The sequence below is a fragment of the Zea mays genome, chromosome 7, assembly GCF_902167145.1.
Source record: "Zea mays cultivar B73 chromosome 7, Zm-B73-REFERENCE-NAM-5.0, whole genome shotgun sequence".
Classification (NCBI taxonomy): Eukaryota; Viridiplantae; Streptophyta; class Magnoliopsida; order Poales; family Poaceae; genus Zea; species Zea mays.
In genome coordinates this window covers 161438504-161510276 of record NC_050102.1, presented here as the reverse complement: position 1 = coordinate 161510276, position 71773 = coordinate 161438504, and the positions used below count along the sequence as shown (strand labels likewise).

Here is a 71773-nt window from a genome sequence, read left to right as displayed (position 1 = left end):
GATATCTGTGATGTATATACGATATATCTTTTGTTTGTTTGGAGGGAATAGAAAAAACAAATAAAAAGGGTATACTGGTCACTTTGCTGAGTGTAACACTCGACAAAGAGGTGCTTTGCCGAGTGTAAAGGTCATAGCACTCGTCAAGGAAGGAACACTTAGACACCGATAAAGCTTATTTGCCGAGTGCTAGGGCCGTAGCACTTGACAAAGAAGCAAGCTTTGTCGAGTGCCTCCTAGTGCACTCGACAAAGAAACTGACAAAGGGCCCCGCTGGTGGCCTTGTTGTCGAGTGCTAGTCGGGCGGACACTCGGCAAAGAGATACTCTTTGCCGAATGTCACCTAGTACACTCGACAAAGACAATGTCTCCGTTACCAGCCGCCATGACGACGAGTTTTCTTTGCCGAGTACCGAGTGACACTCGGCAATAAAAAGTAATCGGCAAAGAAGCCGTTGCCGATGTACAGTTCGCCGATCTCTATTTGCCGAGTGTCGTCGAGTGTTTTCCAGCCTTCGTCGAGTGCTTCAAACACTCGGCAAAGAGACCGATTCCGGTAGTGAGTGAGTATATACTATAAACTGAAAAAAAGAATTCAGTTTCAGCAACAATGGAATTACATGCTACAGTACTTTTTGACAGTACTTTTTGGGCCGGGGCAGTACGGCCAAAACGTGTTTGTGCTGCTACGCCCGGCAATTGGGCCAACTAGTAGCGACACTAGCCAGCATTGATTCCACTAATCTCTCGATCCAGCGTTTGACGAAGCCAAGTTGCCGAGCCATTTGCAGCGGCCGGCCCCGGCCATGATATGATCCAGAGATGGATGGATGAATGGATTGATCTGATCCACCGATACCGTGGGCACACATGGGTGCTCTGCTGGCTCGCGGTCGGTTGCGGCTGCGTTTGCCTGCGTGCATGGAAAAGGGGCGGGGGCAGGTCGGGCTCTCTTCTCTGGTTGGCCGCGCGCGCAATGGCATGGCATGGCATGGCATGGCACCGCACGCGGCGTTGCCGGTAGCTAGCAGATAGGAGCAGTTACTGCCGCATTGAAGGCCCTCACATCCGCCGTGGTCGTCTGTCCCTTGGACCGTCCGACGCCATTGATGTTGATGCGATGCCTGTTGCCCTGATGAGTCTGTCTGAACTCTGAAGTGGGCAGCATCAGCTGAGCGGCTTATCTTCCAGTCCAGCCAGACCACAAGAGAGAACGACCGAAGGTCCCCTATTCAGCTTTGTCAACGGCGGTTGACTATTTCCATGCACCGTCCACGCCGCCGACCTAGGGGCCGCTCGACGGGGACCGCCGAGTTGAAACAAGCACGGGCAACAAACAACGTCGCGTTAGATGTTTGGAGACGGGTGAGGGGGATGGAATAATGATTCTTTTTGTATTTTTTTGGAATAATGAGGACAAGAAGACGCGGACTCTTATCGACCTTCCTCCATGTCATCGTATAATTATTAGCCTGAAGTGGATTTAGGGGGTGTTTGGTTTCTAGGGACTAATGTTTAGTCCCTAGATTTTATTCCATTTTAGTTCCAAAATTGTCAAATATAGAAACTAAAACTTTATTTTAGTTTCTATATTTAGCAATTTATACACTAAAAAGGAATAAAATGAAGGGACTAAATATTAGTCCCTAGAAACCAAACACCCCCTTACAATTTGAAGCACGACAAGATCCGAATTTATTGCCGAGGGGTATATCTCTACTACTAATTATGTCTCTATTGTAGGCGTCCACAATTTGCATGGCGCACGGTTCTGCCATCTCCCTCCGCGCTCCATCCGCGCTGCATCAACGCCCGCGGGTTCTGCCTCTCCCTCTCACCTCGCCCCTTCCCCCGCCGTGGATCCACCGTACCCCCCGCCCTGGCGCTGCGGTTCCCCGCCATGGACGCCCTAGATCCACCTCCTCCTCCTCTCCCCATCACTACGCCGCACACCTCCACCGCGCCCTCGTCCCCGTCTCCGGCGCCGGTTGCGGGGCCCACGCCGGCGGCAGTGAGGTCCGGGAGCGAGACCCCCACGGCGTCCCTGTCCCCATCCGCGCCCGGGACGCCCACGGCCGCGGCAGCGGCTCCCTCGAATCCCGCCCGCGGATCCCGATCCGGACGCGGAGGATGACCTCGATCCCGCGCCCGTTCGCGGACGCGGCAGACGCCCGCGTCGACGCATCGACCTCCACGGCGAGCTCCAGACCCCGACGGGCCTCGGCCGGCAGTGAGGTCAGGGAGCGAGACCCCCATGGCGGTAGAGAGGCCCGCGGCGGCAGTAAGGTCTGGGAGGGAGACCCCCACGGCGTCCCCGTCCCCGTCCCCATCCGCGCCCGGGACGCCCACGGCCGCGGCAGCGGCTCCCTCGAATCCCGCCCGCGGATCCCGACCCGGACATGGAGGATGACCTCGATCCCGCGCCCGGCCGCAGCAGACGCCCGCGTCGACGCATCAACCTCCGCAGCGAGCTCCAGATCCCGCCGGGCTTCGACCGCGAGGAGGCGGTGCCGGGGTCGGCGGAGCCGGACACGCGGAGGGAGGCGCGCGCGGGGACGCCACCTGGAGGAACGACCGCGTCGAGAGAGGCCAGGCGCCGGCCAATGCTGGCCGGAACGGCAACGGAGCGCTTGCAGACGCGAACGTGAGGAAGAAGGCCGAGGACGCAGAGGCGATGCGGAAGGCGGAGGAGGCCAAGGCCGAGGCGAGGAGGAAGGAGGACGAGGAGTGGGATGCCGATCTGGCTGCGTACTACCAGGAGCAGTGGGTGACTGAGGATGAAGGAGCTGCGGGCGCTGCCACCGCCGCCGCTGAGACGACCCCGCTGGCCGCTGTATGAGGCGTCGGGACTCTGGTGTGGTGTAACCGAGAACCCCGGATGGGGTGAGTTCGCTGCTCTCAACTTTGTGTTGCTTCATATAATGGTGAATTGCAGCCCGCATTTTGCGCACCAGATGTTTTCTTGGTCGAGCCTTGATGATACTGATGTTCTAGGAATAATCAATAGCCCTCCTGATAGCGATAGCCGACATACTTATACTTCAGTTAGTGTCCAATTATTTGCTACTCGTCGAAGTCAGTTTTTGTCAAATAATGAAAAAGGGCTCAAAAATGGAACGGGGTCTGTAGTGTGAGTTGACTAAACTGGTTTTTTCTTAAAGCAATCTCTACTACAACATTACTACAACATCATTCATTTCCTTAGCTCCTGTTAGTGTCCATGAACACCATATCATTTGGAGATGTTACATCCTCCTGAGCTATTTTCTCTTGTTGTGTACTTCTGTTAGTGTCCCTGGCACCATATCATTCATTTGGAGATATTCAATCAGCTGTATAGCTATGTAAAATTGGTTGCATTTTAGGTGATTTGTGGGCATTAAATTGCAATGTACCAGAAATCGATCTTAATTTATGCAATGGATTATATGGGAAAAACCATACCCTGGATTGGATCTAGGCTAAAACCAGTTACTTTATCTAGGCTAAAATTGTTAGTTCTCTACAAAAGGTAGTCTAATTAGGCTTTGATACCCGAATTCAATGTTTATCACCTACTTTTAGAAAAAAAGTTAGTCATCTTCATAATCCAGTTGATACATATTCACAAATTTGTACATGAGTAAAAGGCAACAACTTTTCTCAATTTATCCAGAAAATGACTTATTTTTAGGAACCAATACTTAGCATGGGGGGGGGGGGGCTGGTGTATTTATTTTTAGGAATCAAAGGTGGAGAAACTTGCAAAGTTGGAACTTGCAGTCTCCGCTTTTTCTTTGACAAATCTATTTTATTTGATTCTATGATTGCAGACAGAAGAAGGTGCAATTAGGACACAGATTTAAGGGAATTTACTTAGGACACAGATTTAAGGGAATTTACTTAACTGTCACTCACCTCACCTGCATTGATAGTATCTTGTTTTGATGACTCATAGTTTATTTATATGACAAATGAAACCTGATGGGAAAAACTAAACCTATGGTGTTGTAGAAAGTAGAAATTGGCTATACATACAGCTTGGAGCACTCGTCCAAGTTTTGCTATATGTTCCGCAAAGTGGTGTTCACCGAAGTGTGGATGCCATCAATTGTTTTGCCTTTGTGTACATTCGGCTGCTTCTTGCCACAATATATTATATAATTTTCTAAAGGCTGTTCTTGTAATTATCTTTTTGCACATAGCTCATTTTGGTACTCCTAAGTGCAACGTAGCTTTGCATTCAGCTCATTATTCATGTTTGCCATTCATGCAGATTGCAATCCTCGTTGTGCCAACAGTGAGGGTGGTTATCACTTTCACCAAGTTCGCCCCCCTCATCGAGCCTGAGGAGTTCTTCACCCTAATGTCGAGCCCCAGCCTCTTGGCGAGCTCAGGGCCAGGAAGCATCATGGCGAAGCCTGACACCCAAAAAAGCTCCTACCTGAAATGGGTCTCGAAGAACTCAAGACCAAAGGATGTGAACCTATCACAAGTCGCGGACAACGCTGGCCCTTTCTTGTGCATCCAATATACTCTAAGCATTATGGGATCCGTAATGGATGCGATTGTTGTGGTGCGTAGGGTGTCGGTGGAGCTTAGGTGCTCCACAAGATGGTCAGTGAGCATCATGTGTGGCTTTCATCCTTATGATGTACACGAAGGTTGGACTCTTTGACCCTATTACTAGCTCTGTTGACGTTACTGAATTCATAGTAAGTGCTTTTGTATCCTTTGTGTTCAAGTCTCTATGCCTAGGTAGCAAAAGGATCTGGTGAGGACATATGTTTCATGAATGCCAACTACCTACAGAATATTACACTTATATAATTATTCCACTATTGACTAATGAAGTTATTTTTAGAAACAATGGTCAAGGACCCCACTCTGGCTCTATAGTATATAACAGAATCTCACCACACAAGATTGATAACCCTTTCAGATCATACTATACCAAGCTGCTACTTCACTTCAGTAGAACAATTGATCACACACAAGAAGTTCAGATCAAGAGGAGCAAGGATGTTGTCAAGTTCAAGGTGCGCCCGTTGCAACTCTAACCTGTTCCCCCCAATTCAGCACCAAAGACAGATTCGTTGTAAGGAACTTCAAAATCTGGAGGCGCTTAGGATGCCCTAGCCCGCTGCTTTTGTCTCCGTGCAGCCATCCGATGGTCAACCCACGCCGAGCAACGTCTCGAACAAGAATATGAAGCACGGTGGCGAGGTGTTGTTCTTGGATGGCGTCGAGGAGGTCGCCGTCACCATCACTCGCAACTCGCAACAACCTCTCTCCACAGCCCCTCCACCCGGTACGCCCTAAAATCCCTAGCTAAAATCAGTTAACACTTAATACCACTAGGTAATATCTAAAAATTGAAAGGAAAACTGTGGAACTTCATAAGTTTAACAAGGAACACAAAAATAACATGAACAATTTAGTTCAGATGGTACTGAGACGCATACCTCTTTCAAAAGGCAAAGAGAATCTGAAGATTTTTCAGCCAGTTGATCACACAGAACTTGGATCTCGTTCTCAGTGTCCATTGCCTAGACATGTATTTAGATGACTTGAAACATATTTGGTACCCCATAAGCTCCATAAGTAATCAAATAAATGCATTGCCATTACTAGATTCTTACTCTTAGTACTTGGTGCTATTCGTTACACCTAATCATGCACTTATGATGATCTAACATAGCAGGTGAATCTTCCGGTGAATATGCTGCCTGTGACTTATCCACAGAGCCAAAATTACCAACAAGATGATTTCCATAAAACTGTTGCACGGACCTTGAGCCAAGGATCAACACCGATGAGCATGGATTTTCATCCACTTCAACAAACTCTTCTTCTTGGTAAATTCTTACTGTATTAATGTTTCTTTATTATAAAAGTTTGGGTTAGTCCCTGTTCTGCCATCTCAGTATGCTGTATTTACCCTTGGCTCGCTGCAGTCTGCGTTCTAGAATTCTCAAATCTAGCCAAATTTTATTCGGATTTGTTAATTTCTCACTGTAAAAAATTGATATCTTGTGGTTAAATTTGAGGGCATGTCTATCATGGCAAAATCACGATGCATCACTGTATCTTCATAGTTGTGTATTTTTGTATTATAATTTCGACTATTTGTTATTTTGTTTACATGATTCAATTTTGTTCCTTCCCCCCCTCTTAGTAGACAATGGCCACTTCTCCCCAAGCGAAAAAAATCTGCTAGAAGACCTTAGAGGGTTTTAACATTGGGATGGATATTTGGGCCCTTACCTTGCTTTAAGTGGAGATTCCGTTTTCTGTTTTCACTTAATATGACAACTGAAGAGCGAAAGACTTTGAAGGGCACAGAGTCTTCAGCTCCTTCTGTTCCTCCTGATGGAGGAGTCAGCAAGGAACCTAAAAAGGGGGAGATTACCCAATGGGTGAATTTCTATCCGCTTATTGGAACCACTCATCAGGTTTTACGATATGCATGTTCCTTCTTAATTCTTATACATGTTTGTTTATCTGTGGCTTCAGGAGGACAACTGGTCCAGCACGCCGCTCATCCAAGGGCAACTGGACTCTAGAAGAGGTAAAGTTGGCACTCTGGTTTCCTAAATTCGTTAATAGCATGCATTTTCAGTACAACATTTGAATAATGAGGTAAATAACCTATCTTAGGTAGCTTTGTTGAATGCTATGCTAAACATCCATTCTCAATTTAATGGAAGGGAATTTTGTCACACTTTGTGATGATGGCCAAAATTACCTAACCTTGAGCGTGATAAATGGTCACAAGTAGATTTGCTTTGCACATTGTCCACTGCTAGCGTCCAAAGAAATTTCCTTCTTAATTTACAAGCTAGGGTTCATCCTTGTGTAGCAGGCAGAATTACAGTCATGGCTTGGACCTACATCTGCTAGTGAGTTTACATGCTCCTTATCCAACATTTTACCATGCACTGGTTGGGCCTTGAGACTCTTAGCTTCTTTCCACTGTGACAGATTCTGAACCGTGTTTATCACAGGATGAACATACTGACATCTATCACAGAGTTTCTTTGTCGTAATTAGAGGGCTTTCTGCCTCTACAGAAGTACCACTGCTCTTGGGTGCAGTACTGACAACTTCTGCGTTTGTTGGTCTTTATTTTCAGATCAAAGAAACTCCGTGTGTTTGTTGGCTGTTGAAGGTTGTGCTGCTCTTGGTAAATTGTTGGAGCCACAAGATTGTGTAGCTCACATTCTTCCATTCATTGTCAATTTCTCCCAGGTACATTTCTCAGAGTCGCCTCTTAGTTTTGCAACTTGTTTTCTGTGCTTTTACATACATAGCATATTCCCGATTGAGATGTTACAGATGTGATCTAGGCTCATTTGCTCATTACTTTTTTATTTTGCTTGATCTGTTAATGAAATAAAAAAGTACCCTGTCCTTAAGGTGCGTGAACTCTGTAATCCTTGTTGATTTCCGACCATGAATCAGCTGAATTGTTATTTTTTTATCATGTATTGTTAGGTACAGAGTTCATGCCCATACCATTTATATTATTCTTAGCCTTCCGATACCACTTTGATTTCATTTTTCGTCCATGTTTCAGTTGAATTTTCCTAACAAACTATGGTGTTAATTAATGCCATGGATGCTTGTGTGTATTGGTGGTTTGCTATTCTCACGTGTGGTTTCCTTGTGGTGTTGTTCTGAGGTCTACTTAACACTTTTGTCGTGGTTGTATGGTGTTGGGATTCACTAGGAGGTCTACTTAACACTTTTGTCGTGGTTGTATGGTGTTGGGATTCACTAGGAATGCGATCGTAGCGGCTTGGGCTCTTCCTCACCAAGAGGAACACAAACAGAGCTCAGGTTTTTTTTATTTTGCTCTGCATTATCTACTGCTTCTCCATTTGATAAGTAACCGATCAATTTTTTGAATATTTCGAGGAGTATTTCGAGCACATCGGAGGTGTAGGAGTTGGTGAACACCCATGATCTGGAGATGTCGCAGTTGGAAGGGTCCAGGAAGATTTATGCACAGGGAGTAACTGACAAGCAATTGTTTTAGATGCTCCTGTGTTTTTGCCTTCAGTTTCTTGATGTAGTTGTTGCCTAAATTTTTGTACCTTGTTCATCGTACTGGAGATGCTACTTCATGTGGAGTTGGTATGTAGGATGATTATCACGAGTACTTCAAGCGCTCATTTGAGGAAGACATCGCTGCGCAAGTGCCTCAAGGAGTGGAATGGTGAGCCCCTGTCCATCTGCTGAACAGAGAAAATATGAGGAGCAAATGACTGCATTTTTAGTTAACCATTTTTATTCCTAAATGACTGCATACTTCTCCCTTATCCATGTATTTAGACGTTTCTGCAATCATTATGCATACTTCTCTCTTGTCTAATCTCTTGTAAAGAACAAGTTCCTTTGTGCCTGACATATTAGGTTTTGGTTCTTAGGGGTTACAACTATTGATGGGGGGAAATCAGGCAGAGGAGGGCATGTTGACGGACCAAGTGGCGAGGCAAAATTTTCTAATGATTTTGAAGTTCATTATATTGGCAGTAGCTGATGATCCCTTCTGTGATGGACCGAGTAAACCAAGCAATTCGAGATATTCAACTCCACTTTGATGACTGTGTACCAGCATGAGATGTTGATTACAATTCACGACATATTTATTGTTGTTTATTTTTTATTTTTTATTTTTCATATTATAGTGATGTTTGTTGTTCCGTATCTATGTTTTATACCAATCTTTTTATTTCCGTTGCAACGCACGGGCACATACCTATCCAGCAATAAGGGTAGACTATGACGAGATGTTTGCTCCGATCGCACGGATGAAATCTGTGCGGATGGTGCTTGTTGTTACGGCTCAAAGGGCCGGCTGGCTTGTGTATCAAATAGATGTCGAATCAGCGTTCCGAAATGGCGAGTTCAATGAGGCTACGGCAACAGTCAAGCACATCCCATGCTTAGACCTGATCATAGACCCCCCAATCCAATCAAATCCGATCAACTCGATCTGATCCAACCCGACCAATACAACGGACGAATACGAGTCATAGTTTTTGACCAGTAACAATCCACGAGTCAGACATGACCATGATTTTTTTTACCTAAAACCGACCCAATCTAAGAAAACCCGAATAAATCCAAAAAACTCTCGACCTGACACGCCCAACTGAGAAGCACGGGTCGATCCGACACTAGGCACGGGTCGGATACATGCAGTACAAAACGACCCACAACCCGGGCCCGACCTGACCAGATTTTTGAACAAGTCTATCTATGCTACACTGTCGGTACAATCAACTACAACCTCGTCTACCCCAAATGTTACAAACATCGAAACACTAGATATGCACATTGAGTTTTGGTGCTACCAAAATACAATGCTACACAAGTGTATTCTCTTAATTTGATTACATACACTGTTACAAAAGGCTCATGTCCATAACTCACAGTATAAATCCGCTATCAATTAGGGTGTTTGTTCTCCTAACTAAAGTTTAGTTTGTGCCATATAGGATGTTTAAATACCAAATACAAATATTAAATATAGTCTAATTAAAAAATATAATAACATAGATGAAGACTACATGACGATACAGATTTATTAAGCATAATTAATCTATAACTACCAAATGTTTACGGTACCATTGTCGAATAATCGATTAATTATGTTTAATAGATTTGTCTTGATGTTTAGTCTTTATCTGTATAATTATTTTTATAATTAGATTATATTTAATACTTATAAATAATATTAAACATCAGATATGACGGGACTAAAGTTTAGTACGATGGATTCAAACACCCAAAGAAAAATAACCAATCAACTATCAATTAGCCAAGAAATAAAACTAATCAATTAACTATAATCAACCAATTATCAATTAGTTAAAAAAGTAAAGTTACCAATCAGCTATTAAGAAAAGGAAAAACCAAGTTAAATTATGTAACATGACGTAGAAATTGCTGACCTGCCCGTCCGGTGAAGGAGGTTGAGTTGGCGCCATTGTTCGAGACAAAACAGTCTCATGGACATGTCGTCGAATTTGCTGTTAGAATTATAGGCATTTTCTGTATCATTTTAATTCCATAAATTAACATTATGATGATGACATATAATAGATAATCAAACATAGAAAACGTTATCTCAAAAATATCCATAACAATATGGATCATCAGAACACAAAGCATATGAAGCATGTAAATCATATAAATAAAATAAGTATATAAGCATGATTTATGGATTATTGCGGAAGAACTGGAAATAAACAGATAACAATATAAACAGGATGACTGTAAGACAGACAGATATAACATATTATAACATGATAGAACAGAGGTACATACGACATATATAATATGCAGAATATAAAACAGTAACGAACTGAATTGATCATACCCTCCCATGCGCTCCGAGGATCCTGATCCTTGTCCAGCTTCTCTTGTCATCCGATCGAGATGAAGACGCCAGGAACCAGCGATGAAGACAACGACAGACGTTTGGGCAGTCGCGTAGACGCTCCCCAAAAACCTAATTGCCGATCCCCTGAGCAGGGTCTCGAACGGCAAGGGCTTCGGAGGCACCTGCCCTCTCGCCTCTCTGTGCGCGCAGAGCCACGAGATGGAAATACCCTCACTCGGCGGCAGCTGAAGGTGAAGGATCACTCGGCTGGCTGACGAAGAGACAGGGTCACTCGGCTGACGTACGCGGTTAGTGAGTGCTAAAAATTAACACAACCACACCATGCCCGCTCGCCTGCCTGCCTGCCTGCCTGCCTGCCTGCCTCGCCTCGCCACGCCACGCCACGCCACGCCCGGCCCGGCCGGCGGCGGCGGCGGCGCGCGCGCGCGCGTGTGGCACACCCTTGTCCATTTCTTGACTTCTCAAGTTAAGTGGAGTAAATCCCACCATATAAGTCAAGGCAAAAGACCCTTGGACTTCCAATGTGGTACTATTGGTATTCTCCATCATTACACACCATAGAGTTTATTCAATAAATGGGCCAAGCCCATAAAAGATCCAACAATCCCCACCAAACTCTACGGTTTGTAATGATGAAGTATCAGAATCACAATCCTTTGATATACCAGTGTTTCGATGGAGACTTTTAAGTTGAACATCCATCTAGAATAAGAGTTTCACTCATTCACAACTGAACAATGGACTTTGCCTTGAATTGACAGTTTTGTGCGAGATAAGATTCACTCAAATCCTTTGCTGATACTAGGCTGCAAAAGGGTATTCCCGCTTTTTAGAAGCATATAAGTCACACTTCAGTGCCTTTCATGAGTATTTAGGGATTACCCAAGTCCCATAGACTGTGACTAGCAGTCTGACTCATATAGGTGTATTCCTTAGAAGATGTTCTGTAGGACAACATCTCACCTTTATAAGACTCTTGGAATACATTAAGGTAAAAACCATCCTGCCTTACAGATAGGAAAGATATGCATCAGAAATGAGTTAAGGAAGGGATCTTTCCTCACAATCTACTCCTAGCTTGTTTCTCCACTCTACTTCACGGGATCTCCGATCACATAGAGCAGGTTACCACTAGAGTAGATCTCACATGGGTCTCATACCCATTTCCCTCGATGCACTTTCTATCACATTGCGTGATAGACCCTTAGTGAATTGATCTGCCAGATTATTCGATGTGTGGACATAATCCACCGTTATAACTCCGGAGTTTTTCAACTTTCTGACAGATTTCAATCTCCTCTTAACATGCCTTGTAGACTTCATGTTATTCCTAGAACTGTTAACCTTTGTAATCACCGTTTGGTTGTCACAGTTCATGGAAATAGCCGGTATCGGTTTTTCAACTACCGGTAAGTCCAATAGGAAATCACGAAGCCACTCGGCTTCAGCCCCAGCAGTGTCTAATGCCGCGAGTTCTGCTTCCATTGTATACTTCGTTAAGATAGTCTGCTTGCAAGACTTCCAGGAAACAACGCCACCTCCAAACAGAAACACATATCCGCTTGTGGCATAAAGCTCATCAGCATCAGAAATCCAGTTGGCATCACAATAGCCTTCCAGCACTTTTGGGTTTCCGGTATAATGAATACCGTATGTCATAGTACCTTTCAAATACCGCAACACTCTCTCAAGAGCACGCCAGTGATCATCTCCTGGTTTCGACACAAACCGACTTAGCTTACTCACAGCATAAGAGATGTCTGGCCTTGTTGCACTTGCAAGGTACATGAGCGAGCCAATGATCTGGGAGTATGTCAATTGATCCCTTGCTATTCTCCGATTCTTTCTTAATAGCACACTGGGGTCATAAGGTGTTGGAGCAGGATCACAGTCACTAAAATCAAAGCGACTCAATACCTTTTCCACATAATGGGATTGTAACAGAGTTACCCCACCATCAGCTTCTCTAACAAGCTTGATGTTTAGAATGACATCAGCTTCTCCCAAATCTTTCATCTCGAAATTGCTCGATAGAAGATTTTTAACTTCCTCAATCACATTGAGATTTGATCCAAAGATCAAAATGTCATCAACATAAAGGCACAGCATAACAGACTCACCCCCACCATACCGATAGTATACACACGTGTCAGATTCATTTACAACAAAGCCAGCTGCTGTAAGAGTATTATCAAACTTTTCATGCCATTGCTTAGGTGCTTTTTTTAGGCCATACAATGATTTTATCAACCTGCACACCTTGTTCTCTTGACCATCCGCAATAAACCCTTCTGGCTGATCCATATAGATCTCCTCATCCAACTCTCCATTTAGGAAAGTTGTCTTAACATCCATTTGATGAATGATAAGACCATAAGAGGCTGCCACGGCTATTAATGTGCGAATTGTAGTCAATCGAGCCACTGGTGAGTAGGTATCAAAGAAATCTTCACCCTCCTTTTGGGTATATCCTTTGGCCACAAGCCTTGCCTTGTACCTCTCAATTGTACCATCAGGCCTAAGCTTTTTCTTGAAGATCCATTTGCAACCTATAGGTTGACAACCATAAGGACGGTCAACGACCTCCCAAGTTCCATTAGACATAATAGATTCCATCTCACTCCTTACTGCTTCCTTCCATAAGTCAGCATCAGGAGAGGAATATGCCTCACTAATGGTAGTTGGTGTGTCTTCCACAAGGTACACTATAAAGTCATTACCAAAGGATTTTGCAACCCTCTGTCTCTTGCTCTTTCGAGTGACTATAGTGTCATCCTCCTCAGGGATGTGCACGTGAGAATCCTCAGCATGATCTATAGGAATCGACAGTTCGTGCTCATGGGGAATTATAGTCTCATGACTTATATCACTAGGTGTATTCTTCATGGGAAACTCATTCTCAAAAAATGTTGCGTCTCTTGATTCCATGATAGTATCAACATACATATCAGGCACATCAGATTTTATAATTAAGAACCTATACCCAGTGCTGTGAAAAGAGTACCCAAGGAATATACAGTCAACAGTTTTAGGTCCAAGTTTACGCTTTTTGTTGATTGGCACATTCACTTTAGCCAAGCAACCCCAAGTGCGCAAATATGAGAGATTTAATCTTCTCTTTTCCCATTCCTCAAATGGAGTGATCTCTTTGTTCTTTGTTGGAACTCTATTCAGGACATGACATGCTGTCAAAATCGCCTCACCCCACCATGCCTTGGATAATCCCGCTGTACTCAACATGGCATTCACCAAATCTGTTAGAGTGCAGTTTTTCCTTTCAGCAATCCCATTGGATTGTGGTGAGAATGGCGGTGTCCTTTCATGAATAATACCATGTTCCACGCAGAACTCATCGAACACATTAGAGAAATATTCTCCACCTCGGTCGGACCTTAAACGTTTTATTTTCCTCTCAAGTTGGTTCTCAACTTCAGCTTTATAGGCCTTAAAATAATTGAACGCTTCATCTTTTGTTTTTAAGAGATACACATAACAAAATCTAGTGGAGTCATCTATAAGAGTGAGAAAGTATCTTTTACCACCTTTGGTCAAAACTCCATTCATCTCGCACAGATCAGAATGAACAAGTTCTAGAGGTGCCAAACTCCTCGCCTCAGCAGCCTTGTGAGGCTTGCGGGGTTGTTTTGATTCAATACACACATGGCACTTAGACTTTTTGACCAAGTTAAATTTAGGAATTAAATTTATATTTGCTAACCGCATAAGACAGCCAAAGCTTGCATGACAAAAACGTGAATGCCATAAATCTGACTCATCAGAAAAATTAACAGAATTCACCATTTTATTACACACATCATGCAGTGATAAGCGGAACAAGCCTCCGCAGTCATATCCTTTACCAACAAAAGTACCATGTTTCGACACAACACATTTATTAGACTCAAAAACAACTTTGTATCCATCTCGACATAGCATAGAAGCGCTAACGAGATTCTTCTTGATAGAGGGCACATGCTGCACGCTCTTCAATGGCACCGTCTTTCCCGAAGTAAACTTCAGAATGACCGTACCAACACCAAGAACATGAGCACGCGACCCATTTCCCATCAACAAGGCGCCAGACCTCCCGACCTGGTAGGAAGTGAACATAGAGGCATCAGCACACACATGAATGTTTGCACCACTGTCCATCCACCACTCAGGTGAATTACAGACTGAAAGAACAAATGGTAAAGAATTACCATACCCAGATGTTCCTCCTTCAGTTTCAGTGGTTACAACATTAGCTGATTTCTTGTCTTGAGTGAACTTGCGATCAGGGCACTCTCTTGCCCAATGTTGATCACTGCCACAGACAAAGCATCCTCCCTTTCCCTTGTTATTGTTGTTCTTCTTTTTAAACTGTGCTGTATGAACAGGCTTATTTGCATTCTCTTGTTTGTTCTGGTTTTTCTTCTTGTTAAACTTGCGGAAGTTTCTCTTCTGCACCACATTAGCAGTAGAGGTCTCAACACCTTTTCCACTGTCCTTTGTTCTAGCCCTTTCCTCAACATCAAGAGTACCAATGAGCTCTTCCACATTGAACTCTTGTCTCTTATGTTTGAGAGAGGTAGCAAAGTCCTTCCAAGAAGGTGGCAACTTGGCGATTATACCGCCAGCCACAAACTTGTCAGGCAAAGGACAAGGAAAAAGTTCGAGTTCCTTAGCTAGTGCCTGAAACTCATGAGCCTGTTCCACTACAGATCGGTTCTCAACCATCTTGTAGTCATACAACTGCTCCATGAGATACAGCTCGCTACCAGCGTCAGTAACTCCAAACTTTCCAACAAGAGCATCCCACAGCTCTTTCCCTGTGGGAAGGATGATATAGCTTTTCTGGAATTTAGTGTCAAGTGCGCTAATCACTGCACCTCGAAAGAGGTTGTCTTCAGCCTTAAACTTAGCCTCATCCTCAGGAGGTAAGTTGGCAGGCTTGCCCTCAGCGGCATGAAAACAAGACATTGCAGTTAGCCACAATTCCATCTTAGCTTTCCATATCAAGAAGTTTTTACCATCAAAAGGATCAGGCTTTAGCACAGCAGCAAAACCTCTGACAGAAAAATGCCTAACATTAGGTTTTTGGATTGTTAGAATTATAGGCATTTTCTGTATCATTTTAATTCCATAAATTAACATTATGATGATGACATATAATAGATAATCAAACATAAAAAACGTGATCTCAAAAATATCCATAACAATATGGATCATGAGAACACAAAGCATATGAAGCATGTAAATCATATAAATAAAATAAGTATATAAGCATGGTTTATGGATTATTGCGGAACAACTGGAAATAAACAGATAACAATATAAACAGGATGACTGTAAGACACACAGATATAACATATTATAACATGATAGAACAGAGGTACATACGACATATATAATATGCAGAATATAAAACAGTAACGAACTGAATTGATCATACCCTCCCATGCGCTCCAAGGATCCTGATCCTTGTCCAGCTTCTCTTGTCATCCGATCGAGATGAAGACGCCAGGAACCAGCGATGAAGACAACGACAGACGTTTGGGCAGTCGCGTAGACACTCCCCAAAAACCTAATTGCCGATCCCCCCGAGCAGGGTCTCGAACGGCAAGGGCTTCGGAGGCACCTGCCCTCTCGCCTCTCTGTGCGCGCAGAGCCACGAGATGGAAATACCCTCACTCGGTGGCTGAACTGTGATTCTGAAAGTGTTTCTCGCGTGTACCGAGTGACAGGGGTGATCCTCTATTTAACCTCTCGCAGAGGGAAGCTGAAGGAGAAAGGTCGCAGAGTCACGCCAAGAGTCGGCCAGCTCTAGCCGAGTTATGCCATGAGTCGGCAGCTGAAGGAGAAGGGTCACTCGGCTGGTATGTCACTCGTCAGACGAAGAGACAGGGTCACTCGGTTGACGTACGTGCTGCCTCGCCTCGCCTCGCCTCGCCACGCCACGCCCGGCCGGCGGCGGCGGCGCGCGCGCGTGGCACACCCTTGTCCATTTCTTGACTTCTCAAGTTAAGTGGAGTAAATCCCACCATATAAGTCAAGGCAAAAGACCCTTGGACTTCCAATGTGGTACTATTGGTATTCTCCACCATTACACACCATAGAGTTTATTCAATAAATGGGCCAAGCCCATAAAAGATCCAACATTTGCTTTGCTAAGAGCGTGTAAAATAGAATTTGCTTTGCTAAGATCCTGTAAAATAGAGTATTTGTACTACATTGTTTGTAGAATAAAATTTAAAATAGATGATAAGATAGAATAGTTGCTGAAGAAGCACACCCATACGCTAGGACTCCAAACTGGTGAGCTTGTCTAGGGTTTGCTGCATCATCAACCGAAAACCCTCAAACTGCTTCCTCCATAGTGCCCCCATTTGTCGCTCCAGCTAGATGGGTTTTTGGGTAAAAAGGATGTCCGAGGAGAGAGATCAGGGTATTTGGTTTTTAGAGACTAATTTTTAGTATCATGGGCATATCGTTAGATTTTATTTTTGTCTCTAAGCTTTTAAAAAATATGAAAATTAAAATAGAGTTTTAGTTTTTATATTTAGCAATTTAATAATTAAAATAAAATGAAATAAAATGACTAAAAATTAGTCCTTATAAACTAGACATCCCTAGTCAAGGAATTGGACGGAGCAGATATATATATAGAGAGAGGAAGAACAAGGGACAAGGAAGATAAGGAAGGATATCACAACATGGAATGTTTCCTGTTATTCCTTTCATATGTCCATTTCACAAAACAAGCCGGCCTTTTGTGCACAGCACCGTCTCACAGTTACATAGGCTGAGCAATAATACTCATTCACATTTTCCTCTGTCAGCCACGCTCGGTGTGTGCGCCCATGTTCTCACAAGTCACAGGGGAATGAGAATGTGGAACGAAAACCAAAACTTATGGCATTATTCGATCTTGTTCGATTATTTCTATTACATATGATAATCATACTCAATTCACTTAGATTGAGAGCGAACTGAAGAATGCATACAACATACGTTCTCGGAATGACATTTCCGAAACGAGGACCACAGTCATGTTTCACATTTTCGCCTGCTATAAGCTCCTGTCAGGCTCATCCATCATGACACAGGCCCTGGCCTTGGTTGGAGCTGTAACGCCGGAACATGACCATGGTCCTGGATAGAACTAGTTTGGTGAGTGAATCACATTCCACTGTTATTCCTTCGCTACAAATTCAAAATGGAGGGTACGTTACGTACATCACAGTTTAAGGCTTACACACTTGAGATCCCTGAACCAGTTTAGTATACCTATACTATGTGGACAATTAATACTTATTAATTCACGTTGAATATCATCACTAGAAATGAGCAAATCTCATGTCAACGCTACCGGAATCAGCTGCTTTACCGAGTGTCTAAAACATTCAACAAAGCCTAAAAAACACTCGGTGAAGGCTTTGACGAGTGTAATACTCGGCAAAAAAGCTCGACGAACTATACATCGGCAACAGCTTCTTTGTCGAATACTTTTTATCGGGTACTCGGCAAAATAAAGTCACCATCACGGCGTCAGGTAACGGAGACGGAGTCTGTGCCGAGTGCTCACAGAGTGACACTCGACAAAGTCACACTCTTTGCCAAGTGTCCACTATACTAACACTCGACAAAGAAGCTCCCCGTGGGCCCCTTTACCAGGTCCTTTGCCGAGCGTATTAGGTGGTTGTAACTTGTGCTAAATAACATGAATAACATTTTTGCATTCACGGTTTTACATTTTTCGAATGACTTGCAGTTCAAATCTGAATTATCCGAGGAAATTTAATTAAACGAACAAAATCTAATAGTTATAGCAAACACTTTTATAATTGTGCCAAAATGGAACATGTAAGTCTACATAGTGTAGAAACATAGTAGAAAAAGTTTGGTTGAGAAAAGAAAAAAAACTTTACCGAGTGTGATCCAAGATAGACACTCGACAAATCATAATTTGCCGAGTGTCGAGCTTGAGACACTGAAAGGGAAATGTGCCTTTGGGCCATTTCTAAGTATTTTGGTGATTAAGTGGCAACACAAGTGCTTAAATGTGAATCTATGCCCATGGATGAACAAAGTGCAAATCACAAGTAAAGGTATGTTTCTAAGCCTTAGTACATTGGTTTTGTGTACTAATATATTTGTCTAAGTGTTAGAAACAGAGAGAAGAAGAAAAGGAGAATGTTGGCTGTGTACAGCCAACAAGCTGTTTCGGTCTGGGGCACCGGACTGTCCGGTGGTGCACCGGACTGTCCGGTGGTGCACCGGACAGTGTCCGGTGCGCCAGGCTGCCTCGGGCGAAGAGGCCGCTCTCGGGAAATTGCCGACGGCGTACGACTAAAATTCACCGGACTGTCCGGTGTGCACCGGACTGTCCGGTGAGCCAACGGTCGGCCGCGGAATCTGCGCGCGACACGTGGTCTGGCCAACGGTCGGAAGGAGGCACCGGACTGTCCGGTGTGCACCGGACTGTCCGGTGCGCCAGATCTGCAAAGGTCGGCAACGGTCGGCTGCGCCGGTTAAGGAAAGAAATCGGGCACCGGACAGTGTCCGGTGTGCACCGGACTGTCCGGTGCGCCCGACGACAGAAGGCAAGGATGGCCTTCCAGATTTGTTCTCAACGGCTCCTAGCTGCCTTGGGGCTATAAAAGGGACCCCTAGGCGCATGGAGGAGAACACCAAGCATTCCTACAACATTCCTAAGCACCAAGACATCGATCTCACGCATTCGTTTCATTGTGATAGCATATAGAGCTCTTGTGGAGTTGTGAACTCTTTGAGTTGTGTTGCGAGCTCTTGTTGCTGCTTGTGTGTGTGTTGTTGCTCTGATCTTTTGAAGTCTTGTGTGCGTTGCTCATTCCCACCCTTGCTCTGTGTTTCTTTGTGAACTTCAATTGTAAGGGCGAGAGGCTCCAAGTTGTGGAGATTCCTCGCAAACGGGATTGAGAAAAAGCAAGCAAAACACCGTGGTATTCAAGTGGGTCTTTGGACCGCTTGAGAGGGGTTGATTGCAACCCTCGTCCGTAGGGACGCCACAACATGGAGTAGGCAAGCGTTGGTCTTGGCCGAACCACGGGATAAACCACTGTGTCATCTCTGTGTTTGATCTCTTGTGGTATTGTGTTTTGTTGAGACTCCTCTCTAGCCACTTGGCAATAATTGTGCTAACACCTAACAAGTTTTTGTGGCTATAAGTTTAAGTTTTACAGGATCACCTATTCACCCCCCCTCTAGGTGCTCTCAATTGGTATCGGAGCTGTTCTCTTCAAGAAAGGGACTAACCGCCCGAAGAGATGGATCCTAAGGGGAAGGGAATCGTGATCAACGATAAGGAGAAGGAGTCCTTCGTCAACGAGCCCAAAGATGACAAGCCTACCGACTCCGGCTCGGGCCATAGAAGGAAGGAAGGGAAGAAGAAGAAGACAAGGCGCATCAAGGAGATCGTCTACTACGACGACAGCGACGAATCTTCCTCTTCCCAAAGGGACGACGACAACGACTACAGGAAGACGGTCAATTCGAACTTTTCATTTGATTATTCTCGTATTCCACATAGTTCGAATTCACATTTGCTTTCCATTCCTCTTGGCAAACCTCCACACTTTGATGGGGAGGACTACGGATTTTGGAGTCACAAAATGCGTAGTCATTTATTCTCTCTCCATCCAAGCATATGGGAGATTGTAGAGAATGGAATGAAATTTGATAGCTCGGATAGCCCTATGTTTATTAATGAACATATTCATAAAAATGCACAAGCTACTACTGTGTTGCTAGCCTCTTTGTGCAGGGACGAGTACAATAAGGTGAGCGGTTTGGACAATGCCAAGCAGATATGGGACACCCTCAAGATTTCTCACGAGGGGAACGACATCACCATGCTCACTAAAATGGAGTTGGTGGAGGGCGAGCTTGGAAGATTTGCGATGATAAGGGGCGAGGAGCCAACCCAAACATACAACCGGCTCAAGACCCTTATCAACAAAATAAGGAGCTATGGAAGCACGCGATGGACGGACCATGACGTCGTCCGACTATTACTAAGGTCCTTTACCATTCTTGATCCTCATTTGGTGAATAATATTCGTGAGAATCCCAGGTACACCAAAATGTCGCCCGAAGAAGTTCTTGGGAAGTTCGTAAGCGGGCGAATGATGATCAAGGAGGCAAGATACGTGGACGACGCGTTGAACGGTCCTATTCATGAGCCTCAATCCATTGCTCTCAAAGCAACGAGGAGCAAGGAGGCACTACCAAGCAAGGTGGCGCAAGTTGAGGCAGCCGGGCTAAATAATGAGGAGATGGCCCTCATCATTAAGCGCTTCAAGACGGCGCTTAAAGGTCGCAAGGGACAGCCAAGCAAGACCAAGACAAAGGAGAAGCGCTCGTGCTTCAAATGTGGTAAGATTGGTCATTTCATTGCTAACTGTCCCGATAATGAAAGTGACCAGGAAAAAGGGGACAAAAGGGAGAAGAAGAAGCATTACAAGAAGGCCAAGGGCGAAGCACATATCGGAAAGGAGTGGGATTCGGATTGCTCCTCCTCCGACTCCGACAATGAAGGACTCGCCGCCACCGCCTTCAACAAGTCATCTCTCTTCCCCAACGAGCATCACACTTGTCTCATGGCAAGAGAGAAGAAGGTGAGTACTCGAGACTCCACTTATGCTTCCTCTAGTGATAATGAGTCTAGTGATGATGATGACATAGACTATTCATGCTTATTCAAGGGCTTAGATAGATCTAAGATAGATAAGATAAATGAACTCATTGATGCCTTGAATGATAAGAATAGGCTATTAGAAAAACAAGAGGACCTTTTATATGAAGAACATGATAAGGTTGTAGAGGCACAAAAATCCTATGCTTTAGAAGTTAAAAGAAATGAAATGCTTTCTTTTGAACTATCTACTTGTCATGAAACTATTTCTACTTTGAAAGGTGTCAACAATGATTTAAATGCTGAATTAGAAGTAGCAAATAAATCCAACTCTTGTGTAGAACATGTTGAGATTTGCACTAGGTGTACAGATTTCGATGTTGATGCTTGTAGTGATCATTTAGTTTCAATTTCTAAATTAACTGAGGAATTAGCTAGTCTTAATGCCCAACTTAAGACTAGCAAGAATGAATTTGATAAACTAAAATTTGCAAGGGATGCCTACACGATCGGCAGACACCCCTCATGTAACACCCCACTGATCCCACACAATGGATGATACCAAAAAAAACCTTTCTACAAGACTCATGCAACACATAGAGAAAGAAAGTACTGCAAAATCCGGCAGCACCTCCCTTGAAAGTAGCATAACAAGGGAAGCATATAGTTTATACAGGATATAAAAGAAAGATAATTGCCATAGTATAATCAAAATGCAACGGTAGAAAAGAACATTCATGACCAGACAAAAGATAGACATCTCAGCCCACCAAACTAAACAGTTCAACTACCATGAAAGATTAGAATGTAATAATTCCCTAGACTTGACCCTTCCTGTTTAACATCATTAATAAACAGTTATTCCTTTATTTAAAAGTGTGGTGGCCGTGCTGCTACATCCCTTCTTTCCCAAAGCAAAGATCAGGTGCCTGCATCAGACAATGCAAGAGTGAGATGACACATCTCAGCAAGTAAAAAAAACAAACAACAGTTGGACAATGCAAGCCAACCGTGCATAAGCAACCACATGGTTCCCAACTTCTTCCTTAAATATTAATTTGCAGCAAGTAAGCAAGTAATCAATTACTCAATGCCAAGATGAATTACAAAGTAAAGATCCACCTTATCCACATCACCAAAATAGGTTCCACACTTCACCCATGAATGCACATGGCTACAGATGCAACATGACTTCTGCCTTCATACCTCTAAGGATATGAAGCTGCATCATACCCCTTCTCGGGAAACATATGATGCTCATTGTACCGGTACGGTCGGACCATAAGATCGCGACGAAAACTTCAATGCAATGGATGATGAATGCATTATGCATGTCAACAACATGAGTTCTTCCCAAATAAAATGTGCTAGACATATACTTCCACCCATTTCACATCAATAACCACATGGGTAACATGATCAAACCACACCCTCCACATGTATAATCAATAAAGCATGAATAATTTCAAACGATGGTACCCAATTAGGAATATGGATACGAACACAAATAGCACAAACATAATCAAGTATGAGCCTCTTCAATCAAAAGACGAAATAACCATCATTGTTTTACTTGCCTCTACCGAAGTTCGGGCAAAATCCCTAAGAACGATCCGGAAGTCCACCACCTGTTTTTGACACCCAACTTAGTGCACCAAATTCTCATGAAAAAAAACTCAAAGACAACACCGCACCTACGCGCAATTTCAAACCCCGCCGCGGTAACAATTCTCCCCTCACTAACCAAACTGCAGCGGCGCTGCTTAACAATTCCATAACTTAAAATTTAGGACAGCAGTGATGATAAACAAAACTTCAGAGACAACTACATAAAATTCCCCACAAGTTTTGTATACAACCCATGATTGAATTCTAACATCTACTTACCTCTAAACGGTCCTCAAAATAAACCCTGCAATCTGTTTTTTTTATTTGAGCAGCGACATACGCGGATTCAAACAGCGATAACTTTTAAAATATAATTCCGATTTGAGCGCATAAGTACTTGTTGGAAAGATAAGAAAAAGCCCTACATGATTCTCATACTGATTAACACTAATTACTCCCGAAACATCCCCAGAAACTGCTAACACTGCTGCTGTTCATCACTCTGAAAAATCTGTTTTCTGGACAGCCACATACCCGGATTCAAACGATGATAACTTTTAATTTATAACTCCAAATTGAGCGCATAAATACTCGTTGGAAAGATAAAACAAAGTGCTACAAGATTCTCATACTGATTAACACTAATTGCTCCCGAAAAATCCCCAGAAACTGCTAACTCTGCTGCTGTTCATCACTCTGAAAAATCTGTTTTCTGGACAGCCACATACCCGGATTCAAACGATGATAACTTTTAATTTATAACTCCAAATTGAGCGCATAAATACTCGTTGGAAAGATAAAACAAAGTTCTACAAGATTCCCAAATTGATCCCCATTAAATCTTCACGAAAAAAACTAAAAACTGCTGGAACTACCGCTGTTCATCCACCACGCAAAATTCTGGACAGCCCCCCCCATCTAATCGCAAACGCAACATCTAATCAATTGAATCGCAGCGCAAATGAACAAGGGATGAACACAAAAGAAAAATCACCTTGGGTTCTCCCCTTTTCCTTCCTCCCTTCTTCCTTCCACCAAAACGATTGGAGATTCGCACCAAAAGACGATGATCCGAGCGGCACGGAGTAGCACCTAGGGAGGAGGGGATTGGGGGGGGGCGGCTAGGGTTTTGGTGGCTGCAACAATGGAGGGAGGAGGAGGTGGGCAGGGGGGGCGGCGGCCAAGGGGAAAGGAGAAGTGGGGGGGGGGGCGGCTGCACATGGGGGGGGGGGGGTAGTTAGGAGGGTGGCGGCTAGGGTTTGGGAGGCTAATGGGCCAAAACACCAATTGCGGCCCAACTAACCCACGCGACAGCTCCCGACTGCAACGCAAACGTCAAACCAAATAAATTCTACTGCCCTAGTTGCGAATGTTGTTCACAAAAATTCCAAATCCCCAAAACAACAACTGGATGAGGGAAAAAAAACAAAAAGAACAGCCCCCAACTTCTCTTCTTTGCAAACCGGGTATCACATTCTACCCCTCTTAAAAAGAATTCGACCTCGAATTCTGACGCTTCTATCGGAATGACACAAGAAAAGATTAGCGAATCAACAACACTTACCCACAACGAAAAGTTTCGGGTACTTCTGCCGCATCAACTCCTCAAGTTCCCACGTAGCCTCGCGCTCTGACTGATTAGACCATAAAACCTTGACATACTTAATTGATCTCTTCCTCAACACACGCTCCGAGAATTCCAATATACGCACCGGACGGCACTCCAGAGTCAGATCCTGCTGCACCGCAATTGGTTCCATCTCAATCTGATGGTCCGGATCCCGCAAGAACTTCCTCAACATAGAGACATGAAAAACTGGGTGTACCCCTTCCATGGAATCCGGCAGTAGCAAGCGATAAGCCAAGCTGCCCACCCGGGCCAAGATAGTGAACGGTCCAATGTATCTTGGACTGAGCTTCCCAGAGACACCGAACCGAACAACTCCCTTAGTGGGTGATACCCTGAGAAGGACTTGGTCCCCCACAGCAAATTCCAGATCCCGCCTCCTCACATCAGCATAACTCTTCTGACGACTCTGAGCTGCCAAAATATTCTGACGAATTTCCCGAACCTTTTCAGAAGTTTGCTGAACCCAATCAGGACCAACCAGGGATCTCTCTCCCAAAGTCTCCCAGCATAGAGGAGAGATACACCGCCTGCCATACAAAGCCTCAAATGGTGCCATCTTGATGCTAGCTTGGTAGCTGTTGTTATACGCAAACTCTGCCAGAGCAAGATGGTCCTCCCAGCTACCCTTCCATGACAGAACACAAGCACGCAACATATCCTCCAAGGTTTGGATTGTTCGCTCTGACTGACCATCCGTCTGAGGGTGAAAAGCGACACTAAGCGAAAGCTTGGTGCCCAATGCACTGTGGAGACTCTCCCAGAATTTGGATACAAATTTGGAGTCTCGATCAGAAACAATAGACTTAGGTACCCCGTGAAGCCTGACTACTTCCTTCATATACAAGGGAACCAAATCTGAAGCTGAATTCGTGGTCTTCATGGGAATAAAATGCGCAGACTTAGTCAAGCGATCCACTACCACCCAAATAGCATCCCTGCCACGAGGGGAACGAGGTAGACCCACCACAAAATCCATGGTGATATGCTCCCATTTCCACTCTGGAATTTCCAATGGCTTCAGCAAACCTGCAGGCCGCTTATGTTCGGCCTTCACGCGCTGACATACTTCACAGGCGGCCACATACTTAGAAATGTCAACCTTCATCCGCTTCCACCAGAAGTTTTGCTTCAAATCTCGGTACATTTTGGTTTCGCCAGGATGGACGGTGTAAGGCGTTTTATGAGCTTCTCGCAGGATATCCAGCTTCACCTCTGATTTCTGAGGCACACAAAGACGGCCCCTGAAACGAACCAAATCATTCTCATCAATGGTGAACTCCCGCGGTTTACCATCACCAACCCTCCTTCGGGCTTCCTGCAAAAGACGATCCTGCTGCTGAGCCGCACGCACTCTCTCCATAAGAGAGGATTGAATAAGCATCTGAGTCTCCTCGCTAGCGGTGCCGACATAACACAAAGCGATCCCCAAACGGTCCAGATCAGCGATCAACGGCAAGGCCACCTTTGGAACCCCGGACCTGCTAAGGGCATCCGCCACCACATTAGCCTTCCCCGGGTGATAATGAATGGACAAATCATAATCTTTAATCAATTCTAGCCACCGACGCTGCCTCAAATTCAGCTCTTTCTGAGTAAAAATATACTTGAGACTTTTGTGATCAGTGAAAATGTCACAAGCCTCGCCATAAAGGTAATGCCTCCACGACTTTAGAGCAAAAACCACCGCAGCCAATTCCAGATCATGAGTTGGATAATTCCCCTCATGCTTCCTCAACTGCCTTGAGCCATAAGCAATCACCCTGCCTTCCTGCATCAGCACACAGCCAAGACCAATACGCGAAGCATCCGTATAAACTGTGAAACGCTTACCGCTCTCAGGCAAAGCTAGGATAGGGGCGTCCACCAACTTGCTCTTCAATGACTGATAACTGATCTCACAATCGCCGGACCAGACGAAGGGAACACCCTTCCCCAAGAGCCTAGTCAAAGGCTTAGCAATGCTGGAAAAATTTGGTACGAAACGCTGATAATACCCAGCAAGCCCCAAGAAACTTCGGATTTCAGAGACACTAGAAGGTCTCTTCCACTCCACTACAGCCGCAACATTCTTGGGGTCAACCACAATACCCTGCTGATTAATCACGTGCCCCAGGAAAGCCACTTCAGATAGCCAAAAGGCACACTTCTTCAACTTGCCATAGAATTGATTCTTCCTTAGGGCACCCAGAACGAGACGGAGATGCTGATCATGCTCGGCCTCGGTCTTTGAATAAATCAAAATATCATCTAGGAATACGACCACAAAATCGTCCAAGAATTCATGCAGCATCCTATTCATTGCTTCCATAAACGCAGCAGGGGCATTAGTTAAGCCAAAGGACATGACTATGAACTCATAATGCCCATACCTGGTGCAGAAGGCAGTCTTCTCAATATCCTCCTCACGAATCCTCAATTGATGATAACCAGAGTTCAAATCAATTTTGGAGAACACCTGGGCACCCCTCAACTGCTCAAAGAGGACCTCAATTCGGGGAAGCGGATATTTATTCTTGATTGTCACTTGATTCAAAGCGCGATAATCCACACACAGCCGCTTGCTTTTATCCTTCTTCTCAACAAACAATACTGGGGAAGCCCATGGAGACCTGCTAGGCCTAATGAAGCCCTTAGCCAGCAGATCATCCAATTGCCGCTTTAATTCAATCTGCTCCTTTGGAGCCATTCGATACGGGGCCTTATGAATAGGCTGCGTACCCGGAATCAGCTTAATCTCAAAAGCTGCATCGCGCTCCGGAGGAATGCCTGGAAGCTCTGCTAGAAACACGTCAGCAAAGTCACACACCACCCGGATGTCCTGCACCCGCAAGGCAGCCTCGCCCTCCACCACCATAGAGAAAAAGATCCCCGACTTCCTTGACCAGCGATCAGGAAGCAATTGCGCCAACAAGGATAATGTGAACTTCGGAGAACTCCCCAAGAATACCACCTCCTTACCCGACGGCGCCTGCAATAACACTGTCTTCCAGAAGCAGGATATAACCGCGCGATACTGGGATAACCAATCCATACCCAAGATAACATCGAATGCCCCCAAGGAAATCACCACCAGATTAGCCGAAAAAACCTCATCAGCAAGAATGACGGAACACCCCTGACAAACTGAACAGCTACTAATGGAGCCATTAGCAGAACTGACCAAAATTGGGTGACCCAACCTCTGCACCGAAAGACCAACCCGCGACACAAAATCCTCCGAAACAAACGAATAGCTAGCGCCAGAGTCAAAAAGAGCATGGGCTGCAAATGAATCAACTGAAATCGTACCTGTCACCACGTCTCCTTGCTCCCTGCCATCCGTAGCGGGTAGCACATAAGCTCCAGAAATACCCGCAGAAGAGGAAGCTCCCGGAGTGAAATTAACAGAAGAACCCCACTGAGCCACCGGAGGAGGCTGGCGCGGAGCTCCAAACTGAGACAGCACAGGGGTAGACGGTGCAGGAGTAGGCACAACCTGATACTGCGGAAAACCTTGCATCGGCACGAACTGAGAAGTCCCGGGCACATAAAGCTGCTGTGGAGGAAGAGGAACTGAAAACTGCTGCTCAGCACTTGACATCATATTGATAGTGCCCTGAGAAGAGGAGGAAGCTATCGGCTCCCATCTGAGCTTCCCATTGGGATTCCTCCTACACACCACATCCTTGTGGTCCTGACTGCAGATAGAACACCTGCCACTCCACTGACACTCTGCACGGCGATGCGCATCTCCACAGCGGAAACACACCAGCCCCAACCCGGGCTTAGGAACGGCCCGAAACCTCTGAGTACTTCCTCCTGAAGTACCTGAGTCAGAAGATTTGCCACGGTAAGGATGGTGGCGCTGATGCTGAGACTTGCCCCTCTTGTGAGCTGGACCTCCAGTGTTGCCCCTCCTCGTGTCCTGGCTACGAGGTTGATCAACACCCGAAGACTTCTGCGACTCCATGGTGTACTGGTGTTGCATCTCCACACCCAGCGCCTGCTCCACTGTGGTACGGAAGTCCACCAACGGAAAGGCCCCCAGAGCATGCCTGATAGAAGGCTTCAGACCCTGACGGAATTGGCTCGCCTTCTCCATCTCATTATAGGCCACATGAGGGACAAAGCGGACCATTTTGTTGAAGCCCACTTCATACTCTGTGACAGACTTCTTCTCCTGCTTGTAGGACTGCAAGTCAATCTTCATTTTCTCCAGAAAGGTGACCGGGTAGAATCTCCTTTCGAACTGCCTGATGAAAACATCCCATGATAGGACTCCTGGTGAGGAGGAGTGCGCTGCCTGCACGCCTCTCCACCAAATCTGCGCCTCACCCTTCAGCAGCTGAGTGCCAAAGCGAACCCGATCTTCATAAGCAATCTCGAAGACATTCATCTTATCCTCCACATAAGTCAGCCAATCTGCCGCCTCGACCGGAGTACCACTGCCATCAAAAGAATCCAACTTCATGCCCATCCACTGCATCAGAGAAAGACCACTGACAGGAAGAGGCACCCCGGCCCCGCCACCAGGAACAGCACCCGCAGGGACAGCGCCCCCGGGCACTTCTCCACCTCCAGCTCCCTGAGCAGCACCTGCAGGGGCGACAGGAATGGCTTGCCTCAGAAGGGCCAACTCCTGCTGCATGGCCTGCATCGCGGCTAACATTGCCGCCGGACTCATCGAGTCCCCACTAGGAGCTTGCGGACTACCCCGAGCTCTACGAGGCGGCATAGCTGTATCCACAGGGATGAGAATAATAAGTATATGAGATAAGCATAGCATCTCTCTAGATAATGTCAAAACTAGCACAGAGAATAACATAATCATATCAATAGCAAGACCGAAAACCCATCCTACATGTGCAGTGTGTCAATTTATTACTACTCCACTTGCTAGGACCTACAGCCTACGCTTTGATACCAACTGTAACACCCCACTGATCCCACACAATGGATGATACCAAAAAAAAACTTTCTACAAGACTCATGCAACACATAGAGAAAGAAAGTACTGCAAAATCCGGCAGCACCTCCCTTGAAAGTAGCATAACAAGGGAAGCATATAGTTTATACAAGATATAAAAGAAAGATAATTGCCATAGTATAATCAAAATGCAACGGTAGAAAAGAACATTCATGACCAGACAAAAGATAGACATCTCAGCCCACCAAACTAAACAGTTCAACTACCATGAAAGATTAGAATGTAATAATTCCCTAGACTTGACCCTTCCTGTTTAACATCATTAATAAACAGTTATTCCTTTATTTAAAAATGTGGTGGCCGTGCTGCTACATCCCTTCTTTCCCAAAGCAAAGATCAGGTGCCTGCATCAGACAATGCAAGAGTGAGATGACACATCTCAGCAAGTAAAAAAAACAAACAACAGTTGGACAATGCAAGCCAACCGTGCATAAGCAACCACATGGTTCCCAACTTCTTCCTTAAATATTAATTTGCAGCAAGTAAGCAAGTAATCAATTACTCAATGCCAAGATGAATTACAAAGTAAAGATCCACCTTATCCACATCACCAAAATAGGTTCCACACTTCACCCATGAATGCACATGGCTACAGATGCAACATGACTTCTGCCTTCATACCTCTAAGGATATGAAGCTGCATCATACCCCTTCTCGGGAAACATATGATGCTCATTGTACCGGTACGGTCGGACCATAAGATCGCGACGAAAACTTCAATGCAATGGATGATGAATGCATTATGCATGTCAACAACATGAGTTCTTCCCAAATAAAATGTGCTAGACATATACTTCCACCCATTTCACATCAATAACCACATGGGTAACATGATCAAACCACACCCTCCACATGTATAATCAATAAAGCATGAATAATTTCAAACGATGGTACCCAATTAGGAATATGGATACGAACACAAATAGCACAAACATAATCAAGTATGAGCCTCTTCAATCAAAAGACGAAATAACCATCACTGTTTTACTTGCCTTTACCGAAGTTCGGGCAAAATCCCTAAGAACGATCCGGAAGTCCACCACCTGTTTTTGACACCCAACTTAGTGCACCAAATTCTCATGAAAAAAACTCAAAGACAACACCGCACCTACGCGCAATTTCAAACCCCGCCGCGGTAACAATTCTCCCCTCACTAACCAAACTGCAGCGGCGCTGCTTAACAATTCCATAACTTAAAATTTAGGACAGCAGTGATGATAAACAAAACTTCAGAGACAACTACATAAAATTCCCCACAAGTTTTGTATACAACCCATGATTGAATTCTAACATCTACTTACCTCTAAACGGTCCTCAAAATAAACCCTGCAATCTGTTTTTTTTTTTATTTGAGCAGCGACATACGCGGATTCAAACAGCGATAACTTTTAAAATATAATTCCGATTTGAGCACATAAGTACTTGTTGGAAAGATAAGAAAAAGCCCTACATGATTCTCATACTGATTAACACTAATTACTCCCGAAACATCCCCAGAAACTGCTAACACTGCTGCTGTTCATCACTCTGAAAAATCTGTTTTCTGGACATCCACATACCCGGATTCAAACGATGATAACTTTTAATTTATAACTCCAAATTGAGCGCATAAATACTCGTTGGAAAGATAAAACAAAGTGCTACAAGATTCTCATACTGATTAACACTAATTGCTCCCGAAAAATCCCCAGAAACTGCTAACTCTGCTGTTGTTCATCACTCTGAAAAATCTGTTTTCTGGACAGCCACATACCCGGATTCAAACGATGATAACTTTTAATTTATAACTCCAAATTGAGCGCATAAATACTCGTTGGAAAGATAAAACAAAGTTCTACAAGATTTCCAAATTTATCCCCATTAAATCTTCACGAAAAAAACTAAAAACTGCTGGAACTACCGCTGTTCATCCACCACGCAAAATTCTGGACAGCCCCCCCATCTAATCGCAAACGCAACATCTAATCAATTGAATCGCAGCGCAAATGAACAAGGGATGAACACAAAAGAAAAATCACCTTGGGTTCTCCCCTTTTCCTTCCTCCCTTCTTCCTTCCACCAAAACGATTGGAGATTCGCACCAAAAGACGATGATCCGAGCGGCACGGAGTAGCACCTAGGGAGGAGGGGATTGGGGGGGGGGGGGGGCTAGGGTTTTGGTGGCTGCAACAATGGAGGGAGGAGGAGGTGGGCAGGGGGGGCGGCGGCCAAGGGGAAAGGAGAAGTGGGGGGGGGGCGGCTGCACATGGGGGGGGGTAGTTAGGAGGGTGGCGGCTAGGGTTTGGGAGGCTAATGGGCCAAAACACCAATTGCGGCCCAACTAACCCACGCGACAGCTCCCGACTGCAACGCAAACGTCAAACCAAATAAATTCTACTGCCCTAGTTGCGAATGTTGTTCACAAAAATTCCAAATCCCCAAAACAACAACTGGATGAGGGAAAAAAACAAAAAGAACAGCCCCCAACTTCTCTTCTTTGCAAACCGGGTATCACACCTCAATTAAGGATGGACTTGGCTTCAAGAGGGAAGCCAAGAACTTAACTAGTCATAAGGCTCCCATCTCCGCCAAGGAGAAAGGGAAGACCCCTATGGCTACTAGTGCTAAAAGGAACCATGCCTTTTTGTATCATGATAGGAGACAAACTAGAAATGCTTATAGGAGTTATAATGCTTATGATGATTTTGACTCTCATGCCATGTTTGCTTCTAGTTCTTCCTATATGCATGGTAGAAATATGTCTAGGAAAAGTGCTATTCATCATATGCCTAGAAAGAATATTATTCATGCTCCTAGGAAAGTAGTAAATGAACCTTCTACAATATATCATGCTTTGAATGCTTCCTTTGCTATTTGTAGAAAGGATAGGAAAATAGTTGCTAGGAAGTTAGGGGCAAGATGCAAGGGTGACAAAACTTGCATTTGGGTCCCTAAGAATATTTGCACTAACCTTGTAGGACCCAACATGAGTTGGGTACCTAAGACCCAAGCCTAAATTGCCTTGCAGGTTTATGCATCCGGGGGTTCAAGCTGGATTATTGATAGCGGATGCACAAACCATATGACGGGGGAGAAGAAGATGTTCACCTCCTACGTCAAGAATAAGGATTCCCAAGATTCAATTGTATTCTGTGATGGGAATCAAGGCAAGGTAAAAGGGTTAGGTAAAATTGCAATTTCTAATGAGCACTCTATCTCTAATGTGTTTTTAGTAGAGTCTCTTGGTTATAATTTGCTATCTGTTAGTCAATTATGCAACATGGGGTATAACTGTCTATTTACAAATGTAGATGTGTCTGTCTTTAGAAGAAGTGATGGTTCACTAGCTTTTAAGGGTGTATTAGACGGCAAACTTTATTTAGTTGATTTTGCAAAAGAAGAGGCTGGTCTAGATGCATGCTTAATAGCTAAGACTAGCATGGGCTGGCTGTGGCATCGCCGCTTAGCACATGTGGGGATGAAGAACCTTCACAAGCTTCTAAAGGGAGAACACGTGATAGGTTTGACTAACGTGCAATTCGAAAAGGATAGACCTTGTGCAGCTTGTCAAGCAGGTAAACAAGTGGGAGGAGCTCATCACAGCAAGAATGTGATGACCACTTCAAGACCGCTGAAGCTGCTACATATGGACCTCTTCGGACCCGTCGCCTATCTGAGCATAGGAGGAAGTAAGTATGGTCTAGTTATTGTTGATGACTTTTCCCGCTTCACTTGGGTGTTCTTTTTTGCAGGATAAGTCTGAAACCCAAGGGACCCTCAAGCGCTTCCTCAGGAGAGCTCAAATGAGTTTGAGCTCAAGGTGAAGAAGATAAGGAGCGACAACGGGTCCGAGTTCAAGAATCTTCAAGTGGAGGAGTTCCTTGAGGAGGAAGGGATCAAGCACGAGTTCTCTGCTCCCTACACACCACAGCAAAATGGTGTGGTAGAGAGGAAGAACAGGACGCTAATTGATATGGCGAGGACGATGCTAGGAGAATTCAAGACCCCCGAGTGCTTTTGGTCGGAAGCCGTGAACACGGCTTGCCACGCCATCAACAGGGTCTACCTTCACCGCCTCCTCAAGAAGACGTCATATGAGCTTCTAACCGGTAACAAACCCAATGTATCTTACTTTCGTGTATTTGGGAGCAAGTGCTACATTCTAGTGAAGAAAGGTAGAAATTCTAAGTTTGCTCCCAAAGCAGTAGAAGGGTTTTTATTAGGTTATGACTCAAATACAAAGGCGTATAGAGTCTTCAACAAATCATCGGGTTTGGTTGAAGTCTCTAGCGATGTTGTATTTGATGAGACTAATGGCTCTCCAAGAGAGCAAGTTTTTGATTGTGATGATGTAGATGAAGAAGATGTTCCAACGGCTGCTATACGAACCATGGCGATTGGAGAAGTGCAGCCACAGGAACAAGATGAACGAGATCAACCTTCTTCCTCAACAATGGTGCTTCCCCCAACTCAAGACAATGAACAGGTTCATCAACAGGAGGAGTGTGATCAAGGGGGAGCACAAGATGATCATGTGATGGAGGAAGAAGCGGAACCGGCACCTCCTACCCAAGTTCGAGCGATGATTCAAAGGGATCATCCCGTCGACCAAATTCTGGGTGACATTAGCAAGGGAGTAACTACTCGGTCTCGATTAGTTAATTTTTGTGAACATTACTCCTTTGTCTCTTCTATTGAGCCTTTCAGGGTAGAAGAGGCCTTGCTAGATCCGGACTGGGTGTTGGCCATGCAAGAGGAGCTCAATAACTTCAAGCGCAATGAAGTTTGGACACTGGTGCCTCGTCCCAAGCAGAATATTGTGGGAACCAAGTGGGTGTTCCGCAACAAACAGGACGAGCACGGGGTGGTGACGAGGAACAAGGCTCGACTTGTGGCAAAAGGTTATGCCCAAGTCGCAGGTTTGGATTTCGAGGAGACTTTTGCTCCTGTGGCTAGGCTAGAGTCCATTCGTATCTTGCTAGCATATGCCGCTCACCATTCTTTCAGGTTGTACCAAATGGATGTGAAGAGCGCTTTCCTCAACGGGCCAATAAAGGAGGAGGTGTACGTGGAGCAACCCCCTGGCTTCGAGGATGAACGGTACCCCGACCACGTGTGTAAGCTCTCTAAGGCGCTCTATGGACTTAAGCAAGCCCCAAGAGCATGGTATGAATGCCTTAGAGATTTCTTAATTGCTAATGCTTTCAAGGTTGGGAAAGCCGATCCAACTCTTTTCACTAAGACATATGATGGTGATTTGTTTGTGTGCCAAATTTATGTCGATGACATAATATTTGGTTCTACTAATAAAAAGTCTTGTGAAGAGTTTAGCAGGGTGATGACGCAGAAATTCGAGATGTCAATGATGGGCGAGTTGAACTACTTCCTTGGGTTCCAAGTGAAGCAACTCAAGGACGGCACCTTCATCTCTCAAACGAAGTACACGCAAGATCTGCTGAAGCGGTTTGGGATGAAGGACGCCAAGCCCGCAAAGACTCCGATGGGAACCGACGGACACACCGACCTCAACAAAGGAGGTAAGTCCGTTGATCAAAAAGCATACCGGTCAATGATAGGGTCTTTACTTTATTTGTGTGCTAGTAGACCGGATATTATGCTTAGCGTATGCATGTGTGCTAGATTTCAATCCGATCCTAAGGAGTGTCACTTAGTGGGAGTGAAGCGAATCCTCAGATATTTAGTTGCTACGCCTTGCTTCGGGCTCTGGTATCCAAAGGGGTCTACCTTTGACTTGATTGGATATTCAGATTCCGATTATGCTGGATGTAAGGTCGATAGGAAGAGTACATCGGGGACGTGCCAATTCTTAGGAAGGTCCCTGGTGTCGTGGAAATCTAAGAAACAAACCTCCGTTGCCCTATCCACCGCTGAGGCCGAGTATGTTGCCGCAGGACAGTGTTGCGCGCAACTACTTTGGATGAGGCAAACCCTCAGGGACTTTGGCTACAATCTGAGCAAAGTCCCACTCCTATGTGATAATGAGAGTGCTATCCGCATGGCGGAAAATCCTGTTGAACACAGCCGCACAAAGCACATTGACATCCGGCATCACTTTTTGAGAGACCACCAGCAAAAGGGAGATATCGAAGTGTTTCATGTTAGCACCGAGAACCAGCTAGCCGATATCTTTACCAAGCCTCTAGATGAGAAGACCTTTTGCAGGCTGCGTAGTGAGCTAAATGTCTTAGATTCGCGGAACTTGGATTGAATTGTAGCATACATGTGTTTATGCCTTTGATCATGTTCATTCTGCATATTGTTGCTTATTGTGATGCTCAAGTTGTACAAACACTCCCTGGACCTCACAAGTCCGTTGCAAAGTGATGCACATGCTTAGGGGGAGATGTGTTACAACTTGACCCTTTGAGACTAACCATATGCTTGAGTTTGCTTGATTTAGTCTCGAAGGAGAATTGAAAGGGAAAAGGTGGACTTGGACCATGAAAGACTTCCACTGCACTCCGATGAGAGGGTAACTTATTCCAAGTCCATCTCATGAACTCTTATTGCCATTTGCTCTTCATTGCAGATTTTGGTGAGGCAATGGGGTTAAAAAGGCCAAGATTGATCCCGTTTTGGTGCTTGATGCCAAAGGGGGAGAAAATAAAGGCCAAAGTGAAAAATGGATCAGCTACCACTTGAGAGATTTGAAAATAGTAGAGTAGAGCTTTTGATTTGTCAAAACTCTTTCATTGTCTCTTTTGTCAATAGTTGGCTTCTTGTGGGGAGAAGTAGTGATTATGGGAAAAAGGGGGAGTTTTTGAAATCCTTGATCAATCTCTTTTGGAATGACTCTATTTATGTCTCAACATGTGTGTTTGACTTAGAGATAGAGATTTGAGTTTGATTTGGAAAAACAAACCAAGTGGTGGCAAAGGATGATCCATATATGCCAAAATTGAATAAAACTCAAATTTATTCTATTTGAAGTGATATTGCACTTGTTCTAGTTGCTTTATGTTGTGTTGGCATAAATCACCAAAAAGGGGGAAATTGAAAGGGAAATGTGCCTTTGGGCCATTTCTAAGTATTTTGGTGATTAAGTGGCAACACAAGTGCTTAAATGTGAATCTATGCCCATGGATGAACAAAGTGTAAATCACAAGTAAAGGTATGTTTCTAAGCCTTAGTACATTGGTTTTGTGTACTAATATATTTGTCTAAGTGTTAGAAACAGAGAGAAGAAGAAAAGGAGAATGTTGGTTGTGTACAGCCAACAAGCTGTTTCGGTCTGGGGCACCGGACTGTCCGGTGGTGCACCGGACAGTGTCCGGTGCGCCAGGCTGCCTCGGGCGAAGAGGCCGCTCTCGGGAAATTGCCGACGGCGTACGGCTAAAATTCACCGGACTGTCCGGTGAGCCAACGGTCGGCCGAGCCAACGGTCGGCCGCGGAATCTGCGCGCGACACGTGGTCTGGCCAACGGTCGGAAGGAGGCACCGGACTGTCCGGTGTGCACCGGACTGTCCGGTGCGCCAGATCTGCAAAGGTCGGCAACGGTCGGCTGCGCCGGTTAAGGAAAGAAATCGGGCACCGGACAGTGTCCGGTGTGCACCGGACTGTCCGGTGCGCCCGACGACAGAAGGCAAGGATGGCCTTCCAGATTTGTTCTCAACGGCTCCTAGCTGCCTTGGGGCTATAAAAGGGACCCCTAGGCGCATGGAGGAGAACACCAAGCATTCCTACAACATTCCTAAGCACCAAGACATCGATCTCACGCATTCGTTTCATTGTGATAGCATATAGAGCTCTTGTGGAGTTGTGAACTCTTTGAGTTGTGTTGCGAGCTCTTGTTGCTGCTTGTGTGCGTGTTGTTGCTCTGATCTTTTGAAGTCTTGTGTGCGTTGCTCATTCCCACCCTTGCTCTGTGTTTCTTTGTGAACTTCAATTGTAAGGGCGAGAGGCTCCAAGTTGTGGAGATTCCTCGCAAACGGGATTGAGAAAAAGCAAGCAAAACACCGTGGTATTCAAGTGGGTCTTTGGACCGCTTGAGAGGGGTTGATTGCAACCCTCGTCCGTAGGGACGCCACAACGTGGAGTAGGCAAGCGTTGGTCTTGGCCGAACCACGGGATAAACCACTGTGTCATCTCTGTGTTTGATCTCTTGTGGTATTGTGTTTTGTTGAGACTCCTCTCTAGCCACTTGGCAATAATTGTGCTAACACCTAACAAGTTTTTGTGGCTATAAGTTTAAGTTTTACAGGATCACCTATTCACCCCCCCCCCCTCTAGGTGCTCTCAGACACTTGGCAAAGTAGGTTCTTTGCCGAGTGCCAAATCCTGACGCTCGCTAAAGGTAACGACTCTTAGCTATAGACGGCTGCTGACGGTCCTTTATCGAGCGTCGCCGTTCGAACACTCGGCAAAGCGGTCTTTGCCGAGTGTCTTCATGTGCCGAGAGTCCTGCTCTCGGTAAACGTGGTCGTTACCGAGAGTAGGACTTTGTCGAGTGCCCGACAAAAAACACTTGGCAAAGAGCCGAGCACTCGGCAAAGAGCTGAATTCCGGTAGTGCAAACACAGACTAATAAACACAGACTAATAAACAAAGATGGATCCTTGAGATTACATGTAAGCATGCAATCGATCCATGTCATGAAACATAACAAGACATAACATCATGGTTATACCAGCTTTTATATGGCAAGATATAGAGGACGCTGCCAGAGAGAAATGATATATAGAGAGGATGAACACTTTTAAAGGAGAATATAAAGAATGGTTATACCACATTCTATATGGCCTAGAAGCTTGTGTGCTCCATCATAGCATGCATAGAAATTGTGCAGTGCTTCGAAAGTGACCACAATTGTGATGAATGTTTGTGCTCGCCCCACGAAAGATCGCGAAGAGCAACTATGGTAAAAGAGAGGTGTAAAAAAACGTCAAGTGGACCATTCGGATCAAGTGCTATAGCTCTCGTGTGAGCACACCTAGCTTGAGGGCGGATGTGGGCTTACGAGCCATCACTAGCAAGAGGATCGACGCCAACCTTAACCTTGTCTCATAAGGGATTATTTGGTTAGTAAACTACTGAGCCCCGACATAAAAGTCACCATGCCATCATATTCTCGTCAGTTTGTAATTCCATAACATAAGCTTATATGTACTTGTTCATATAAAGTGCTTGTGTTGTTGCTTTTCTGTAGCTAGTTAGCTCATGTAGGTAATTAGTTGCTCTCTTAGCTCATGTAGCTAATTAAGTTCTCTAGTTGTGGTTATACATGTAGTGTAACTAGTTGAGTTGCGCTAGTGTAGTGCTAGCGTTGCTTGCTTTATCCTTGTGCTCACTAGTATGCTTAATAGTTTTCACTGTGCTTAGTTCACTAGTTGCATAAATTTATATGACAATACTAAATAAAATTGTTTAGGTGCCACTAGCTTGATAACTTAGTTGCTTTAGCTAGAATCTTTTGTTGGTGTTTTTGACAAGTAGATGGGTGTAAGTTTTGGGCTACATTGAATAATTATATACTTCCGCATTTATCTCGGTCAGACGACACAATTGATTTTAGAATGAACTATGAATCCTTCTTTAATCTACCGTCTCGATTCTACACCCCATCATCTCTCTGCTCCCGTGGACCGGTTACTAGCTGCACATGGAGATTCATTCTATGAAGATTAATGGAAGCCAAGGAGAACTTAGTACAACTGATATTTGAGTAACAAATTCTTATCTACATGTTCCATCCATCTCAAACTAAATATACATCTCATTTTTCGAAATCAAACATTTTAAATTTTGGCAAGAAATATAAAAATGACTATCAATATTATTATATCTTCAATCAAATTTATTATGCGCCGTATATATATCGTAAATATTAGTATATTTTTATATAAAATTGATCAAACTTTAAAAAACTCGATTCTTTGTAAAGTGATATATGTATTTATTTTGTGACTGAGGGAGAACATTATTTGAATTTTAGATATTTGTTCATATATAATAATCCTTACAAGTGTATGTACATCGGTCAGCTTTTTGTTTCGAACTCTTGACATAATCCTTGCGACATTCAAGCGAGACGGGACCCAAGAAAGACCAGGACGTATGTCACGTGTAGCAATTTGTAAGCGGTCAAGAACTAGTTTGGTGAGTGAATCACATCTCACTGTTTTATTCCTTCGCTACAGATTCAAAATGCAGAGCACAGTTTAAGGCTTATACACACCTGAGATCCCTGAATCAGCAGATACTACTTATTAGTTCACGTACGTTGAATAATATCATCACTCTAAACGAACAAATCTCATATCAAACACGGACTAATAGACAAATTAGAGATGAACCCTGGAGATTACATGCAAGCATGCAATCGATCCACGTACGTCATGAAACACAACAAGACAAAACACCATGCTTGTTTGTCTGCCCTATCAATGACCGCCGCCTCCACCAACACTGCCTTCGAAACTAGCACTAGCTCTGAAGCCGCCGCCATACCCACCTCCACCTCCAAGACCTTTTCCAATGCCACCTCCTATACCCGCTCCTGCGCTAAAACCTCCACCATACCCGGCACCAAGTCCTCCGCCACCCCCGATGCCTCCAACACCATCAAGACCTTCATGTGTACTACCACTTCCTACACCCAGTCCAGAGCCAAAGCCTCCACCATGCCCACTACCAAGGCCTCCTCCGCCGCCGCCTCCAAACCCTCCTCCACTGCCGTAAACACCACTTCCAACTCCACCTCCGCTACCGAAACCACCACCATGGCCACCGTCGAGTCCCCCTCCCCCTCCGCCTCCACCTCCGCCTCCACCACCAAAGCCTCCTCCATGTCCTATTCCAAGGCCTCCCCCTGATCCACCGCCACCACCGATGCCTGATCCAACACCAAACCCACTACCAAGGCCTCCTCCAAACCCTCCTCCTCCACCCAATCCACCACCCGCTCCAAACCCGCCACCATGGCTGATGCCACCACCGAGCCCTCCACCGCCACCGAAACCACCTCCAGCACCTCCGCCGAACCCTATATCTCCTCCAAAGCCAAACCGGCAACGGCGTCCGAAAACACCATGGCCACCGAACTTTGGAATGTAAAAATTGGCAAGTGCAACGGTGCTCAGCTCATAAACAACGCCAAGAAGGAGAAGGAAGACGGCAGTGTGTCTAGCGCTAGACATGGCCGTCGTCTAAGGTCTAACGCAGTATATGTTGGCGCCTGGTTAGCTTGAACTCCGATGTTTAGTGACGTCTCCCCCCATTGGCGAGCTAGGGAGCGCGCAATATATAGAGTGGACGCATGCAGATAAAAAGGGGCGTGTGTTCCCTGGGTGGCAGGGACAGGGAGAGGTTTCAGGCTGAGCGGTGGCGTGCATGGACGTGGAGTGAGTGCAATTATGTTGGCTGGGTTCGGTGAGCAGTTGTGGTGATGGCGGGAGAGAAGGAACTTTTGAGTAACGGCGTTCAGAAGGAATGAGTGATCGACTTGCAAAAAGTCTAACCTGCATGCAGGGACGAGTACTTTTTTCTTATTGCTACGGTTATCAAGTCAAAGATTAAGAGGGAGAGGGAGCCGATTCTTCATGGCCCAATTGCATAGAACACAAGATGATGCATGGGGCTAATTTCTGGCTGCTAAACATCGGATGTCCAGATTCGGTTTTGAATAGCTAGCCAACTGAAAAACTTGCACTTAGGAGGCGTCCAAACCTTCCATATGAACATGTCAAACTTTGTGCAAGTTTATCCGAAGAATTGGGCCTGGTAATGCCGATTTTACTGTGAAGCGATGGTTTGTAGTGAATTTTCAGTTAACGACATCTTCAAACCCTGGTCGAAGTTGGATCTTTTGGACATGGGACCAAAGAGTGTAGAACTCAAGAATATGGTGAAAAGTAATTGTTCTATCTGAGCAAGTCAAGATCAGTGATCCAGGCATTGCTTCTTACCACATCTGCCAAGGATTTGCTCCAATTATTTCTTGATATGGTAAATATGCGAGGCGCCAGATCTTTGGCCCTAATCCCACCAACCCAGACACTGTCCCAGAATGATATTTTAGAGCCATCACCAATCACAATATCTGTTGATGCCGCAAACAAAAGTTTATTAGTCTTGGTGCAAGGTAACTCCCAATTGCCCAAGGATATACATGAGGAGATGCAATTATGCCATAGCCACCGCACATGCAAGGCGCGCGCGAAAGCGCCCAAGTGAAGGACCCCCAAGCCACCAAGAGCCTTTGGTCGTCTCGCCACACACTTCCAATTAACCTTGCATTTTCCACATGTTAGTCTTTCAGAACTAGCCCAAAGGAAATGTCTCCTTCTGGAATCGATAATAGCTAGAATATCCTTGGGAGCATTGAGTGTGGAAAGTAGGTAGATTGGTTGCGAGGTAATCACTGATTTAAGAAGAGTCAAATGGCTCGCCACCGAGAAATTTCTCCCATTCTAACTACTTAGCTTGCTTAAAACCTTGTCTACCAAGAACTGGAATTCTCTTTTCCTAAGCCTAGGTTTGGTTAGTGGGAAGCTAGGTATCAAATGGGGAAGACTGCTCTTCTAGCTAGAAAGCAGCTAAGGATGTCGTTGAGCAGTAGTCTCTGGCAACGGATCGATACGATCATGGACTTTTGAAAATTTGTCACCAAACCCGTAGCCTTACCAAATAAGGTTTGTAACCTAACGATTGTCTCTATTTCCTTTTTAATTGACTTAACAAATAAGACCACATCATCTACATAAAGGAAAATCCTTAGGCTGGCCGAACGGCCACCCAATTTGGTCAGTGCACCAGTCTCCGAGGCAGTTTTTTTTGCTAGATATGTTGCCTAAGATATAAACCAATAAAAAGGCAAATTCCAACTTCGCCTTTCCGGATAACATGTGAGGAAAAAATATGAAAATAAAAACAAACGTCAACCGTAAACATAGAAGGAGAAGAAAAGCATCAGACTGGGACAATCGGGTAGTGCTGGGAATCTGAGTCGGGCTTTTCGGGCCAGCACGAGCACGCCCCGAAATAAGAGTCCAAAGCACGGCCCGACACGAAATAATATGGGCCGGGCTAGCACGGCCCAAAGGCGAGTCTGGGCCGAGCCTCAAATTCCGACCCGTCGGGCCTCCGGCAAGGCCCGCATAGATGGGCTAGGCTTGGGCCGGCACGGCCCAATTAAGCCCAATCTGTTTATTTTTTTAATTTAGTAAGATATCGACTTTATATTGTTGTTATATTTGGAGTTTATGTGGTTAAATGATGCTAGAATTGTTTAATATCTTTAATTTAGTAAGCTATAAACTTTATATGGTTATAATATTTTGATTTTATGTGGTCAAATATACGGGCCGGGCTTGGGCCGGCACGGCCTAACGAAGGCACGACATGGTTTAGGGCTGGGCTGGACCACTGTTTTTATACTTCGGGCTGACACGGTACGGTCCAAAAATTGTTTGGGCTTTTCTGGCCTGAACCAGTTTGGCACGAAGCACGATGGGCTTGAGCCGGGCTGGTCTGGCCCGGCCCAATTCCCAGCACTACAATCGGGTAACGAGGGATGATATGTGCAGAGCACTAATCAAGCAAAACCGATAATCATTGTCGAAGCGTATCGTAATAATCCTATTTGGATATATATTTATACAGCTAGCTTCAATCGTGCACGCCAGTAATTCTGTGTGTGGTTAGCATAGAACTTCGTAAGGAGCCAGCGCCCAGCGCAACCGTTGTTTGCTGAACCTAGTGAATCAGGCCGTATTAACACCATATCAAGATCTGAAACCTAGTTTACATTTTTTTTTTGCCAGATCGATGGCAAGACGACGACAATAATGACCTCCGACCGAATCGTTTGATCATTTCCACATGAAGATTGGATGGGCCGGCCATCAATTCAAGCACCACACACATCACCAAGACACCAATTATGTCGATTCAGTAGCACCTAGCACAACATGGAAAGGAAACTAACAAACGATGCAAGAAAAAGATAAAGAAAGTGTCGTCCTTTATTAGTAGCAGCAGCAGTAGTAATAAAAAATGCCTGAACTCTATCTGAGCAACCGTGCATGCCAGTAAGAGCGGTTTGCACAGCTTCTTTAGGTGTCAGCTCTGCTTATATATATCGATGGATTTAAAAAAAAAATGTATCTGGCGATCCTGCGCATCTGCGTGCAGCTATCGGATCAAGAAGCGAACGATATGGATCGAAGAGGCCCTCGACGGCACAGGGGCTGCAAGAAGCACTGCGCCGTCTCATCTGTATGCGTATATATATGGATCGAAGAGGCCCTCGACGGCACAGGGGCTGCAAGAACCATCCACTACTGCACTGAAGCAGCACACACACACAAACACCAGTTAGTCCTGCCAGCGATCAGCAGTACAGTGCTCTTGAGATGGCAGGCATGGCCAGGAACGCCGTTCTTGTCCTCGTTCTTGCCGGCGTCCTGCTACAGCTGTGCTCCGTCGTGCCTCCCGTGGCCGGAGCCGGTCGCAGGGCGCTGTTGGTGGACACGCAGCTTGTGCATGGCGGCGGGGGAGGAATCGTGAAACAAGAGGCGGCCGGCACCTGCGTCAACGGCGGCGGGAACGCTGGCCCGGGGGAGGCCACAGCCATCGAAGGCGCAGCGTATTGCCATGACGGCCAGCAGTACGTGAGCGTGACCACAGTCGGCGGCTGGACCGAGACTGAGAGCGTACATGAAGCCCCGTAAACACCCCCCCCCCCCCCCCCCCCCCCCCCTCTAATTTGGTCTCACGTCTCTTGATATTTTCCAATTACACTTTCTTTTGTTTCCTTAATTTGTGGATCGATTTCCATTTACACTTTCATCTCATATACGCGCATGCACTGTACACAGTAGTGTTTGTATGTGTTCAGCTGTGCATCGATATGCCTGTATTTCAGTTTGTATGTGGTCGATCGTCTCGTCTCTGAGAGCGTTCATTTATTAAGTTTGGTAATTTGTTTTGCCATCGGTTGTGTTGACGCCTTTTTGGAGCGCCAAACACTCAACAAGAACCGTGGCGGTGCCCTCTGCACAGGGGCAGACGGTCCGCGCGCGGGGCCGGACGGTCATCAGCCTGGTGCGAGGCGTGGTGGTGCTCTCTGCGCAGGGGCGGACGGTCCGCGGCACAGGGCCGGACGGTCCGCGGCCTGGTGCGCGGCTAGGGCTCCTGCCTGACGGTCGGACGGTCCGCGCCCTGGGGCCGGACGGTCCGCGCGTACGCAGGGACGGCGGGAGATCGCCGACGGCGCCTGGATCTCGCTCCCGGGAGGGACCCCGTCGGGGAGTAGAGATCCTAGGTGGTGTCTAGGCTCGGGCTGGCCGACCTAGACTCCTCTAATCGACGTAGAGCCGAAGAGAGACGAAGAATTTGGGGATTGGATAGCTAAACCTAAACTAGACTAGAACTACTCCTAAGATAAAATGCGAAATAGAAGTTGTATTGATTCGATTGTTGATGATTACAAATCGGCCGTAGACCTCTCTTTATATAGAGGAGGGGGGCTGGACCCTTTACACGACTGGATTCCGTGTTAATTCCGCAAATCTAGCCAACAAACATAGCACAAAAACTCGGAACCCTAAACTGCTCTACGCATGCGCGGACCGTCCGGCCCACAGGCGCGGACTGTCCGGACCGCGGACCGTCCAGCCTCAGGGCCGGACCGTCCGGCCGCTCAATACGGCGCTCAACATATGCCCCCCTGCCTTTTGGTGGAGCTGAGCAAACCAAAAGCAACTAACTCGATGTGATTACATCGGTTTTCTTAGGCATCCTGCCACATACTAGGATGGTACTGTTTGAGGAAACGCCCATTCAAAGCCTTAGGCAAGTCCTTGCCTTGTAATGTTTGCAGCAAATAGGCGTTGCCAGACATCACCTGTTTTACTTTATAAGGGCCTTCCCAGCTTGGTGACCATTTCCCGAACTTCCGGTCTTTACTCCTTAGAGGCAGAATGGTCTTCCACACCAGGTCCCCTACTTGAAATGATTTTGCTTTGACCTTCTTGTTGTAGGCCCTGGCTACCATGATCTTGTCTTTCTCTATTGCTCCCAAAGCTATCATCCTCTTGTCGGTCACCTCATCAATATTATCCATCATTGAATTATAATAATCAGTAGCATTTAAATCATTTTGTCTGGCGAACCTGACAGCATTCAAACTTATCTCCACAGGTAACACTGCTTCCTGCCCATAGACAAGCTCAAAAGGAGACACTTGAGTAACCCTATGTTTAGATATCCTATGAGCCCATAAAGCTTCAGATAAAATCCTATGCCAATGTTTAGGATTATCAGATATCTTCTTTTTTATCAAATTAATCAATGTCCTATTACTAGACTCGGCCTATCCATTGGCCTGAGCATAATATGGAGATGAATTAAGCAGCTTAATTCTGTATAATCCAGCAAATTCACGTACCTCCTTTGACATAAAAGAAGTACCTTGATCTGTAGTTAAGGTTTGGGGAATGCCGAATCTATGAATAATATGCTCAGTTATAAACTCAATTACCTCCTTGTGTGTCATGTTCTTTAGAGCAACGGCTTCAGTCCATTTGGTGAAGTAGTCAGTGGCAACTAACACAAACCGATGCCCCTTTGATGATGAAGGATGAATTTCTCCAATAAAGTCTAATCCCCATCCTCTGAACGGCCAAGGCTTGATGATAGGATGTAATTCGGCTGCAGGGACTAACTGTAGGTCGCCGAATTTTTGACACACTTGGCAACCCTTGTAGTACTTGAAACAATCAGCTATCATACTAGGCCAATAAAAACCAGACCTTCGCAACAACCACTTCATCTTTGGAGCTGATTGATGAGTACCACAAATTCCTTCATGTACTTCGGTCATGGCTAATATAGCATCATCTGGGCCCAAGCACTTAAGCAGGATATCATTGACTGTTCGGCGGTAAAGTTCATCACTCATCAAAACATACTTGAAAGCTGTTCGCCGAATGTTCTTATCTGTCCTTATATTGGGATTTCGTAGATAATTAAGTATAGGTGTCCTCCAATCACTTGCATCGGCCTCATTGTCGGCCGAATTGATCAAAAGAACATTTCTGGTACCCCCGGACGGTCCGGCGTCATCACGCGGACGGTCCGCGACCTGGGAATTTGGCTTTGCACCGGTTATCAGATTTTCAGTTTTGTGAAACTTTCCTCTCTTTATCCGATAACCTGATGCATCTTGTGCCAAATCGTTAGCTCTATGATTCTCAACTCTAGAGATATGCCGAATACTGAATTCGTCAAAAGAATGAATTATGCTCCAACATTTCTCAAGGTAACTATTTAGAGTACCATCAAAACATTGATATTCTTCTAACACTTGTTGGACAATCAGCTGAGAATCACCAAATACCTTCACATGTTTTACTCCCATACCATTTAAAAGTTCTAGGCCGAATAGGAGGGCCTCATATTCAGCTTGATTATTAGTGCAATAAGTTTTCAATCGGCTAGAGAAGTCAAAGGAGACATTACTTGGTGAAACAAGCACAATGCCAATTCCTTGCCCTTCATTGCAAACCGATCCATCAAAATATAAAGTCCAAGGAGTAATAGTGAGGTATGACATGTCTAGTTCATGAATATCATTAACCCGATGTTCTACAATGAAATCCGCTATGACTTGGCCTTTCATAGATTTCAATGGTTCATAGGCCAAGTCATATTCTACGAGTGCATAAGCCCACTTACCAATTCTACCACTCATAATTGGGTTATGCAACATGTATTTGATCACATCGGCTTGACCAGAAACAGTACAATGACTAGACAGTAAATAACATCTACATTTGGTGCATGCAAAAAACAAGCATAAGCATAACTTTTTAATAAAAGTGTACCTTGTTTCAGCATCCACCAACCTTCGGCTTAGATATGTCACCACATGCTCCTTCCCCTCAGTTTCTTGTGTCAGAACAGCCCCAATGACCTTATCCTCAGCTGCAATGTATAATCGGAATGGTACTCCTGCTCGTGGTGCTTTTAATACGGGAGCCGAAGATAAGTATTTTTTGATGAGATCAAATGCTTCTTGCTGTTCTGCCCCCCAAGCGAATTCGGCATCATTCTTAAGCCGAAGAATAGGGGTGAACGCATCAATCTTCCCGGCTAGGTTAGAAATAAACCTTCGTAAATAATTCACCTTGCCGAGAAACCTCTGTACCTCGACCTTACAGGTCGAAGGTCCCACATTCCGAATAGACTTGATTCGGTCAGGGTCTATTTCTATACCATGTTCATGTATGACAAATCCTAAAAACTTACCAGCCGACACTCCAAAAGCACATTTACGTGGGTTCATTTTCAAACCATACTGACGCATTTTATCAAAGGCTTTACGCAAATCAGCTATATGAGAACTAAACTCAGCCGATTTGACTATAATATCATCAATGTAAACTTCCACAGTGTTTCCTAACAATTCATGGAAGATCAAATTCATAGCCCTCTGATAAGTAGCACCAGCATTTTTCAGACCAAATGTCATGACAACCCACTCAAATAAACCAATGAAGCCTGGACATATAAAGGTCGTTTTAGACGTATCTTCTTCGGTCATGAAAATCTGATTATATCCGGCATTACCATCAAGGAAGCTAATAATTCTATTTCCTGATGCATTATTGATTAATGTGTCGGCTATGGGCATAGGATATTCGTCTTTAGGAGTTGCTCTATTTAAATTGCGAAAATCAATGCATACTCTAAGTTTACCTGTCTCCTTCTTCTCCACCGGCACAATATTGGAGACCCACTCTGCGTATCTGCAAGGTCTGATAAAATCAGCTTCTAGCAGCCGGTGGATTTCGTCCTTGATGCGTGGGAGAAGATCCGGACGAAATGTTCTAGCTCTTTGCTTGAAAGGTCTGAAACCAGATTTAATAGGCAACCGATGCTCTACGATCTCTCGGCTTAATCCAGGCATCTCAGTATAATTCCAAGCAAAGCAATCTGAATATTCCTTCAATAGACCGATCATCTCATTTCTAGAATCGGTCTCCAGGGTCTTGTTTATAAAAGTCGGCCTTGGAGTTTTACCATCTCCTATGTCAATCTCCTCCAAAGGATTGGCCGATGTAAACCCCTGTCCTAGTTTATCAAGATCTCTGAATTCCTCTATCATGTCCCCCACAGAGGAATCAGAAGATCTCTGTGTGATGGCGGGCTTTCCGGTCTCGGGGACCGGATCATCCGTAATACTGTCTTTTCGCTGTGATATATGTTTGGTCTTGAAGTCCGAACTCTTTTGTGAAAGACCAGACCATCCGGCCTTGGCGGCCGAACTGTCTGTGACCAAAGACTCATGAACTTTGTGTGTATTCATCATTTTAACTTTATTTAGGATTTAGCCGATTCTCCATCGGCTCTAGCATTACAGGAATGAAACCTTTCTTATCTATACTTATGAATTGATAATCAGAAAAGTCTACTCCTGTGAGACATGTAGCAGTCTCATAAGTCCAGAGTACAGGGGCATCGGCCATAGCGATGCAGGCCGATACATCAGCATGTACTTGTTCTATGTCATCGCCTACCCATTGTATCAGCATTTGATGTAATGTAGAAGGTATACATTGATTGGTGTGAATCCAATCTCTGCCTAGGATTAAACTGTAATTTCCTTCTACATCAGCGACGAAGAATGCAGCAGCAAGGGTCTTAGTCCCGATGGTTAATTCAACGGACGTGACTCTCCTGGCTTTGATCGAACTATCAGTTCCAACACCGCTGAGGGTCATGTTGGTCTTGACAAGTTCGTCATCTTGTTTACCTAATTTTCTGTATAATGAATAAGGCATCAGATTTACAGCCGCCCCTCCATCTACCAACATCTTAGCAATCGGTATCCCATCAATGTGGCCGCGCACGAAGAGCGGCTTTAAATGATTTACCGATTCTTTTGGTTTAGTAAAGGCGGCTTCTTTAGGACCAAAATCAAACTGGGCGACAACAGGTTCATCGTCGCCGATAATAGTACAATCGACAGAAAATGTAATAATATTTACATCCATACCTGGGCGTTCTGGAGAAGCCTCGTAGTCGACCAGGTCTTCTCCCAGCAGGTCGTCCTCTTCCATTGATGTTGTCGTGTCGTTGGAGGCTTCCTGGTGAACGGCGGACGGTCCGCGTGCGGGGGCCGGACGGTCCGCGCCTGGTGCAGGTCGTCCAGAGACTTCCTGGTGAACGGCGGACGGTCCGTGCGCAGGGGCCGGACGGTCCGCGCCTGGTGTAGATTGACTTTCTATTTCTGTGGCCGTTTGTTTTTCTCAACGGCCTTCGGTCTCCATTTCTTTTGCGGTGGCGGGTATAGTGGATGTGTGTCATTAAATGTCTTTTCCGCCTCCTTCTCCTGGCTCTCCTTTGCTCTTAGGCGCTGCAATTTTCTCTTTTGGGATCGTGTCAATCCCGCTGGGCACCATCGAGGCATGGAGTATTTTGGATCGACTGTTTTGATGGTAGCCGTATCCTTTTCGGTTGTGTTGGCCGATTCGTCGAAAATCATCGGCCCTTTATTATCTTCTTGTATGACAACATCTGCAGTGCCTATTTTGATGATGTCCTTTTTTGTTGCAGGCATATGCCCCCCTGTCGGATTGGTCGGCCTAGGAGGCCGAGTAGTCCGGCAATCTTGTTGGGCCTGTGCCTGGTGACCAGATTCACCAGCGCTTAATCGGTCTTGCACTGGCAGCGCCAACTTATCAAAAACGGATGTTTGGGGTGCCCCCCAGGCGGGGTACTGTGGCATCCCAAATGGATATGGTGGCATGCCCCACATCTGATTTGGGACATATGGTGGAGGTAAGTATGTGTATGGATATGGCATAGATGGATAAGGGGGTGGAGGGGTCCATGTCGGCATGTTAGGTCTCAATTGTACAATAGGACCTTTCATTTCTTCCGATTGGTGAGGTGGTCCAATCGGCCTGACCTGACGTTGCTCATGAATGGGTGAGCGGGGTCGCTTCGGTGGCCGGTCACTGGGGTCGGCCTTCTTTTTCACATATTTAGACAACAATTGATCGAAAGTCGGGCCAGGCTTGATCAGCCGACCAGCTGCTTTAAATGTATTTGTTTTCCACGTACCTATCTCTGGTCGTCGTGGTTTGAAGGTACGTGGTCGCTGCGAGTCCTGAGCATGGCCGGACCGTCCGCCAGAGTCGTCCGGACCGTCCGGGGAAGCGTCAGACCGTCCGCGTCAGGACTGTCCGTGATGCGCAGCACGGGTTCCCGCAACTGTCTCCCTGTCTGCGCTTGCCCCCCAGTGTTAGAGGCTGTGATGGTCACCTTCAGTGTCTCCCCTCCATCGGGAGTCTTCTCGGCCACCACCTTCCTGCAAGCAACTTTACAATCTCCATCGGCCCTTTTAGCATTGCCGATGATTGTTTCCTTGCCTTTGCCTTTATCGGCTGTATTTGGCCGAACCAAGACTTTCTTGCCCTCGAAGTCAATCATGTTCATCGGAAAGGGCTCTGTATCCACCTGCATTTCCTGAAATTTCAATCGTCCTTCGTTAATGGCCGATTGAATCTATCGCCGAAATACATTACAATCATTAGTGGCATGAGAAAATGAGTTATGCCACTTGCAGTACGCACGACGTTTTAGCTCGTCGGCGGATGGAACAGTGTGATTTATTTTAATATTGCCATTTTTAAGTAACTCATCAAATATTTTATCACATTTACCAACATTAAATGTAAACTTTACCTCCTCTTGCTGTTTCTTTTGAACCGGCTGTAAGGAAGCACAAGCCGAAGATTTAGCCTGCTTTGGCCAAACCATTTCAGCAGCGTACACTTCTGCTGATTCGTCATCTGAGCTACTTTGGTCGCATTCTACTATGTGTACGTTGTGACACATTGTTTTAGCAATTTCTTTGCTCCGGCTTTCGCAAGCCAAAGCTCTCTGGTGTAACTGTGCTAGTGTAAAAAATTGGATGCCTTCTAATCTTTCTTTTAAATAATATCGCAGACCATTAAAAGCTAATCCTACTAGCTGTTTCTCTGCTAAATGAATTTGAAAGCATCGGTTTCTTGTATCTCGGAATCTCCGGATGTAATCATTAACCGATTCATCTTTTGTCTGTCGCAACGACGCTAAATCTACCAAATCCAACTCATAGTCACCGGAGAAAAAATGATCATGAAATTTTTGTTCTAAATCCCCCCATGATGAAATGGAATTAGGAGGTAAAGTGGCGTACCATGCAAACGCAGTTCCTGTTAAAGATAATGAAAATAAACGTACGCGAAATGCCTCTGTGTCGGCCAACTCTCCTAATTGTGCTAAAAATTGGCCTATGTGTTCACGTGTGTTCTTTCCTTGATCACCCGAAAATTTTGTGAATTCGGGTATCCTGGTTCCCTGTGGGTATGGGTGGTGATCAAATCGGCTGTCATAAGGTTTCCGATATGATTGCCCCCCAGGGACCATGCTTACTCCGAGCTTATCTCGGAACGCCCCGGCTATTTCTTCCCTTACTATATCAATGGCAGCCGGTGCGAGACCACCGGCTCTCTGGTCAAACATAGGTGGGGTTGGCTGGATATTAGCATGTTGTCTTTCCCCCCATTGGTTTGAGCTACGTGGTGCATTTCCATTTGCCCTATATGGCTCATAGGTTTGATCGTTTCTTTCCAGCCTTCTAGGTGGGGCCGGAAAGCTTTCCTGGGCTCTGGATCCTGAATTAATGGGCTGGTGCATCGCATAGTGTGATGGGAAGTGTTGCTGGGACGGGCGAGGATTCATGTAATAATCCTCCTCAAAAGACTCATGCGCGGACTGTCCGGATACGTACCCGGACCGTCCGTGGTTATATGCGGACCGTCCGTCTGGGTAGTTTGGGTTCTGTGCCGTGTGTGGTGGCTCGGGCGCATATCTAGGTAGCTCATTAAAAATAGGCCCGACTGTTGCTGGCCCGGACGGTCCGCGCTCACGCGCGGACGGTCCGGGCATGTGCAGATCGGCTGGTTTGCTGCCGATTTGCGGTTGCTTAGGGTATGTGTCCATCGGCATCCCATAAAGGGGTTGTGACTGGTCGTGACAACCTGTAGCCGATGGGTTACACGCGTTATCTCCTAACTCAACCTCGTGCGAAGGAAAATTTGCGGTACTAGATTTATCAAATGCACGTACTAGTCTCTTAAGATCGCTCTGCATACCCCCTATGATGTTCTGCATTTGTTCACGCTGATCTTCTACATAATTTCTAAGAGATTGCAGATCGTTGGTATTACTTACATTGGGGATATCTGGCGTGGGTTGGAGCGAAGCCGGATCCGTCGCCCGATGTCGGACGACCTTGTTGTTCCTGTCCACTTTGAAGTTGGCCAAGAACTTTGCTTTCGCCTCCTGGATCATCCGCTCCTTGTGCTCCTCGAACTGGAGCTGCTCGTCAGCCGGCAAGGTTTCCCAAGTCGGCTCTATGATGTTGCTTGGAGAAATATCAGAGCTCTCCCTTGAACCGGCCATTGAGGGCCGATTTGATGAGCCTAGATGTGCTTTCCCCAGCGGAGTCGCCAAAAAGTATGTTGACGCCTTTTTGGAGCACCAAACACTCAACAAGAACCGTGGCGGTGCCCTCTGCACAGGGGCGGACGGTCCGCGCGCGGGGCCGGACGGTCCGCGGCCTGGTGCGAGGCGCGGTGGTGCTCTCTGCGCAGGGGCGGACGGTCCGCGGCACAGGGCCGGACGGTCCGCGGCCTGGTGCGCGGCTAGGGCTCCTGCCTGACGGCCGGACGGTCCGCGCCCTGGGGCCGGACGGTCCGCGCGTACGCAGGGACGGCGGGAGATCGCCGACGGCGCCTGGATCTCGCTCCCGGGAGGGACCCCGTCGGGGAGTAGAGATCCTAGGTGGTGTCTAGGCTCGGGCTGGCCGACCTAGACTCCTCTAATCGACGTAGAGCCGAAGAGAGACGAAGAATTTGGGGATTGGATAGCTAAACCTAAACTAGACTAGAACTACTCCTAAGATAAAATGCGAAATAGAAATTGTATTGATTCGATTGTTGATGATTACAAATCGGCCGTAGACCTCTCTTTATATAGAGGAGGGGGGCTGGACCCTTTACACGACTGGATTCCGTGTTAATTCCGCAAATCTAGCCAACAAACATAGCACAAAAACTCGGAACCCTAAACTGCTCTGCGCATGCGCGGACCATCCGGCCCACAGGTGCGGACTGTCCGGACCGCGGACCGTCCGGCCTCAGGGCCGGACCGTCCGGCCGCTCAATACGGCGCTCAACAGGTTGGTTGTTTATTAGCCACCGTTTTATTGGCGATTGCTTCCTTTGATTTCCTTGTTTTGTGCATGGCACTATCTTACTAATATATGTTACGGATACATATATTTCCCATCTTATGTACGTGTGTTGCTCCAATATTGCTCTAATTATTTGGTCTACGTATCCATCTACATTTGCTTTCAAAGAAAGTTGCTAGAAGTTGATTATATCCCGTGAAAGCTGAGTGAAGAGGTAACTACTAGTTCCATGTTATGGCGCTATAAATACCTCTCCATCTCCTCCATATGATGTCTTTTGCTCTTTTGTTTAGCTGAAGGGACTCTTTAAAGAGAAGGGGAGAGCTTTTACCTAGTGAGGTGTTTGAGATTTGGTAATCGCGAGATTAGAAACCTCGTTAGTGCTTTGAGAAAAATAAGTGTGCATCCACCTTCCTCATTAGGCTTCTTTAGGCCAAATAACAGTTTGTGGTTGATCGATGTCAACTAGACAGTCTGGTGGTTATTGAGAGTTTGGTGATCACCACTGTATGAAGACTATAGGTAACCTAACTTATAATGTAAATGATTGTGGATGATTCATCGTTCTAGAGTGATAAATAATCACCTCATAGACAACAGTTGGTCCTTACGAGGATCAAGAGAGAGACACATCCTTACGTGGCTGCTTTAACGATGACTGAACTAGTAAGGAGTGTCAGCTCTAGATCCTTCACATAAACATTTGTGTGTTCTCGATCCTTCCTCTGTTTTGAGCATTTACTTTTATACAATTAAATTATTATATTTATAGTTCTATAATGACCATGCTAGAATAGAGTTTAAACTTAGGGTGCTAAACTTTTGTACTAAGATCCGATAACACTTAAGACATAAGGGATAAAGTAGGCTATTCGGTAGGATTTAATTGTTAGGAGACTGTAGAGTAGTCTAATCCGAAGGGGTAAGTTTTTTCGAAAGGATGGTAAGAGGATTGCCGAATATATTTAAAGAAGGAGAATCAGTACAACTAACCAAATACAGGGACTACTGGCCAACAAAGTCCCAACTACAACCATTACAAAAAAAAAAAGAAGAAGAGAGAGAAAGAAAGAAAAAAAAACAAAAACCCCCTAAAAACCACCGCTATAGAACTCTCTGATCAAAAGATAGAGAAGGCCGCACTGTATTGTAAGACATCCTCCTTGATTTGATGGGCGACAACAAGTTGATCATTCTCGGAATTTTGAAAAATTCTCCTATTTCTTTTTTTCCATATATTCCACCAGCCACACGACCAGGGACGTTTTCAGCCAAAACCGGTGGCCGGAGCTTGGTATTGAGCACGTGGGTTAGGATACATGAGCGCACAGGTCTCTTGGGATTGGGATAGGTTTCCTAAGTGATTTCGTGGATATCCAAACGCATGGCATTCGACTGGCACAATACCAAATCCTGGATTCTTTTATTTGAGCTTTTTTTAGCTTCTCGTCACCAAAGCTGTTGCGGATTGCCAAACGTCCAAGTTTTTTATCCCGTTTCGATAAAAATCGTTTGATAAAAACCATTTAAAATCAACATGAACACAAAATCGGTCTATTCGTCATGATAGTAGGAATCCATCGTTTTATAGATAATGAACCCTTTAGACCACTTCATTTTCTTCCGCACGTAATCGCTACGATCCTCAAATTCTTCTCACAGCTAAATTCACTCCACAGAAAAAGCTGAACCAAACAGGTATGTCTGTTCCCTACATGGAAGCGGGTTGTTAGCATAAAAAGCATAATTCAATGGTAACAAAATTCAATGGTATTGGATTTCAAATAGACAAACATAAGGCAATATTAAAACAAAACATATATAACTTCAATGGTATACGAGCACAACTCATTTAGCATAAAAAGCAAAATTCCAATTTGGGTGGCTACCGCTGCTATACCTGTGTTCCTTTCCTCGTATCGTATGCGCCACACCAAGCCAAGCGCTCCTTCTAAAAAGCTCCTCCACGGTGGTTGCTGCGCCGCCGCGCACCTTCTTCTGATCGCCGCCCTCTCACACGAGCTGCAAGGATGTATACTCATCGACCGTCCCACCACTCCGCCAAACACCCTCTGCCGTGGCCCGCGGCGATCAGGATAAGATGCAATCGCTCCTCCGACTGCATGTTAAGACTGCACGCATTTGTGGCCGTTTGGTTTCGCAGCCATCGGCCCAGATCGAATGTATAGTGGCTAAACCAGGTGTTGATTTGCTAAGCAAACTGATCATCAAAACAGTTCTTTTATGGCCACCTTATTTTATTTTCCAGACCTGTAAAGGGTGTTAGGTTTAAAATGAGTCATCCAAACAATCAGACTTAGGTGCCGTTTGATTCACATATTGGTAACGTAATGTGTAACCGATAATGTTAAATCATGTTTGTTTAAGTTCAACTGTAATCGATACCACACTACAAATGGATATCTCGTTATTTAAATTTGTTACCGCCGATATTCAATTGTGAATCATTACCATTATCATTTACGTTACATTTCGTAAACCAAACGATACCTTAGGCTTCATGTGATGCCATGTAGAATGTAGATATTTGAACAATCAGAATTGTATAAGTGCCTAGCTGAACGAGAACCCCAGATGCTCAGACCACATGGAATTTTTATATTTTCAATTTATTTCAAAATGTTCAATGAATTAGACTGAATATGTACAGCTTAAGATTATTCCCGACATCTCCGGGGCACCCCCCCCTCTACATGTTGTACAAAAGAAACAATACAGGAGTTCCAACTACAAAATCGTCCACTCACTCTCGTCAAATGGCCCTGGCGAAGAAGATGAAGTGGATGCCGGTGGCACCTCCGACGATCTCACATTCTTCTTTGAAAATATGCTGACCTTCTTGTCAAAAAGGTTGGAGAATATCTTCGTGTTCTTTTCCTCTGACGTATTCTTCTCGACCTTTTGAGAAATCTTGTCGTCCTTTGTCGTGCGCTTCCAGAGCGGCGGGCGATCTTTGGCCATAAAGTTGAGCTTCAGCGTGAAGCGGTTTTTATTGTCAACAGACTTCTCATCAGGTTGCTCCATGATCTGGAGAGCTTCTTCAGGGTGGGTTACTATGGCTTCCATCGTCTCGTACACCTGGCGTGCCATCAGTGTGTCATGCTAGACTCCAACTGCAGTATCACAATTTCTGGATGGATAGATAAAAGAAGAATACCTTGTACATCTCATCTAGCTCATCTTTTGACATGTCATTGTGGTAAACGCCAATTATGTAGTCCTTGCAATCGTAGAATAATTTTGACAGATTGCTATCTGCTGCTAAAACTGATTCTGCTGCCACAAAGCATACAGAAAGCTGGTATTCACAAATAGAAATCAGTAAGGTGATAACATGTGTCGTAAGATAAATAAGGTCAGCTAGCTAAAAAGTTAGACAAAAAAAAGGGGGGGTGGCATTATTGAACTTACAATGACGCCAAGTAGCTGCTCAAACAGTTTTGATGGCTCAATAACCTCCAAAGCATCAAAGATGCTCTCCCTGCAAGGTTATATTGTTCGATTATAATTTATGACAGGCGTCAAGATTCAACACAGTAACTAGTCAATCTGTTCTCTACTCACACAGCTAAATCTTCATCATATATAGGAGTTTGTTCAACAGCAGGTATAGGTTTTGCAGCCTCCCACAGTTCCTTCCACAAGTTACCTTCTAGATAACCACAGCACATCAGATTAAAATGCTTGGATACATGGTAGCTTATCTCGGCGCATGCAGAAGAGATAGTTATCAGTTATCACCTTTTGTTTGCATCCTATCACTTAACCGCCCACGTCTAGATGAGCCTTCCCCAACTGTGGTACTGTTTGCAGCACAATCCTCAGACCAATCGGGTGGAGAGTGCCATCTAACAAAGTCTTCCAGGACACAACCAGGATTTGCTGCCTGTAATGAAAAAGAAATTGCTTGTTTAGGAAGTTCAGTTTAATAGCATTGTATTCTCTGAGAAGAACAGCTTTAAACTTGCCTTGAAAGCCTGCATATCTGATAGAAGTTGAGAGCATCCAGCACCAAGACTGAGAAATAATAAAAAAAAGCATCACAAAAACTGTTTTATTACTTAGCAAGTATAAGAATTGCATTGACAGAAATGTAGATATAGGACATCATCACACAAGGATCAGATTTGCAAAAGGAAGCAGTTACCAATGACACACAAACAAAAACTGAAATATGTTATGGGGATAAATATTTAACTAGTGGCATTCCAGAATCCAGAAGTACAGTAGTACATAAAAGAAGTCAATGTACCTTCCTGTCCGTAAGACTAGCTCCTCTGTTTCTTTTATAAGCTCTGCTGTCATGATGGGGCCTTCCTGAAGATAGGTTATGGCAGATTCAGAAATAAGAAAGGAAGCATATAAAAAGATGAACTCTTTAAGTCTGGAAAAGCAACAGAACACCTTACCTGCAGTGTCGGGGAATAGATAGGCTCACCAGTTTCCAGCAATGTTAAGTTCTCAGATGACTGGTCAGCACCAAGTCGAAGGACATAATCACCAGTATTATCTCTTGCATACATCTCGCTGTCAGGAAACTTCGCTTCTGACAACCTGGGTTCTGATTTACCAATACTTGCCTGATTTAGCAAGGAATCCAGTGACTCCTTAGCTGCTTTTCTTCTTTTTTTCCTGGCAATGCAGCAATTTACAACTTGGATTTCCTGATGTAGTAAACAAGAATTCAAATCTGGAGCAACCTCCAGTGGCATACGAGGCACAGGTTGCCAATCAGACCATAGTTTCCTCAACTGCATGTAGAAAAAACAATTGTGTTTACATTTTATTGATTATTCGTATCTACTAAATTAGTGCTGTCATATGTAATGACTAATGACCTTATACCTAGTTTAGTATTACCAAGAAACATCCTGACAAAGTAGTCTTTCTGAATGTTATATCCAAGATACACTAATTGCAAGGTAGTTGTCTAACTTATGAGGAGCAATTTACCTAAATACTACCCACCTCAAGAACAACTGACTGCCAAAAAAATGCCATCTTGTGCACAGAACTAATGCTGCCAATAACCACTGCTAAATGGTGAATAAAACTTCCAGGTGGTGCACCATGTAGATCCTTGGACACAGATCTTGAATGAACCAATTCAGGGAAACATTGACTTGCTTCGAAGGAAAACTGTTCCTCTGATAAGAAAATTGTATTTCACAATTTCAAATGACAATGCAAAGTAAAACCCTCAGCACATTGAATAAAGCATACCTAATTTGAACAAGGAGTACATCAAAGATTAAAGCATACCTAATTTGAACAAGGAGTACATCAAAGATTGAGTTTCTTCATCACCAAAAAAATCGGAGCTCGATCTTTCTTCCTTGTCACGTCGAACAAGTGATTTAACAACAGACAAGCTCAAACCTCCCTTATCTTTCAGCAATTGTTCTCCAGTATACCTCATATCACTCATTGACTTGAAACTTTTCCCATTTCTACAAGAGCACGACATGATTTGTACATTTCATATACAAAATATTAAAAATTGCCAAAATGAATCCACTCATATAAATAGGAAGTTTATATGACATGTGAATCTCCAAATGATGCAACTTTGCTTGCAGAACTGAATGTACTCTTACCCTTAAAAAAATGGACAAATGGTATTATTGTAGGAATGAAAAAAAATGATAATTTAGCTTGTTTTAAACAGTTCCATATATTTTGAATATTATGCTGGATGAGGTGCACTGCAATGCTTGCTAAGGAACATGAACTTACTCAATGGCAGACACCAGTTGTTTAACTATTGAAGCTGGAGGAAAGGTCAGTTTTGTTGAACAGGTTGATTCAGTTGGTATGCTTGAGGAATCCTCGTTCTCTGGGGGGCTTATTTCTAGGACCTGGGACCACGAAGTTTTGAGTAGCATACGTGAAGATCCAGCTGATTAAATAGCCAATTGTGCTTATAACAAGAAATGAAATGAAATAGAGAATTTAAGCATCCAACAAAGAGGCCTTTTGTGTACTTAACAAAAAAAAGGGGGTTTCGATACTAACTGCAGAATTATGAATATTGTCCCTAACAGCTCCCGCAAACTCAATATCCAGTCCAATCCACCAGAACCGAATGCTCCATTTGGCTGTGTTTAACACACCCAACTGCCCCAGTTCGTCATAAAAAAATTGCTCAGGGGAGGCTCAGCACACACAGCCATATGCTTCCATGGAATCTACACCCTGGAGCATTGACAAAGCCCAACAAAGAAGTGACAGGGTAACTACTACTAACTGAAAGGCCTTGATTTTCTAACAAGCCTCCGCAAAGCTTGAATCCAGAGCTTCACGATTCTGCTGAGCCACACTGTGAGAACAGAGAAGCACACAAGCCAATAGCAGTTCAACTGCCTGGAACAGCAACCACTTCCACCACAAGTCGACATCAATTCACCAATCTCTCCGTCACAATCAGCTCAACTGCTCGGATTCAGCACCATTACCACCAACCCGCGCGAGCACCGGACTGAATGGAGCAGCACCCAGTTGGAGGAGTAGAACGACAAGAACCCCGTACCTCATCACGCGGCGACGGCGGCTTCACGTCCGGCTCCCGCCCCGTGGCGCTCGCTTCGGCGGCCTCCCGATCCAGAGACGTCCTCGGCGACGGCGCCCGGCTACGCCCGCCGGATCCTTCGGCATCTGCGCCCCCACCCACCACAACCGATCCCACCCCATCCCCCGCCCGGGAGCTCATCAGATTCGGAAGCGAGAGCGAACAGCGAGCGCGAGGACCCCGCGCCGACGGCACACGTACCTCGGAGGTCGGCCTTGATGTCGGTGAGCACGCGGGCGGCGGCGGAGTGGATCGCGGTGCGCGCGCGGGACACCAGCGACTGCGGCGGCTGCATGGTGTGGCCTACCTGGCAGTGACCCGGGGCCGCGCAGGAGGTGGGAACATGCGGAGGAAGGGGAGCCGGAGCACGGGGGACTGGAAGAAGGGAGCCTTGTATTTTGATTTTAAAAAACGGGATTTGGTAGTGGCAGCGGTGGAAATTCAGGGGCACGTCCGATCCGGTCGTGCTCGGCCGTTGGATGGCTGGGCTGTGATGGGGCGGCGGTGGTGGTGGCATCGTGGACATGGGCATGGCTTGTGTGAGTTTTTTGAGCTGTTTTTCTACCGTGTCCTTGCTTGATCTGGTATATTTATAGGGCACTATCACTTTGAAGGGGTCAGCAGCTGATGATGGCGATGTATCTGGCACGAGGGAAGTTTCATGGTGTATGAATTACGAAGACGTCAAAGACGCATCGGGATCTCAGGCCGTATACTACACACACACTATGCAACCAAAAAAGACGTGGTTTGTCTTTCGTTGATGGATATACTCGTGTTTAGAAAGTACGCCATTTGTCTTTTGTAACTTGGCTACACATGCTTGTAGAAGAAAATGGCATAGCTTTCCGTGGTGTGTGTGTGTGTGTGTTTGTTTACGGAGCCGTTGAGATCACAGCGTCGCTTTCGCGCTGCAATCACGATGCCATTTGAACATTTCTCTGCTCATGTAAAATTCCTCGGTTTCGTGTCACGCGAGCACGTACAAGCTTTCTTCACTGCTCAGGACTCCATCTGGGACCTCTTCCCGGCTGATCATCTGCTACACCCTTTTTAGTCAAGGTACGACAATAATCACCGACAGAACCGTGTGCGCGATAGACAGAGTCAATCAGCGACCAAATTTTAACGGCCGGGAATTCTGGAAGATTTCACCACGAACCGAGCAGTGAAGTTCCAGTCTCAGCGAAAGCGAATGGCTCAACTCGAACCCGCACATATTGTGTTGGTAATTTTTCGAAACTCCTCCCAAAATCTTTCCATCTCTTCGGACTAGTTTGGGAGCGCGAAGACTGGAGAGAATTAGAAGAGCTAAAATATTTTTTATTTAAAATTAAATATAAAGGTAACCACTCTTGTATAAGCATGTGACAGCAGTGAGAACATGTAATTGAAGTCGGACATGATCCAACCATGTGATACTTTAATAAGGAGATCTGAGCAGTGTAGCAAAGTGTCACACGACTCTACCTCCATTATAAAAGCTTGGCAGATGGTAATAATGTTTGTTAAAATTATGATTTTACAACTGCACTTTATAATTATCACGGTAGTATCATAGTTTAGCCAACTAAAAAAATACTAGCTACTATTTGAGTATAACATTATACCATAGTATTTATGTAAAAGCTAGCCATATTATAAAAACTTTATATTGCCTCAGAAAAATAAAAACTTCATAATGAAATGAAGTTTTCAATACTCTAAAAACACCATGTTATGCAAAATACTATAATTAAAATCAATGCAAACCATACACCTTATGACACAAAATATTATGGTGTTCCTATAAATCATAGTATCACCTAGAAACTATAATCATAATTTACTTCCAAATAGGTTCCAACAAGTGAGAACAATTATGTTGCAGAAAAATAAACAGAAGGGATCATATCAAACCAAGGACAGATGTAGACATAGTTCAGCACTAATAGCAGTATTTATGCGGCCTAATTAATCTGAGATAGCTAGGCTTTTCCCTTTTGTAACTCAATTTTTTATTGTAGTCTTTTTAATACAATTTCACGTTGCACTCTTGATGGAACTAAAAGAATCCTAGATGTCATCACTGTGATCTAAGACACTGATGTTACATGGCTTGCTGTCATAGGTCATTGCACCACAGTATCATACCAAAAATAGTGTGGACATCATCGTGGCCTTGATGTGGCACAACATCATAGCTCGTGGCGCCGAGGTCAGTGCCACAGATCTTCATGCTAACCTTGGCTCCACGAGCTACGGTGTTGAGCTCTAATTTAAACAAATTTAGTAAGTTCCTACGCCAAGGCTACCCTAAACCCTCATATGTTAATAATGTTTGTATTGAAATGAAGTTTTCAATACTCTAAAAACACCATGTTATCCAAATACTATAATTAAAATCAATGCAAACCATATATCTTATGACACAAAATATTATGGTGTTCCTATAAATCATATTATCACCTAGAAACTATAAACATAATTAGGTCCCAACAAGTGAGAACAATTATGTTGTAGAAAACTAAACAGAAGGGGTCATATCAAATTAAGAACAAATGCAGACATAGTTCAGCACTAATAGCATTATTTATGCGACCTAATTAATCTGAGATAGCCAGGCTTTTCCCTTTTGTAACTCAGATTTTTTTTATTGTAGTCTTTTTAATACAATTTCACGTTGCACCCATGATGGAACTAAAAGAATCCTAGAGGTCGTCACCGTGATCTAAGACATTGATGTTACATGACTCGATGTCTTAGATCATTGCACCACAATATCATACCAGAAATAGCATGGACATCATCGTGGCCTTGATGTGGCACAACATCATAGCTCGTGGCGCCGAGGTCAGTGCCACAGATCTTCATGCTAACCTTGGCTCCACGAGCTACGGTGTTGAGCTCTAATTTAAACAAATTTAGTAAGTTCCTACGCCAAGGCTACCCTAAACCCTCATATGTTTCTCATCTGTCTTTATCTTCCAATCATTCCAACCTTCTTCAATCTATTGATTGAACCCTAGAAGCTTGTATTTGATATATAGATCTTTGAGAGCAAGATATTCTCCCTTTTCTCAATTTATATGTGTTGATTTGGTCTATGTTCGGTGTGTTTGGAAACTCTAGTTTTCTAGGTAGACATGGGCTAAATCAATTTTGATTTTGGTGTATAATCAAAGTTGTTTTGATATATATGTTATGTTTACAAACACATTTTAGTTTTTGCCCTCAATTTGTATGCGTACATGTGAGTGCATGTTTTTTTATGATTTGGTTATAACGTTAGTGGTTATATTTAGGATTACTAATTGACTTAAACAACCTACATTAGTGAATAATAACTATCTACTACTAACTAGCTAACTAAGAGACCAAGACCACCAGTAACTACTTAACTAAGTAAATTACTAATTGTTTTACTATATGTTACTAACTAAGTTATTAATGCATAAAAAACTAGCCTTCCTACTAGGAGTGGGTGTCGTAGCCGGGGAGGGAGGACGGCTCGACATCGTGACCATGGAGGGAGGATGCGAGTGAGTCGTGCAAGGAGGCCTGGGGCCCTAGATAGCGGGACCAGCCACAGGAGGCCCGCCTCTATGGGTACCCGAAACTCGATACACGATGGACAAAATTCCCCATTAGGGCCTAGGTAGGGAAAATTTTGATGTTCACGAGTATTTTATTGAGCACTTTATTATACCTACCGAGTATGGTGGGTACGAATATGTTCTCTCTTGCCTCATACTCGCTACCCAATGGAGAACCCGCTAACATATGTCATATGTGTCAGGATTATTAGAAATAATCCATATAAAACTGGAAGAGAAGGAATGAAGGACACCCCTTAAGTTCTTTAAATATTAATTAGATAACTATCCTAATGTTGTATGTTGTTGTTGAGAACTCTATTTTGGGCTATGGGTGCTAAGTTTTGTGTGATTTGATGGCATGATGCTACCATTTAATATTGAATGTTGCTGAACTTGTGATAAAATTACGTTGGGTTCGATGAATTCGCCATGTTGGACACAAAGATAATATGATGTTCAGTATCTTTTGTTATTGATGGGATATAGGGCTTCAATGTTTTGTATTTGGCACTTTTGCTATTAAAATGATAATGTCTATTGAAGTATCGATGGGTTTACGGTAATTTTGTAACCATGATGGGTAATGGATGTGTAGTGGGGTATTTTTTTCCCTTTAGTGGATATGAGTATGGTGTTGTGTACCCACCGAGTATCTTATCGCTACCATCCCTAGGCCCGTCGTAACAGCGATGTGTGTTGTGTCAGGTGGGAAATGAGGCGCGGTCAGCGAATGCACGATTAGCGAGTGGTGATGGTTGAGGAGGCGGTGTCGTGGGAGCGGATCAGGTGCGTCGGTGAGCTCGAATAGAGAGAACATGACGAGAGAAATGAGATGTTATGGCTATAAGGTTGAAACCTTAGTGACAAGTTTCGTGGTGCCAACCTTAGCTATGAGCCATGATGCTGAGATTCTGGCTCATGTTGCATATATACTATTTATAGTGTAATATCTCGATGTCATGACCTATGGCATTGAGTCGTGTAACATCGGTGTTACTCCCTCTATCCCATTATATAGTTTGTTTTAGTTTTTTATTTTCTTTTTGTCCATATTTAAATAGATAACGGTAAATCTAGACACATGTATGATACACATACATCAAATATTGTATGAATCCGTTAACACTCTAAAACAAATACTATGTTGGGACGGAGGGAGTATAAGTTATAGTGTTGACCCAGAAATTCCAACACGGTTTTAGTTCAGCAGAGACGTAAATATGAAACTTTAAAGGGAAAAAAAAACTAAAATGAAAAAAAATCGGCAAGCAACACTTTCGTTCCTCTGAACCTCCCTTCAGTTGAGGGTATATAAACTTGTGTATGTTCCTGCTCTTCTCCAAAGACCAAACCAATAGTGTGTCATCCTCTCATGACAAAAGCTGTGAATGATCCGGCGGCAGTGTCACTCTCACAGCGGCCTGGTCCGGCGTCCGGCCGCCCGGCCGCACAGGAGCGCGTTCTTGGGGATGGGGTACTCGTCGCGCAACGACGTGGACGGCGTCCAGACGCGGAGGTAGAACTGCTGCCCCAGGTACTGCCTGGCCCAGTTCTCCGACCGGACGTTCCACATGCCCACGTTGTCCAGGGGCATGTAAATCGCCGTCCACGATCTGGGGTACACCTGATGGAAACAAACAATCGCAGAGGTGGAAGAATTAGTCGAGACCTCGTGTAAAATTCACTATACCACCGTTCTCGAATATTTATCGATTGCCAATTTATTTTTGAACTAAAACGTGACAGATAAAAAACAACAGAAGGAGTACATTTTAGGACAGTATAAGGGTAGAACTATTTAAGACTGATTTGGTGACTAGAGATCACGTGGGGATTGGAGGGGGAAATTAGTTCATTTCTCCCTCCAATCCCCTCTAATCTCTCTGTGATCCTCTTGTCACCAAATCAACCCTTATGGGTTTTATTTGATGCTGCAGGATGAAACAATACCAGTTGTGTCAGGAGAAGAAGAAAAAAAAAAAGGAGAAATGCAGGTGTGTGTCATTTTAGGAGCACTTGCAAAAGCAAAGTCACTCGGTTAGTGCTTCAACATGGTAGTGGATTTATTTCCTGGAGAACAAGTCGCCACGGCAGTGAGATGCTGGTGATAGCCACTTCAAATCTGTAGGCAAGTGAAAGCAGAGTCCATAGCTTCCGAGTACGACGCTACGATGCCTTTCCTGACGCAACCGATCACCCCCATCGTTTCTAAAAAGACCTTATCCTAGCCTGCAGCATGGCGGCTGAATGGGCATTTTTGGATGTGCGAGCTGTGCCATGCTACTGCCTACTGGTGTGTACTGTATGCGCCACGCCTCTAGAGTCTAGAGTGAGTGCGCCACTGACTTGTAATGGAAATACTCTGACGGAGTCATAAGCCGGCTCAAGAAAAAGAATATCACAATCATTTTCAGCTTGCAATTGCATAGCGCCGCGTCAGAAGATAGCACAAGCATCATACCTGAACAGTGTACCGCGAAACGCCGTCCCTCAGGTTGTAGCCCTGCCTGCTTGCCGACGACCATTTCCCTCCATCCATCCTGCGCACAAATCGACGACATCCGGTCATCAGTTAACCAAGGATTGAGATCGCAACGTTTCATAGCTAGCTAGGCACGCACCCGACGACCCAGAAGGCGTATCCGTCGATGTGCCACGACTGCACCTCGTCCTCGCCGTTCTCGAACACGACCTCGACGTAGTCCCTGTAGCTGGCGCCCATGACCGACGTCCGCAGGTAGGCGGCGCCGCCGTAGGCGGGGGGGCTGTCGGCGATGGTGCCCACGGAGAAGACGCCGCCGATCTTGTAGTAGTCTGCGACCTTGAGCGGGGTGTCGGGGCCCACGTACGACGCGCCGTTCACCGCGTAGCGCCGCTTCCCGCCGATGGTCGCCGCCGAGTTGGCCAGGCGGATGGTCCGGGTCACCGGCACCAGGCCGTAGTGGTACGACCCCTGCGGGTTGGGCCGCGGCCCGCTGGCCGTCAGGTTCCACCGGACCGAGCGGGCCTGGTTGAGCGACCAGTCGATCTGGATGGTGGGGCCACCGGGGAGGGGACCCGGCGCCCTGCCGGCGGAGTTGGCGTAGCGCAGGACCGCCGTGGTGGAGATGATCCGGCTCGTGAAGCGCGTGGAGACGACGACGGCGTAGTCGTAGCCCGGCTGGTCGGCGGTGAGCAGCACGGAGTAGGACTGGCCCAGGTGCACGTCCAGGGACGAGTAGGTGGTCTGCATGGTGTGCGAGCCCTCCACCTCCACCAGCTTCATGGTGTGCCCCTGGAACCGGATGTTGAGGGACGTGGCCAGCCCCACGTTGGTGATCCGGAACCGGTACGTCCGGCCTGCAGTGATATAATATAGTTCGTCGGAGCTTCAGCATTGTTCGTGCTGTTCAGTCTGTCGTAGCTACTACGACTCACCGGGCTGAACGTTGAAGGTGTAGCCATTCAGGCCCCGGCCGTTGATGAGCAGCCCGTCAGGGAACCCGAGCGCCACGCCGCTGTCGAGCACGTACCGCAAGTCCTGTCCGTCCGTCCGTCCAAGAACAAGTTGGTCGTAACGTAAGCTGTCAGAATGCATGCAGAGCGAAGCAAGGTCTCTGACGATGAGGCGGGCGACGACGATCGACGACGTACGGTGTGGTTGGCCTTGTACCAGTCGCCGATGAGGACGGTGTAGTCGGCGGCCGGCGGCGGGAACGGGACGGGGATCTGCGGGCGGCTGAGCACGCGGATGCCGCCGAACCCGCCGGCGGCCTTGTGGAAGGCCAGCGATGGGAAGTAGTAGTAGGTGCCGATCTGGTCCTTGGCCTGCATGATGTAGGTGAAGTTGGAGCCCGGCGGGATCGGGCACGTCGTCCCGGCCACGCCGTCCTCGAACGAGTTCCGCCGCTGCTGGAGCCCGCTCCTGCACGGTGTCAGTGTCGGCGCAGCAACGCGCGTCAGTCACATTAGTCACTACGGCGAGCAGATCAGACGCGCGCGGATCAGACATGGATGAGAAAAAATTAAACTTACGTTTCATCATGTTTTCATATAATAGTTAATTCATATAATAGTTAATGATAAAAAAATAATCACATTGTCAGGAGATCACTTGCTATACAAATATATATATATAATAATTTCTTATATTTTATAATGTGTATAAGTGACAATATTTTGCATTAATAACAAAGGAAATATAATCTGATTATAACTTAAAGAGAGGATGGAGATTCCTGATGAGGATTTATCCAGTGGAGAACAGGATAGGGATTAGGGAAGAAACATCCTCCACAAAGACTAGTTTGGGAACTCTATTTTCTCATAGAATTTTTGTTTTCTCAAGAAAAAATGAACTAAATTAACTTGGGAAAACGAAAATCCCATGGAAAAATGAGGTTCCAAACTAGACCTAAATATTCGTGGTATCACCGTGTAAAAAAATTTGTCACGCGAACAAAGCCGGAGAGCTAAAACCCGACTGGTCTTGACGTTTGGGCTCGGGCCTAGGTCACCGGCATGTTGTATTTGGCGCTCTGGGCTTGGGCTGAGTTTTAATTCTAAAATCCTGTACAATCTGAAACATACAGTAGACCAAACCTGACCTAAAGTAACCAGATCTCCGGGGCCAAATCCAGACCGGGATTTTGAGCATGTCGGCCGCAATTCAACAAAGAACGCCGGGTTTTTTTTTTCTCTCTTCTTCATCACAGGTCACACACGCAAGCAGTTCTTTCTTAGTACTCGTCTACACTAGTTAAATACGATCAGTATTTTCTGAACTGCTGGTGTAGAAACTAAAAAAAAAGTGTAAATGACACACTGGTTATTCTCGTACGTACTACGTGCTAAACTAGCTAGCTAGCTTGAAGGACGGCGACGCTGCAGTACTATGCGTGGTACACCCTACCCTACGCGCAATCGTAAACAGTGACCACTTGAATTGAATGTGCCCGCTCCCGTCGCGTCTCTCTGCCCTAGTGCCAAAAACCGCGCGCCTACCGGCCGCGCGATCCGGCTCCACTCCAACAAGCGGCCGATCCATCGGTTCACATCTCGCCATCCATCGCCTGCACCTGCACCGCTGCACGGCCGAGCCGGCACGCACGCACGCATGCATGCAGGCAGCTGGGCGCGACCCGTGACACTGACACGTGACGCGTCCGTTCAAGTAGCTGCGGCCTGGGGGTGGCCGATGGGGTGCTTGTGCTTCACATCACATGCAGTCCGGCCGGCCGGCCGCACGCATCACGCTCACGCCTGCCCGTGCCCAACGCTACGACATAATGGCGCACAGCTCGATCAGCCCGGCGTTGGCGCACTTGCAGCTCACCGGAACCGGCCGGTCCACGGCACCGACAGACACTGCCCGACACCGACAGGGCGCAGGGTAAAGTGCACCTTCGCTTTGTTTTTACTGGAATCACAAGCGTAGAATCCTCTGTCCCGCCTAATGCGACGAACGGTAAGCTGAGAGCCTGAGAGAGGAGAGGAGACAGAGCAGGTGATGGATCAGCAGTTGGCCCGCCCCGTGAGGTCGAGGTCGTCACGGGGGAGGAAGGCCAAGCACCGAATCTGCAGGCGGCACGTCGACCTACGACGGAACCACCGTCCCACGCGCCGCCTTGCTTCAAGATGCGCACATGGCTGTGCTGCTATGCTATGTCGATCCAGTTCTGTCTATATATGAAACAAACAACGCTACAGCACAGGCGAATGTGGCCAAACCAAATCCTGCCGCTGAATCTCGTCGCCCCCATTGACTCTGCTACAGATACAGGCACGCCCTGAATTCAGCGAAGCACATTTTTCTTTTCACGAATCAGAGAAGCATATTCTCGGTGAAGCCAAACAAAACATGCCACTGCACTTGGCCATGTATTCCGCGGTAGGCGATGTGGTTTTGTCCGATGATGAATGAGGCCAACCATGCGCGTTTTTTTTAATGGACAGGTAGGTACGGTGACCGGGCTCACTCAAATGGAGCAGCACAGCACTGCACTGCCACTGCACTTGGCCAGTGCAGCTGGAGCGTGGGCCTCTGTAGCCTGTGTGAGGGGGCGATACGGAGGAGTACTTTACTACTACTACATTATGCATTTAAGTAGCGCCAAACAAAGCAAAAGAACATCAGTCAATCGTCGTAATCAGGGCACAAAAAATGGTTAAATGCCGGACTCGTTGATGCACCTTTCTCTAGATCGAAAGGCATGGCCGAATCGCTGCGGATGCCAATGCCATGTCACCAAAAATAAAACCCTTAGAACTGGACCGAAGACGGTCGCAGTCGCAGCCAAGGCCGAGCGAGCTGCAGAGCGGACTGGTGGTACGTACCAGGAGAGGAGGAACGGCTCGTTGAGCTTGTTGAAGACGTTGATGATGAGGTTGTCGTTGGTGACGGCCTCGATCTGCGGCCCCGGGAACTGGTTGTTGATCAGGATCCCCTGCAACGCAATGCAAACAAACCAACCCCATTCACCACAGCGAGCTCCACCTTCGCCGCGCCGCGCGAGAGAACCACGCACGAGCACAAGTGGTAGTTAATGCAGCAGCTAGCGGCTAGCGCACCTGCTGCTTGACGCCCAGCGGGTAGATGTCGCCGTAGGTCACCGTCCACGTGAAGAACCGGTACGGGTCGTCGCCGGCCACGAGCAGCGGCAGCGCCAGCGCCAGGCCGAGGATGGAGAACAGGACTCGAGCGGCGCCACCGGCATTGCCGCCTGCCATTGCTTCAGTTCAGAGGGGGAGCTTCTTCAATTCGCTCGGCCGGGGGTGGTGAGTGGAGGGAGCAGCAGGTCCGAGGTGGGTGGGGGGTGGGCTGCTGGATGGGAGGGAGGGCAGCTAGATAGAGGGCAGCTGCGGGGTCGGTCGGTGTCGTCAGCGTGAGCTGCGCAGATTTCGTGGAGGAGATGGAAAGGGGAGGCCGGGAGAGGAGCGGTGCCGGTGCGATGGGAATGGAGTGCGCGGCCGCGGCAGGGGGAGGTGGGGTGGGTGCGGGGGGTTTAACGGGCTGGCTGGCTGACACCAGTTTGGTATGCGCACCAAGGAGACCAACGCGGCAACGCCTATAGTAGAGTGGTAGGCCTGCTGAGTGCTGACCCATGTGATTGGATGACGAGCTAAGGTTTATTTCCTGCTATATCTTTGCAAGTCATCATGTATGTCTTCATACTATGATGAGGTTATATCAGTATGTATTTACTTTTTATTCTTAGCATAGAAGATAAGCAAGCTATCCAACTAACAGTAATGTCACGTGATACTATTTCTTATGTTTAGAGGCTCTTATTGCAAAGTAGCTTTTCATCATAATTTCTAAATATAAACGCAAATACATGTGACAAGTCTAAGATCATGTTTGGGATTGCTTCTGCTTTAAAAACTTCAGTGGAGTTTGCGGAATAGGTTATTAGGAGCCGAGCTCTATAAAATGGTGGAACTAAAGCTACAAACCCTTAAAAAAGCATTTAGATAATGTTGGGGGCCTTCGGCTTCCGAATGTCCTAAAAAACATGATTTAACAATGTCTCTGCAGTATAATGTGTAAACAGGTACCTTCGGACATAGATCAGAACCACAACATGAAGATGCACAAAGAACGTGAAGGATAGCGCAGAGCCGAAGCTATACGCAGGGAAGCTTCGGCGTGATAGCAGAAAAAATAAACCGACTTAAAAGGGAAAAGGTTATTTAGACCCCGATGAATTATTATAGAGTTATTAGCAAATGTAAAGGGCATGGGTGTAATTTTACATGGGCTGCGTCCCGTACCTATAAATAGATGAACAATGCTCCTGTACTGTTCACGCTGACTTGGCATTTGCTTTCGCGTCACGCTTGTACCCCTCCTTTCCTTCGAGCCGAAGGTACATTTATAATTTGTTATTGTTGATATAGTAACGCAAATAAAAATAAGTTGATAATAATGTTTAAAGTGTTTATGTTATTTTCCATATTTTGTATACGAACCCTTCTTTACCATTTATTGTGCTTATAAAGGTTTGTCCTTTATAACCTTCGTCCGGAATTCATTATATCCGAAGGGAGATAATGCTTCAAAGGACGAAGGACTTTAACATTTAACACTTTATATGTTGCCTTATTCTTAACTTGAAGCATTTGA

General features: G+C 45.5%; 4 protein-coding genes across 5 annotated transcripts; 1 reads left to right on the top strand and 3 right to left on the bottom strand.

Annotated features, from left to right (window-relative positions):
* The first annotated feature begins 7943 nt into the window (after positions 1–7943).
* Positions 7944–8558, top strand: LOC103633217 (uncharacterized). The gene is made up of 3 exons (XM_008654910.2): positions 7944–7996; positions 8127–8200; positions 8412–8558. The coding sequence occupies exons 1-3, from the start codon at positions 7944–7946 to the stop codon at positions 8522–8524; spliced, it is 240 nt and encodes a 79-aa protein (XP_008653132.1). The 3' UTR covers positions 8525–8558.
* Positions 8559–39330: 30772 nt separating this feature from the next.
* LOC103634309 (glycine-rich cell wall structural protein 1) lies at positions 39331–40460 on the bottom strand. The gene has a single exon (XM_008655865.3). It carries the CDS (start codon positions 40385–40387, stop codon positions 39632–39634), a length of 756 nt encoding a protein of 251 aa, XP_008654087.1. The 5' UTR covers positions 40388–40460; the 3' UTR covers positions 39331–39631.
* Positions 40461–56098: 15638 nt separating this feature from the next.
* On the bottom strand, positions 56099–60653 carry LOC103633215 (rab3 GTPase-activating protein catalytic subunit). 2 transcript variants are annotated; one of them, XM_008654908.4, is made up of 13 exons: positions 60293–60653; positions 60053–60177; positions 59260–59381; positions 58786–58973; positions 58492–58670; positions 57933–58274; positions 57776–57840; positions 57492–57540; positions 57265–57409; positions 57088–57175; positions 56935–57004; positions 56681–56821; positions 56099–56601 (listed from the first exon to the last, which is right to left on the bottom strand). In XM_008654908.4, exons 1-13 carry the CDS (start codon positions 60621–60623, stop codon positions 56251–56253), a joined length of 2196 nt encoding a protein of 731 aa, XP_008653130.3. In that variant the 5' UTR covers positions 60624–60653; the 3' UTR covers positions 56099–56250. The 2 variants fall into 2 exon arrangements, with proteins under 2 accessions (XP_008653130.3, XP_008653131.3); XM_008654909.3 differs by having other exon boundaries at positions 57088–57172.
* Positions 60654–64788: 4135 nt separating this feature from the next.
* On the bottom strand, positions 64789–70619 carry LOC100285637 (L-ascorbate oxidase). The gene is made up of 7 exons (NM_001158528.2): positions 70219–70619; positions 69985–70094; positions 67303–67573; positions 67087–67189; positions 66291–67008; positions 66131–66209; positions 64789–65293 (listed from the first exon to the last, which is right to left on the bottom strand). Exons 1-7 carry the CDS (start codon positions 70375–70377, stop codon positions 65081–65083), a joined length of 1653 nt encoding a protein of 550 aa, NP_001152000.2. The 5' UTR covers positions 70378–70619; the 3' UTR covers positions 64789–65080.
* Positions 70620–71773: the final 1154 nt, after the last annotated feature.

Coding starts and splice junctions, on each gene's coding strand:
- LOC100285637 (NM_001158528.2), bottom strand. CDS start 70,377: ATGGCAGGCGGCAATGCCGGTGGCGCCGCTCGAGTCCTGTTCTCCATC. Junction 67,574..69,984: donor GAGCCGTTCCTCCTCTCCTG/GTACGTACCACC, acceptor GACACCGTGCAG/GAGCGGGCTCCAGCAGCGGC. Junction 66,210..66,290: donor TACGCCTTCTGGGTCGTCGG/GTGCGTGCCTAG, acceptor ATTTGTGCGCAG/GATGGATGGAGGGAAATGGT.
- LOC103633215 (XM_008654908.4), bottom strand. CDS start 60,623: ATGCCCATGTCCACGATGCCACCACCACCGCCGCCCCATCACAGCCCA. Junction 57,410..57,491: donor CAGATATGCAGGCTTTCAAG/GCAAGTTTAAAG, acceptor TTTTCATTACAG/GCAGCAAATCCTGGTTGTGT. Junction 57,176..57,264: donor TGATAGGATGCAAACAAAAG/GTGATAACTGAT, acceptor GTGGTTATCTAG/AAGGTAACTTGTGGAAGGAA.
- LOC103634309 (XM_008655865.3), bottom strand. CDS start 40,387: ATGTCTAGCGCTAGACACACTGCCGTCTTCCTTCTCCTTCTTGGCGTT.
- LOC103633217 (XM_008654910.2), top strand. CDS start 7,944: ATGATCTGGAGATGTCGCAGTTGGAAGGGTCCAGGAAGATTTATGCAC. Junction 7,997..8,126: donor GGAAGATTTATGCACAGGGA/GTAACTGACAAG, acceptor GTTGGTATGTAG/GATGATTATCACGAGTACTT. Junction 8,201..8,411: donor GTGCCTCAAGGAGTGGAATG/GTGAGCCCCTGT, acceptor TTTGGTTCTTAG/GGGTTACAACTATTGATGGG.